Below are 70,616 nucleotides of genomic sequence, written 5' to 3' on the forward strand. Positions count from 1 at the left end.
AGTCACTTCAGAAGGCTCTTGGAACTAAGCTGAATATGAGCACAACTTACCATCCACAGACAGATGGGCAGAGTGAGAGAACCATTCAAACATTGGAAGATATGTTGAGAGCTTGCGTCATCAACTTTGGCATGTCGTGGGATACTCATTTACCCTTGGTCAAATTTTCCTACAACAACAACTATCATACCAACATCAAGGTTGCGTCGTTCGAAGCCCTCTATGGCCGTAAGTGCAGATCCCCTATGTGCTGGGCTGAGGTGGGTGACACGCTGTGACAACCCGAAACTTCTATCTTGTACATCTAGTCAATCCAATCAATGTTCAACTCGTTTTCGTGGCCTTTTAGCACTGTTTAAGGGTTCGTTTAAGTGTTCTAAGCCCAAGAACAACCAAGGTTGAGATTAGGGATGAGTTACGAAGTCACAAAATAGCAAAATCAGGCCATACACTCTCTTAGGAGGAGTGTACGGCCGTACACCCCACCCCATGGCAGCAAACTCAAGGTGGTGGGTCACCCACCCCTATATATATGAGTAGACCCCTTTTCTTCATTCCTTTCTTCTCTTGGCTGCACACTGCTCCTTCTCTCTCGAGTTTCATCAACTGTGAACCCTTCCGAGGCCTAAAAAACGTGAGTTTTCCATCACCTAGCTTATTATACTTGAAGGACCTCTTGATCTAAGCCTTGAATCATCATGTTCTTCACCATTTGAAGGAGTACGGCCGCACACCTTCATAAGGGTGGTCGTACACTCCTTAAGGGCTCTCCAAAGTGAGGGTTTGACCCCTATTTTCTAGTTGGACATGGCCCTAGCCTTGTTTCACCTTAAATTCGTCGAATTGGGCATAAACATGAAGGTTGTACGGCCGCACACCCCTTTGTACGGCTGCACACACCCCTTAGGGCCGCAAACCCACTTTGATGATCATTTTAGGCCACAAACTTGCATTCTATCTATGCATGGGGCCTAGAACACCTCTTGGATGCTAGTTAGAGCCTTGGAAACAACTCAAAAGCATACCTTTTCATGAGTGTACGGCCGTACACTCATGGGCCGCACACCCATGGTGGTACACACCTATAGGGTGGCCGTACACCTCCCTCACTCAATCACGTATGGTTTTAACACTTAGTTCAAGTGTTTCCAAGCCCCTAGAGTGGTTTCCTATCGTGTCTAATAGTGAAATACCCTAATTTGACTCATGTATGTATTATTACATGTTAAATAGGATCTAATTGTGTTCGAGGCTTCATTAGACACTCAGCATCTCATACCGATCTTTCATTCAAACCATTCACTCGAGGTGAGTTCATACCCCTACATTTTCCGAGTTTTTTAATGTTTTCAGGGGGGAATACAAGTAAAAGCACAAGTAATATTGTGTTCAAATATATTATTTTGTTTAATATATTTCCATCAAAAATATACATCGGATATAGAAATCAGTTTTACAAAAAGTGTTAAGAGATTAACCTCGCAAAAGCAGTTTTCAAAACTAAGGAAACGAACTTATGAATCATAAAATAAAAGATATTATTTTATAAGGATTCATGTTAATAACAAAAAGGGTTTTCATGTATTATTATTCGTAAAGTCGTTAATCTAATTGGAGACATGTCCTTGGGCGCTTCCAAACTTAACTAAGTGGAGGACTACCCCTTATGAACCAAAAAGTTAAAGACCTCGAGAGCATCCCCGAAATCTGCAACCTTCCTGATGTATTCCCCGAAGATCTTCCAGGGATTTGCTCCCGAGCGCCAAGTTGAGTCTCGTATCGACTTGATCCCCGGAGCCACTCCTGTAGCTAAATCTCCATAACGTATAGCACCGGCGGAAATGCAAGAGTTATCCAGCCAGCCCAATGAGCCGAGTAGCAAAGGGATTCATAGGTCTATTTTATGTGAGTTTTATTAGGAATCGTTTTCAAACCTTTTCGAAAGTTGGAAATCGATATCCACCAATCGAAAGTAACTTACTTCTATTCTTACTAAGACTACATCATAGGGATGTGGATCGAATCATTGTAAACCAGATAGCAAAATGGAAAATTTGCATGCCTATACAAACATTTAGAATACATCCTGAGACAACCATTGTTGCTCATAAGCTCATTTTCTCAACATGTAACTGATCATGCCTCCGAAGAAGCGTAGCCAACCCACCAGTAAAACACCAATCCTTCAGATGGATTCAGCTACGTTTCAAGCTGCAGTCACAGCAGCCGTGGCAACCACCGTAACTCTCCTTACTACTAACAACACAAACATTAGTGGAAATGCTAACGACAATCCGCATCGTGGTAATAACCAATTTCAGCAACAAGTGCCTGCTGATAAAGACACACCAGACTTCAAGCCTAATATCCTGAAACGAAAGTTCGAACACGAGAAAGGGAGTTGTTCAACTCAAGGACCTACTGAAAGGCAACGAACTGGAACAGTCAACACTCCCGTCAGCCCTGCTATCCCAACACCAACCACACCCTACTTGGGAAACCTCCCAAACTGCAGCAATTGCAACTACCATCATTATGGAGCCTGCCGAGTGTTGCATTGCTTTAGATGCAACAAGAAGGGACACACCACCCGTATCTGTAGGACCCCAGTCGAGTTCATCGCTTCGACTACCAATGTTCGGACCAGTCCAAAATGTCACCTATGTGGTGAAGTAGGACATTTCAAGAGAGATTGTCCAACAGAGAGGAACGACGGGGAAGCAGGAGGAGTTTGACCTCAGATAATGGGGAAGCATCAAAGAACCCTGCTATATTTTTGGTACGCATTCAAAACCCCAATAATTGTTTATAATTATGATTACCCTTTCGTTCAAATTAAATCACAACATTCATTTAAAATTTGAAGCCCTAATGGGTAAACTATGATGGCTTAATAAGTAATCCCGCCTTGTTTCCCGTTCCTTGCTTAGTTGAGGATTTAGGGCAGGGTTACGCAGTCAAAGGTCTTACCAATCTTAAATATACATGACTTGTATAGACCAAGCGGTTATAGAGAAACCTCGTAAGAATCATTTCATAAAAGGGTCCATAATTTGAAAGTATCAGAACCCTCGTAATAGTAGTACCCGCCGACTTCGAATCAAAAACAGAAAACACCAGAAACGTACACCCAGAGGCACAAATGTTTTAACAAAACGCTTCCTCCGAACTAACTTAACGCGCGATTCCACGACGTCATCCCGCTTAGTCGGACGGAGTCTACGTCATACCAAACCCGCTTGTTCCCAAAGAGACCCTTTGCCTTGAACCGCTCGAATCCCAAAATTCTCGTCACCCATAACGGCAAACTAGGTGTGAACTTCGAAAATTCATTTCCCTTCAAAACCCGAAAGTATTCATGCGAAGAGCATGGCATCCACCCGTAATCTTTGTTAAGTATCCTCGGTAGACCATTCTGGAATTACCATCCGAACAACAAGGCAAGTTCAAGCACAGGGACTAGGGACAAATATGGTTAACCTATCCATGGTTGATGTACATGTGAGGGTGGTATATAATTAAGATTTTGCTAACTTAGGATGTGTGCGTCCGCCCTATCTCATGTTCCTTGTTTGGTTGTGGACCTGGGGCAGAGTCACCCATCCGACCGTCTTGTCAATCTTAATTATATACGACTTGTATACACGGGACTATGATAGATGGACCAGGTATGAGTCCTACCAAGAACTTCAGGACAAAGGCTGCACAGGATCTCAAAAAGGGCATCCTACCAGCTGGATGAACGTGATAGAGCAAGCTAAACCTACCCACCCATCACAGATTCAGAACAGCAGATACAGCAGGGAAGGTCCACTGAAACACCCAGCGAGAACCCGAATTCAAAATGGAGAGACTCTCCCTAATATACCTTCGAGAAGTAGTTCGTTTTCAAGGGGTACCTGCATCCATTGTCTCCGATCGGGATTGCAGGGTTACCTCGAGAACTTAGCAGCGTACATCCTGTCTTCCACGTGCTGATCCTAGAGAAGCGTCTATCCGATGAGACACTCGTGATACCCTTCGTCTTTTTCCAAGTCCAGGGATTTTATTCCATGTTCGAATTTCGGGACGAAATTCCCTCTAACGGGGGGATGATGTGACAACCCGGAACTTCTATCTTGTACATCTAGTCAATCCAATAAATGTTCAACTCGTTTATGTGGCCTTTTAGCACTGTTTAAGGGTTCGTTTAAGTGTTCTAAGCCCAAGAACAACCAAGGTTGAGATTAGGGGTGAATTACCAAGTCACAAAGTAGCAAAATCGGGTCATACACTCTCTTAGGATGAGCGTACGGCCGTACACATGGGTGTGCGGCCGTACACATGGGTGTGCGGCCGTACACCCCACCCCATGGCAGCACACTCAAGGTGGTGGGTCACCCACCCCTATATATATCAGTAGACCCCTTTCCTTCATTCCTTTATTCTCTTGGCCGCACACTGCTCCTTCTCTCTCGAGTTTCATCAACCGTGAACCCTTCCAAGGCCTCAAAAACGTGAGTTTTCCATCACCTAGCTTATTATACTTAAAGGACCTCTTGATCTAAGCCTTGAATCATCATGTTCTTCACCATTTGAAGGAGTACGGCCGCAAACCTTCATAAGGGTGGACGTACACTCCTTAAGGGCTCTCCAAAGTGAGGGTTTGACCCCTATTTTCTAGTTGGACATGGTCCTAGCCTTGTTTCACCTTAAAGTCGTCAAATTGGGCATAAACATGAAGGGTGTACGGCCGCACACCCCTTTGTACGGCCGCACTCACCCCTTAGGGCCGCAAACCCACTTTGATGATCATTTTAGGCCACAAACTTGCATTCTGTGACATCCCCAAAATCACGGCCAGAAAAGACCGATTTTGTTTATGCTTTTAAATAAAATCAAAGTAATCCTTTGATTAAAAGACTTGCGGAATTTGTTCCCAAAACAAAATATGATAAGAATTTATCAAAGCATTTCATAAAGAAATGTATTTTCATTATATAACAAAAACCTCGGGATGTCATGTTCCGATACAGACCAAAAGCATAAACAATACGAAATAGACCTTACAACAGTTACATATAACTACTGGTCTATAATCTAAAAATATCTTGACAATGTCATCCAACTTATGCTCTCGTGCCACTACCTGTAATACAAAGAAAAACTGAGTAGGTCAGGCTTGGGAGCCTGGTGAGCATATAGGGTTTTGAACCCACAATAAATAATTATATTTAGTTCATCAACCAACAATAACCCGATTACCCATTCCCGTTATCCTCACTTTATGTCCCTAAAACAACTATCACAAGGGACCTAGTCTAAGGATTTTCATCGGGGTGGACATTACTGCGAAGGGTTTTCCTCCACAATAAATGTCCTAAAGGCAACCATGGGGGGGATAGAGTACACCGGTGAACACATCGTTCACAACACCTACAGGTTATGAGCCTGCTAGCGTTCCACTGGACTGTCTAGAAAAGTCTGTGGTCGTCATCTATACTCCGCTAGATGACTGGATCAACAACAACATCGAGGCCTCTCATCATTTTATTTCATCACACACCAACTGTCTACCCATATTCTACCCAACAAATTAGTAGATAAAATATATACATTTATATACAGCTTAAAACCTGTACAAAACATTCATTCAACAACTAGTTCAAATAAACAAATAATATATAAACACATAGCACGTATTTTATAAAGAATACTTCATATCTATGTGTTAGAAGAAAACAAATATACACTCACTTGATAACACGATGATCGGACAACACCTCGTCTCTTAAAACAATCGTTTCCGATAAAACCGGGATGCTTTTCTTGAAAACCGGGCTTCTCGCGGGCAGAGTTTCGGCTCGGAAACTTTACTTCTCGGGTTCCTCGGGGCTTCGGGACTTGCTTTGGGTGTCGGGAATGATACTGGGGCTTCGGGGTATAAGTTACACGCAAAACGAGGCAATAACGAGTGAGAGAGAAGAATTTGAGCACTAAAACTCGGCAGCCCACAACATCTATTTATAGAGGCTGATCCCTGCGATTACGCTGGGCGTAACTTCAGAGTACGCTGGGCGTACTCCCTCTACAAGCAGTACGCTGGGCGTACATCGAGTACGTTGGGCGTACTCTTCGGATAAGCTTTGGTATGCGTGCCTCGAACTTCAAAAATTCATAACTTTGGCATACAAGCTCCGTTTTCGACATTCTTTATATCCACGCGTAGGTGAGACTATGCTCTACAACTTTCATTTAGACTCCGTCAGCTAATTTTGAATTTATTTTTATTATATTATTTTTAGTAGGCCGGGACAGGAAAACTCCGTTATAAAATCATAACTTCTTCATTCGACGTCCGTTTTCATCTGTCTTTTTACCGTTGGACTACTAACGACGAGATATTCGATTTTCATTTAGATTGTTTCGGCCAAATATCACTCTATCTCAATTTCGAGATTTAGGTTGTATACTGCTAAGTCGAAACTTCGAAAATTCATAACTTCCTTATACGAAGTCAGATTTAGACGTTCTTTTTATGCACGCTCTCGGTTTAACGAACTCTACGACTTTCGTTTAGATCACTAAGGCTAAATATTACTCTAACGTAAATTCACATTTTACGTCATTCAGCGCCGTGTCGGTTTTGTCGCGAAACTTCGATAGGTCATAACTTCTTCGTTATAACTCGGATTTCGGCATTCTTTATATATTCGGAAACCTCGCCACGACCACTACAACTTCCTTCATAGATATCGGGCTTATCTAATATTTTATTTTATCACTTATTTTTATCCTTAATTCATTTAAATCGCACAATTAAGCAATAAACATATAATACTCAAATAATACATTCTTATTATTTCAAAACGAGTTACAAAGGTTAACCTAGACTATTACATCAACATTAATGTCTAGCCCAGAAACACGGGCGTTACACATTCTATCTATGGATGGGGCCTAAAACACCTCTTGGATGCTAGTTAGAGCCTTGAAAACAACTCAAAAGCATACATTTTCATGAGTGTACGGCCGTACACTCATGGGTCGCACACCCATGGCCGTACACCTCCCTCACTCAATCACGTATGGTTTTAACACTTAGTTCAAGTGTTTCCAAGTCCCTAGAGTGGTTTCCTATCATGTCTAGTAGTGAAATACCCTAATTTGACTCCTATATGTATTATTACATGTTAAATAGGATCTAATTGTGTTCGAGGCTTTATTAGACACTCAGCATCTCATATCGATCTTTCATTCAAACCATTCACTCGAGGTGAGTTCATACGCCTACATTTTCCGAGTTTTTTAATGTTTTCAGGGGGGAATACAAGTAAAAGCACAAGTAATATTGTGTTCAAATATATTATTTTGTTTAATATATTTCCATCAAAAATATACATCGGATATAGAAATTAGTTTTACAAAAAGTGTTAAGATACTAACCTCGCAAAAGCAGTTTTCAAAACTAAGGAAATGAACTTATGAATCATAAAATAAAAGATATTATTTTATAAGGATTCATGTTAATAACAAAAAGGGTTTTCCTGTATTATTATTCGTAAAGTCGTTAATCTAATTGGAGACACGTCCTTGGGCGCTTACAAACTTAACTAAGTGGAGGACTACCCCTTATGAACCAGAATCTCCTGGAGGGAGAGCGTGATTTTTGTGTATAGATCTATACGGTACTGACTATCCCGCACCTTGCTGCTAGCTACAGTAGGACCGGCAGGTCTACGGGTGACAAAGTCATAAAAGATATTGGTGCCCGATTCGCGCCATATCAAGTCAAAGTATGGTCATGACACTCGCAATGTAGATAACAACGATATATTTACGTAATAATAGATCGAACGAATGAACTATAAAGTTAATAACTAAGTGATCATAGGAGAGTATTAACAACGCTTTCAGGATTCAGATCACCACGTTTTCAATTAGTTTTATTTATGTAATAAGACTAATATACATCACTGGGGATAACTAGGGTTTTCAAAAGAGACAATGCTTAAACGATATAAGTATGGTAGATACTTGTACTTTCCGATTTAGAACGAGTAATTCAATAACTTTCACGTAAGGGAAATGTAGGATTTCCCAGGGTAAACATCAGTATTTTATTAACAGATGGTTTATCAATCAACTAACGAATATTCATATTTCCTCCATAACTCCTTGGTTTATGCGTGACTAGCAAGAACCAAGAAGTCATAGAAGAAATGGGTTTAATCATGCTTTTCATAAGAAAATATGAGATTTTCTTGAGGAACATTTTCAACAGATATCAAAGATTATTTTACTTAACGTTTATACATCTATTATACCAGATAGTATAAGGTTTTCTGGGAAAGATATCGCACTTTTCAAAAGAACCGAGAACCGTCTTTCTAAAAACAAAATGCTTATGAACTCACCAGCTTTATGCTGATACTCTTTCAAAACGTACTTGTATTCTCAGGGCTCTAGTAGACAGGTACACCCCGACGCTTTTGAGAAGACTGCCTAGCACCGTACTGCGACTCTTGTCGTCCTCTGTATCTACTTTAATATTTGAAATGTGTAAAATACCTATGTAAAACTTATACTTATTAATGCAATGGTTGGATGTACTTTGATTACTATAATGCATGTGTTGTGATACTTACATGAAGTCATCCGCCCCCGAACGTTTCCGCCGTTTCGGTTTGGGGGTGTGACACACGCAGCTAGTCAAGGGTCAAGTCCCCGATAGCATTCTCACGGGCCCAGAAATCATCCGAGAGACTACTGAAAAGATCATACAAATCCGGGAACGACTACAAGCTTTAAGAGATAGACAAAAGAGCTACGCCGATAAGAGACGAAAACCCTTGGAGTTCCAGGTTGGTGATCGTGTTCTTCTGACGGTCTCACCCTGGAAAGGCATGATACGCTTCGGAAAGCGTGGAAAGCTGAATCCAAGATACATAGGACCATTCGAGATCCTCGCTAGGATTGGTCCCGTAGCATACAAACTTTGCCTACCACGAGAACTTAGCAACGTACATCCCGTCTTCCACGTGTCGAACCTAAAGAAGTGTCTGTCCGATGAGACACTTGTGATACCCCTCGATGAGATCGAACTAGACAAGAGCTTACACTTCGTAGAAGAACCCGTAGAAATCATGGATCGAGAAGTCAAGCGAACGAAACAAAGCCGCATACCGATAGTGAAGGTCCGCTGGAAATGCCAAGCGGGGACCTGAATTCACTTGGGAGCGCGAAGATTCAATGAAACAGAAATACCCTCAACTATTTCCGAGTCCATGATTTGTATTCAGTGTTTGAATTTCGGGACGAAATTCCCTCTAACGGAGGGATGACTTGACAACCCGGAACTTTTTCCATTTCCGTTAATAAAATTTGAATTTTATTAAGTTTCCGTCAAACTTCTTGGTTTAGAAAATCATCTAGTTTTATATAATTAAATTTTTATATGAGTCGGAACCAAAACTTCACGAAATATCGAAATTATCCTTCGATCAAAACGTCGGTTCTCGGCCTGACTGAGTTTACGGTCGTAAACTCGTGTACGGACTCGTTTATGGCCAGCGTTGGGTGGACCCCTCCACCGACCACGAGAACCCCTATAAATACGAGACCCTACCCCTCATTTACACTTTTTTGGCCGGACACACTCTCCTTCTCTCTCTAAGCTCTTGACCGTACACCCCAAAAACACCCCGTATTCTTCCAAAAATCATCGAGAATCGTCATTGGGAGTTGATTTGGAGCATCTAGAACACGTTTTTCATCGAAATCCGGCATCCTTGTTCTTGAGTGTACGGCCGTACACCCTTCAAACCTTCAAAGGCCATACACCCTTCGAAAGGAGTTCACGGCCGTAAATCCTATTCACGGCCGTAAATCCTATTCACGGCCGTAAATCCTATTCACGGCCGTACACCCTTCCTAAGTGGTGCATTAGACTGAAAACCCACTTTCCTCGATTCAATCAAGCCTCGGTAACATTCCTTAACCGAAAACAAGTGTTTTTCTAACACTTTATTTAACGAAATCGCTAATTTAGATACATATATGTATTTAATTGTTATTAGGATTCCGTTAAGTGCTACACGCTACAACTCGAGGGTCTTCATTCCAGTTCGTTGATTCGACGTTTGCACACAGCTAACTGTGAGTTCATACCCCTATGCCTTAACTGTTTTTAACGTTTTCAGGGGGGAATACAAGCCAAACATAGATGATTTTGTGAAACTTATACAAAAAGGATTTCAATAAACTTAAAACGGATGCAATTGATACAATCATACAGTTTCTATACTTTTATGAAATATATAGATATTTTATCCCTTTTATATTATGCAGAGCATAAGGGAAGTTTTCATCATAATCACAAAACTTTCAATGTAAAACATGAATTGAATGTGTGAACGAACATATAAACTATAATAGGTATAGTTTATGGAACAACTAACATATCAATGTATAAAACATAGATTCAATGCAATCAAATATATAAACTATATGATGTATAGTTTATGAGATATATAGACAGCAAGTTAAATTCAATGGATTCATTTTATTCTACATGTAATCATTAGTATAGCATTTTATGAGTAAGCATTATTCGCGTACTTACCTAAGTACTAACAAAAGCCCTGAGATTATAACCAGAGTCTCCTGGAGGGAGAACATGAGTTTGTGTATAGATCTATACGGAATTGACAATCCCGCACCATAACTGCTAGCTACAGTTAGGCCGGTAGGCCTGGGTGACAAAGTCATTTCGATTCCGACACCTAAAGAACGTCGTTCAGGCAATTCAATGGTCAAGTATGGTTATAACAACTCATAAATTTGGTACTAAGAATATACGATTAATGTACGAACGACAATAACTTTAATTAGTTTTATTATAAAGTAATAAAACTATTATACATATTAAAGTTTTCAGAGCTTTCCGAACTTACTATACATACTGGTGATAACCAGGGTTTTCATGTAAAAAGAGGTTTCTTATTCAATCAAACAATGCACAATACATTCAATGGTAACTAGACATATGAACTATTTCGATATGAGATTCAGTAACAAAATACACATGTTAGAAAATAATGGATTTTCTTGGAAGCATACGAATACATTCATTGATTTAATAACCGATTTTCCTCTCAAAAACATGCTTATGAACTCACCAGCTTTATGCTGATACTCTTTCAAAACTGCTTGTATTCTCAGGAAATCAGTAGACAGGTACCTCCTAGAGTTTTGAGAAGATGGAGCGTATAGAGTTTCGTCTTTTACTTTTGTCACACTTTTGAAGTATATAAACATGAATCAAACCGATGTAAATATTTTACTTAATTAATGTAATGGTTGTGTTTACTTTGATTACTGTAATGCAATGGTTGTGATACTATACATGACGTCATCCACCCCCGAACATTTCCGCCGTTCCGGTTTGGGGTGTGACAAGTAGGTAATGAGACTAGACTGTCATGAGTTGGCTTGTAGATTGTCTAAGGCGTTAGACATAGCAAAAGTTTGCTACACCATTCATGAGTGCTCCTGAAATAAGATTTGAGTATTGGATTCAAACCGCGCTCACCTGAATTACTTCATTGAATTTATCAAGAGTAATTGTGAGACGATAATATCATATAATCTTCAAACTAAGATATATAAGTTGTTGACTATGAGTTGGTTGTGCATTGATGATATGAAAACGCATCAGTAACTTGATGTTATAAAACGTATCATTGTGCATGACTTAATGAGTAGTTAGTACAAGCATATAATGTCGAAGTTTATCTATTCCTTTTATCCTAAGAGGATTAAAAGCGATATCTTGGGCCCCTCGATGATTCTGTTTTGACTATGTGTCGGGCCCGGTCAGAACTAAATTAATGTGTTCAGTTATGTTCTATGTCAGACGAATCGGAAATCGAGAAACAAATTGCAGGACAATAAGTATGACTATGTTCCATGTATTTGTCCGCATATATATCTTGAGAACAGAGGAATATATGATCCCTTATCTAAAGGACGAGTCACTGACTGGGTCAGAGTTCGACAACGACTTTTGAAAGCTTACGATTGCTAATCGGATCCTGAAGTTGCATTGGCAGTTATAGTTATTAGACTTATCCAAGTGGGAGACTGTTGGATTTGGTGTCTAAGCCCATAACTATAATTGGGATGTACTTGACCCGATTGTAGCATGGTCCTTTTGGGTTGCCTTCATCAGTGCAATTTGATAGGATAGACATTTGAGAATAAGGTTATTTATGATTTATTAATATATTACAAGTATAATATATTAATATGAAATCATATTATTTAATTAGTATTGATCGATAATTAATTTTGTGATCAAAAGAGACTAATTAACTATGTGGGGATTGATTATGTAAATCAATGGTTCTTATAGTGTGGGCTAATGATCCATGGTTATTTAGGATGGGCTAAACCAATGAGATAATCCATGGATAGTGCATGGAGGTTTAACCCATGGAGCCTAAGTAATATGAAAGGTCATTAGGGTTTACAAGGTGTAACCCTAGCATTTATCACACTATAAAAGCACACCCATAGAGCCAAAATCGACTACTCCATTCATTCTAAGAGAGTGAAGTTGATTTTATGCTAATTAACTTATTCACTCAAGCCTCCTCTTGCATTTGGTGTTTGTGAACCATTAGAGGCATCACACTTGAGGTGCTCAAGCTTTTGAAGGCCAAGAACTACAAGTCCTACTAAGAGGTAAGTTATCTAACTAGTTGTATTGTTCAATTATTCAACTGTATGCTAGTTAGGGAGAATGTTTTGGAAATTTGAAAATGCATGTATAATTAGAGAAAACATAAATCCAAAGCATTTAGGGTTGCATGTGCACCATAGGAGTGTTATAGTGCTCAAAACCCAACAATTGCAATGAATACTTTTCTTTCTCTGTTGTTATATAGTCGTCCCTAATTCTTATTTTATCTTCAAAACGGTCCTTTTGCCGCCCAATATCTATCATTTCTGCATCCTTCTCAGCAAGCCATTTTTCAGTCAGTTTGATAGTATTTTTTATTCATTCCTCATGATATTTGATTTTTTTTATTAATCTGCATCCTTTCCTCAACCTCTTTGCACTTTGCCGCAATGAGGTCACGACGTTCAGTGAGGGCCCGAGATGACTCTTTATCTTTTTTTTTGTTGTTCTTCAGCCCATTGTAATTGTTGCAAAGTATCATCAAACATATATGGCTCTCTTATGTTTGGTGATGGGGCAAGAAAAGGGTCGATTGGATCACAATAAAAACAATCTAGTTAGTTGCACGAGCAAATATACAAATTTGAAGATGAACTCATATTAAATTTCAAAATAATTTGTAACTCTTTACCAAAAATTCAACGATCATCCATGACAATATATAGACCCTTCAACTCCGCAGAGAGCTGTTTGTCAGTCCGCAGAGCTGTTTGTCAGTTCGCATAGCTTTGTGTCAAGTCGTTGTCATCCATACATTACAATTATGGGAATACAATTATTTATTAAAAGGTAAACATTATTTATTAAAATCTAAACAACGCCACCGGACCAAAAGTAAGGTTAACATAGAACTGAATACAAACTAATATTCGTTGTGATCCATACATTACAGTTCAAGTGAATTGTCGTGGAGGTAAGACGACAACACTTTCAACTGGTATTTCCCAATGCCTAAGGGTTGGCATAGGATTGACCGTCTCAGTTTGAAAACCATTTCGATACACCGCGGTAGTTAACTTTAAATTTACCATTTGCTGGATTTCTACAATTTCAAGCCTTTGTAGTGAAGCTATAGCATGCTCACAAGGTATACCACATTTTTGCCATTTACTGCAACTATAAATACCATGGTCTAATTGCACGGATTCGATGGTTGAATACTTACTTACTTCATATCTGTCGCCAACAATATGCCTACTCCTACAACCATCGGAGTGGATAAATCTTTTATGAAGTACCTTAAGTGCATAAGGGGTTAGAAGACCATGAAAATCCCCTGTGAAATGAACTGAATGATAAAACAAAAATTATGATGTCATAATGTATAATAACATATCATTTGACCATTTGAATGATGTCATAACTTATAATTACCTCCGAATGCATCACGTTGAACATACACTGCTTGCATCGAGTCATGGACCATTTCAATGATTGTTGTAATTGGAAACTCATGCCTGTTTGTTCTTATCCTATTGACAACATCGGGAATGTCAATGAATTTAACATTGAAACGTACTTTAGGGAAAAAATCCCATACCCATTTTGCAATGGGAATATTGCCAAGCCAATCAAGATCATTCCCATTCACCTCATTTTGTAAGTTGTTAAAACATGCATAAAAATCAGACATATTATACGCTTTACAAGACTTCCAAAACAACTGCTCTACAACTGGAAGCGCATATTTTATCAGCTATATTTTTACAACAATAGTCATGATATGAATCAGGGTAGACTCTTTGAACTGCAAAGTCTATGGAAGCAGACATATGGCTTATGAACCAACTTCCGTATTGTCACCTAAACATTCTTTAAGCCTCCTCATGAACCATAACCATGAATCGTCACAGTTTATGGTTCCCAAAGCAAACGCTATGAGAAGGGGTTCATGATTTCCATCTAAAGCAACTACAATGTACATCGATGTTACGTACGTCCCAATTAGAGGTACTTGACCAACGAATATGATTGGTATCATAGACGTGAGAAACGTACGAATCTGCAAGTGAAGATAAGAATATTAGCCATATAACAACTTCAGATAAGTAAATATTTACTATAAGGGATTACATACCACGCTTCCCAATGCCACAAAACAAATTTTGAAACGATTGTACTGATCTTTCGTAATGCACGTGAAAGTGTTAGGATTGGTTCTTTGCAGATTATGAAAAAAACTCGGTAGGTTGGAGAAACTTTTTCTTAATACCTGATTGACTGAACTCGTTTTCACAACTTTCGACATCTTGTAAAAATGAAAATTCTTGTCCAATTTAAAAGGAATCAGTATACATTATTCCGCAGAACTGAGTTGACAGTCCGCATAACTGACTTGTCAGTCCGCGTAACTGACTTGTCAGTCCGCGTAACCTATCTTTTTACATATATTAAACCTTGTCAGTTCGCGTTACTGACTTGACAGTCCGCATAACTGACTTGTCAGACCGTATAACTGACTTCTCAGTCCGCGTAACTGATCTGGCAGTCCGTATTACTGACTTGGCAGTCCACATAATTGATTTTTCAGTCCGCGTAACTGACTTGACAGTCCGCATGACTGACTTGTCAGTCCGCGTAACCTATCTTTTTATATATAGTAAACCTTCTATCTATATGAAATTCACATCTTTAATTGACAATAGAGACTATTTCACAAAATGGCGTCCAATGTACTAACTTCTTCGAATGCATCAAATTCGTCAAATGCGTCAGCTCCAACAAATGGTACTTCTCCATAGACGACAACATAGGTGTTGGTCCTAACACGATGCTGGATTACCGTTTACGAGGGTCTACCAGTAATGGCCCCCCTTAATTGCCTTGTTGGTGATGAATCGTCCCGCCGAATATCTTTGTTCAACTATGAGGTGGGACAAGGATAAGAACGGCTAAAACCCGATATTGTTAGTAAATGGATGGATTTAAAGAATAAAGTAACATGGTTCAATCGATGTTACAATTATGAGAAAATGTGACGCTCTCATGCAGACGATGAAGAACTTCTTGACGACATGAACGGATATTACCTGTGCGAGTTTGATGGAACTGATTTCGAGTATACGGACGTTTGGAATCTGGTTAAAAATAAACCTTTTTTATGTAGACGACTCTTTTATTTGTAGTGTTTTATGTAATGTTTGTTAGTCGTACATTTTATTCGTAATGTTTATTTTTCAGTTTTTTTAATGTTGTTATGTTATTTGTAATGTTTATTTTGTTTGAATGTATCGTATCGTAATATTTGTTGGTGCATTATGTTTCAAAAAATAAAGGATAAATAACATAATAAATACGCAAATAAAAACTCAACCATATTACATATAAATAAAGCAATACAAGCACAATACAAAACGCAGTACTAGTTAAAAATACAAGAGATTTTTTAAAATATTCCAAGGGGCTTCATAGTCGAAACTCTCTCCGTTGCTAATGGATTTGTATTATTCTTTAGCCGCCTCCAAGATGTCTTCCTCAGTATCATTCACACGTGCGTCTTCCATCTTCTTATAAAGATCGTTGAATAACACAACTTCTGTTTTCAATTCATACCATTTTGCTGCTATATCAAGCGTGTTGCGATGGTTTTCTATGGTGGTTTCAGCGTCAGTGTTGAAGGTATTGGTTAAAAGGAGCCAAAACATTCTATCATCCAATCTGCTCTTCTCGTAGACATTAATATATGCACGAGTTAGAAGCAAATACTCCTTAGCGGTCCATGGTTTTGAACCCATTGTAAAAGATACAAACTAGATGAAGTGAAATAGATTAGATGAAGTGATACACATTTTTGAGTCGTTTTATATAGACATGACAGTCTGTGGAAGTGATTTGGCAGTCCATGAAACAAATATAATAACAAAAATAAATAAAAATAAAACACCTATTTGTATTAAACAAAATTACTAAAAACAAATATTTCATATTAATATATACAAAGTTCCTAAAACCAAGTTATATAGTATCCCAAATAATATTTGCCATCCTATTTCTGTAGAGAAATCCTGCATCTCTACGTGGCTTATCAATCTTCACCGGTACCCCCGAAACAATCATTTCCATAAACATGCATACGGATACTCCACAAACCCCTCTATCAAGAATATATTCCTGTTGTGGCGCATCTACAACATCAATAAACTCCACCCTTGCTTTGTCTTTGTGTCCATCGGGGAAATCGTTCTAGTACTCAATGACATCTAGCTCTGAGATAATACTATCTCCAAAACTTGTGAATTCTCCACCAGTGAAGTACTTTGAGAAGAAATTCATAGATCGTGCTGAATCATAAATATCTACTTTCCAGATATCTAAATGTAACATTGCCATAAACCAATGGACATCAATAACATTTATGGGGAATAGAACCTGCAAACAAAAAATAAATTAAATAGTCGTAAATTCAGTAATATTATATATATAAATAAATAATTATTAAACTTAACTAACCATATCCACATCCTTCCATTTAGGACGGCTTCCAACACCATTTGCTACATTCCTAAAAAAATGATTTTCCGGGTTGCAAATTGAGTTCTTGAGAATATATCGTCCACCTTGCGTTCACCGGCCGTCTTTCCATGAGCAAGGCACTCCATATCGCAATATGTTGTACATTTTAAGATAAAAATGTTACAATTATTTATATAAGTTATCGTCTAAAAAAGTAGTTAATATTTAAATTTAACGAATGTTACCGAATAAATTAACCACCCAGAGTCAGTAACTGCAATTAACCTCGATCAAAACTCCACATCCAGTGGGAGTATATGCAGTCTATGTTTAGTGTTGAGTTTGGAAGAGATCATACTTCATTCTTTCCAAAAACTTAACGTACTAGCAGCATGAACACTGTCCAACAAGAGATGATTCGAAACATCATTACTCTCTTCATTCACAATGTCTTCATTTGCTTTTCCAGGACTCTCCACTGCTTTTTTTTCCTTGTTTTGGTGATTTTCTTCAATTTTGGTGTGGATTGCATCTAAAAAATTAACATGTTAAATAATTATCAATAATGTAATATTTTATAAATATACCAAATTTAAAATATGAGTTTTGTACCACTGTGAACGGAGTCCGCTGATACCATGGAACACCCCTCTTTCGTTGCGGCCTAACAATAGGAGTCACTGTTTTTGTGTGATGTTCACCCACGTCCAGTGACGGCTCAACATGTGTAGGTGTACGCCCAACTTCCCCCTCCAAACCATGGCTAGCTATATCATCATAGTTCAATTGTGTACCATGGTAATATGTTTCTTCCTCCTCTTCATTTATCATCTCCTCCCCCTCCTCTCCAAACCCTGTGTCTGGCTCATCTTTTTTCTGTAATACACGATCTACTTTAGAAGATAAGTCAGCCACAACGCCTAGTAGACGCTTCACTAATGCCTTTGTGTTCGTCTTCTTCTTCTTTACCAACATTGTTGATGTGTCGCTTGACATATAAGTTCTTTCTATTTCAGGATGTTGCGAGGAAGAAGCATTTGTGGCAGATTCAGTCGAAAATGTTTCCGACTTGTACATCTTTCTTCGAGGAGGCGAGGCAACAACATGTGGACTATTTCGGACTGGACTATGTTGCGGTGGGGGAGACTCTGGACTATTTCGGACCGGAGTATGTTGTCGTGGGGGAGACTCTTGATGGTAAAGAGTCCAATTCATGTAGCGAACATAAAACGACAACATCAGCTCCGTCGGGTTTGCCACGACAAAAATAGGTTGGTTGTTAGGCTGCAAAAATCAGATTGTTAGTTTAACATGAAAAAACATTGGAATTTATAAATATATATAATCCTTAATAATAAAAGCATACCACAGACACGTTGATTATTCGACGACATTGAAGCCAAGTTAACGGTGTTTTACTTCTCCACGACCTCATCCGTGGCAATTCTGTCGGCGTGCGTATATAAAACTGGGTTGCCTCGGGGAACGTCTCCAAAATCCATATCTATGGAAAAAAAAATGTAAGTATCATGCTATTATAGTATAAAATCAAAATACAACGATATTATATACTATAAACCGAAGTTCAATGTTTTTTATCGTATGAAAAACAAAACTATGATAACTATTTAAATGCATTAGAAACTAACCTTAAACGGAAGCATAAAACCGGCAACGGTATACTTGTGTACTTTCTTGGATTTGAGATTGACCTGCTTGAATAGTCTAAATTCTTCTATTTTCTTAAACATTCCACACATCAAGCGTGAAGTATAAGTCCAGAAATACGTACCCCATGCAAACCTGCAATTTTCAATTTATTTTTTATAGTTATTATTATTGTATTTATACATAATCTTTAAATGTAATACATGTTCCAATCATCTATATTATCAGCAAGCTTGTATACTGTCGCGGGAATGCCCGTTTTAACGTCCCGTCCGTGGAGACCTTTCAACATAAAAACAAGTTGGATAAGCATTACAACATCTTCATCCTGAAGTGACAAATAATTCGGAGACATAATGTAGTCTTCTAAATCTTTCAGCCGCAAACGTGCATCAGAAATGTCTGGGAACAACCGCGCACGAAGATTTGAATTTGACCGGCTTTTAAACCACAAATGAGAATATATTTACTTTTAAACCACAAATGAGAATATATTTACTTTCACCAAAATCCAACTGCATCCCATGTATATCAAAAAGAAACATCCCCATTTCAAATACTTGTTGAGACCTTACTTCGTGCAACATCATCAAATGCACAAGTAAGGGATCACCATGTGGTATATGCATTCCTAAGAATATTCCAAACGGCGAAGCTTCGAATAATAGTCGTTGTGATTGTGTTAGGCGCGAAAAATAGTCTTTAATGATAGTACCCACCACTAAATCCGCTTTTTGATTGAGATCATCGTGCTACAAAACATAACATTTAATTTCATATAAAACGTTAGTAATTGAAAATAAAAAACAAGGTTTCAAAATTACTTTTCTAATTCGGTTTATGAAATAAATAGCAACATACTTTTTATATATAACTAAATACCTCACATAAAGGGATATAAAGGGCATAATTTTTTTTTTGTGGAAAAAGCATTTTCAGGTCATTCCGCGGAGGCTAGAGGTCATTCCGCGGAGAACCCTCTGTGGAGTGACCTACACCTCCGCGGAGACTCAATTTTGGTCACTTAAATCATTCCGCGGAGGGAATACATCACTCCGCGGAGGATCCTCTGCGGAATGACGTAACTCTCCGCAGAATGGATCTTCCCAAAATCGAATCCTGTGAATCCTAACATCTACAAAATCTAAATTTTTATATATATTCCATGTAATCAATTGGGTTTTCGTAACATTTGAATCATATACGACATTAATCAAAAGAGGGGAATGTGAGAAATACCCGGGAGCCGAATCCATCGGCAAAAATATCGGGGAAATTGCCCTCCATCGGTGCCGAATTTTAAGTCGTATGTACTCGATTTCGTCGGAAAATGACGTTGTTTGATGTCGTTGTCGCTGGATTTGAAGTCGTCGCCGGAATCGTCGATATACACAACCGATGCGGAGAAACGATTTTTGCCAAAGAGGAATCGGGGGGCCAGTGGGGGACCAAAGAGGAGGAATCGTTTTTGTCAAAAAGAAGAGGGTGAAATTACAAAAGTACCCCTCTCCGCGGAGGATTCATTGTTCCGCGGAGGTCCGCAGAGGGTCCTCCGCGGAATGCATGTCTATATCCAAAATTGTCATTTTTCATGTCTAAATTTTGAAATTACCCCCCATTTTTTGACTATAGCCGGTATTTTCCATATCCTTTAGTATTTCTATAATGTTCCAATTAATTAGTTTTTAATTAAATAACATTTAACCCCTTAAATTAATTAATTCCCAATTAATTACAAAAAAATTAATTAATTTTTCAAGCCATGAAAAATTAATAAACTAACTTCTTCTAAATCCATTGTGCTCAAATGGGTCATGAATGTTATTATTAGAAATATTACCAATAATTAATGACCTTATACACTCTTTCCAATATTTAGACTTCTTGTTTTCCTTTTCACGACACCTTAATAAGAGTAACTATGATATATTTGGGAGTATTTAGACTTTTATCGTCTTTATCCTCGGGTATATCTAATGACATATGTTTAGAAACCAAACAAAATAGATGATTATATATGATGTACATCCATGAAAATATTAGTTAAGATATTAATAATAGAGTTCAACATTAACAACAAAGTGAAAGCAAAACCATGAGGCTCACAAAATGAGCAATCACAACATGTCGAAAGATATGAAGCTTTCAATAAGCCAATACACGCACTCCCCAACATGAATACATCATATTGAGAAAGCAAACAAGAAGCTTAAAATGATCCAAAAAAGAGACTGACATAACATGCCGAGGGATATGCAAGTGTTCAACAACCCGATACATATACTCCCCCTCGCATGAAGATATCTCAATAAACAAAACAAACATTCTCCGATGGAATCATCTTACATCAATATTGTCGTAACACTCATATAAAATTTCAGTAAGTCTTTTAGGCATTATCAATGTTCGATATTAGATGTTGAAGTCTCCGACAATATCAATGGCTTATCATTTTTTTTTAAATTTATATAGTAGTTAGTTAGAGGTTGAGAGGTTTATGTCCTTACTTTCCATTGTTCTACGGACATGAAGAGTGCATTTTTTTAGTTATATTAGCGGATTGTCGATTTGACTGATTTTATGTAATGTTATATAACAATTCATTCTATAGCAATCTATCATATATTAAAGTAAAAAGTTTAGAGTTAATGTAACTATGTAATACAATTGTTTATTGCTAAACAATGAACCAACAATACACCTACAAGGAAACAAAAAATTCACATTAACAAGTGTTTGTTAATTGTTAAGTAACGAACCAATAATGCATATACTATATAACAACATATTTGTTATTTTATTTTTAGCATATTCTTGTTGCCTTTTGGTTGCCTAACGAGCATTCTTTGCAATATTATGGATTTCCTTGTTTCATTACATGGATTCTCTTCCTTTTTATGCTACTAAGGGGTATTATCGTGACATTCTTTTTCAATGTATCAAACCTTAATGATGCTTAGTGGGCATCCTTGCAACAATATGATTTTTCCTAAGAGGGCTTCTCTTCTTTCACATTCGGAGATCATTATTAGTTGTTTGTTTGGTTTATTCAGTATTCACATTCATTTTAAGACACATGGAGTAATGACGACACTGGTGGCGAAGCACCAACAATCGAAATCGACTTGTGGAGATGAAATACTCATCTGTTGCCGAATGGGAACACAACCAAATCGAGATCATAACGATTGACCTACGATTTGAAGAACCCCAACTACATTACAATAACCATACAAAATCCAGAATATATGATCTCCAAATCTCAAATAAATGGAAATAGAGGTCCTTTAAAGAGTAGAAATTATGACTTCAGTGTGTATGGTTGAAGTTTAAGCTAGACCGAACAAAACATCAATACTTGTGAGGAAAATTATTTATCCCAATTCTCAAACAAGTATTGAATATCTTTCATGTCACAATCGGCAAAACCGCAAACACAAGAGTTGGCGAGTGTATTTAAAATATGAAAAATTATGGTACAGTTTCGTCATTTTTATGAATAAGTCGAACAACCTTTTAATTGAAACTTCCAAGAGAAGGAGAAAACATTTCCCCCCGCCCAATGTTCCAACTTCCCATTGTGTCTCTTTATGCACATTAAAGATTAAACCCCCAAATTGCTTCAGAGGCGCAGCGCCAAAACCCTTCTTTGAACTGCTGCCGGATTCTCTCATCCACCGCCGGTAAAATCTCACTGCTTCCTCCACTTCTCCCTCTCACACAGACGTTGCTTTGTTGTTTGTTCTGAAAATTATACTCAATAGTCCATCCTTCGCCAAAAAGAGGAAAACTATGTTTTCGAAAAATCGAATGGGATGTTTTCAAGTGTAAATTTGTACTGCGGTAGAATGATCACACTAACGCTAGCATCGGAGTCCATGTTAATTGTTTTTCAAACTTTGTTTTCTCAAGCCTTGGAAAATTTGAACCCTACTATTAAGTATTTAACCCTTATGATAAATTCGAAGTTTCTGATAACAGTGTTTAACACGCTCTGTCAGTCAAGCGCCCGCAAGTGGTTGAACAGTTTTGTCAGGCTTAATGGATGTGGATCCTGATGACGTTTTCCGAGATGAAGAAGACGACCCCGAAAATGATCTCTATCAGGTTCTCTTCCCCAACTCGGTTCTCAGTATGCTATCGCTTCTACCTGATGTTTTATTTGTATCTTCATAATTATCTAGTTTGAATTTACCTTTTGATTTTTTGTCTTATTAACATATTGTTTTTGCTGTAACCATTCTGGACACTAGGAAAGACAGTCGAGCAAGGAACTGGTGGTGTTCTTGGTGGATGCTTCGCCAAAAATGTTCAGCATCACTTGTCCTGGGGTTTGTAAATATCTTTATTTACATATACACACAATTGTTACATGTTTTTCATCGTTCTAAAGAATTACCATGCCTCTTAGTTTGTTTACTGAATCCAAATGTTTTTTGCCATTTAAATCCGCAAGAGAATAAATGTTTTGTTGATGTAATGCTTTACAGGAAGATGAAGAGAACACATCTCATTTTCATGTTGCTGTGAGTTCTGTTGCACAGTCTATCAAGGTTCAGATCATCAATAGGCCATATGATGAAATTGCAATATGCTTCTTCAATACTGTAAGAAATCTACTCACTGAACTGAGATATTTTTTGTGATTTTTGGTACACCAACTTCTTTACTTAAATCTTTATTGCCAGAACTAATTTGTGTTAATGTTTATTCCAATGGGTATCATTGACAGAAAGAAAAGAAAAATCTGCAAGATCTTAATGGTGTTTATGTATTTAATGTTCCTGAAAGAGAACAATTGGGCAACCTTACAGCACGGTTTATAAAAGAGTTTGATCGTGTAGAAGGTACAACCATGGTGTCAACATACAAATATAACCTTTTTAAAATCTAATTGCATTTGATGAAACAAAATAGACTTTTCTTGTTTATCTTATGTCTGTTTTATGAATGCAGAATCCTTCAGTAAAGTTATTGGTAGTGAATTTGGTATTGTTCCTGGATCTAGAGATAATTCGTTGTACAATGCACTCTGGGTTGCACAAGCATTGCTGCGTAAAGGGTAGGAGTTTTATTATTTTTACCGTTTTACCCCTTTCTTAGGAAATTACTGCCTTACTCCTTTGAGGGTATAACAATGTTGTAAATTCTGCAGATCTGCCAAAACAGCTGATAAGCGCATCTTATTGCTTACAAATGAAGATGACCCTTTTGGAAATATCAAGGGAGTTACAAAACTAGACATGGCAAGAACAACATTGCAAAGAGCTAAGGTCAATATTATAGTTTAATGTAAATATTTAAAAAAAAAAATAATACTAAAACCATTACAATAAGAATTTACAAGATTCTCTTTTTGAACTGTTGCAGGATGCACAAGACCTTGGCATCTCAATTGAACTTCTACCATTAAGTAGTCCAAATGAAGAATTCAACGTCTCAACTTTTTATGCTGTATGTTGATTTTAATGAATATATGCATTAAGTTATCAATCTTTTAGCTAATTACACATCATCACATGAATCTTTTTAACAGGATTTGATTGGATTGGAGGGTGATGAACTAGCTCAGTTCATGCCATTGGCTGGAGAAAGGTATGCATGATATTGAATATTGATGAATGATGATCTTCCAACTATCATGGTCAGATTAATATGATAGTGATTTTGTACAATTTGTTTTTCTATTTTTCAATTCAGATTTGAAGACTTGAATAAACAATTAAGAAAACGTATGTTTAAGAAGCGAAGGGTTCGAAGGATCATATTTACAGTTGCAGGTGGCTTATCGATTGAACTGAATACATATGCACTGATTCGTCCCACTGTTCCAGGTCAGCAATTAGATTTTCTTATTCTGTTATTTTTAAATATACAATTTTTAGGACTGATTCCTTGTATTTGTTGTTGCAGGGACTATTACATGGCTTGATTCTGTCACTAATCTTCCATTAAAGGCTGAAAGGTCATTCATCTGTGCTGACACTGGATCAATAATTCAAGAGCCTCCAAAACGTTTTCAAACCTACAAAAATGAGGACATCAAGTTTGCAATAGAAGAGCTTTCAGAAATCAAGAAAGTTTCAACAGGAAGCTTAAGGCTTTTAGGTTTTAAGCCATTAAGTTGCTTGAAGGATTATCACAATTTGAAGCCATCAACATTTGTCTTTCCTAGTGATGAGGTTCTTACATCTTAATCCATACATAAAAATAATAATACCTTTTGGATACCCTCATAACTCAATCAAAGTTATATAATTTGCAGGAAGTGATAGGAAGCACTTGCATTTTCATTGCTCTTCATAGATCCATGATACGTCTCAAACGGTTAGTACTGGTTTACCATAGAACTAGCAAGGGTATTTGTGTCTTTTTTAGGATTCAGTTTAAGTTTCTTGTTCTTTCTATGTGTTCAGTTTTGCAGTTGCATTTTTTGGAAGCTCATCTCGTCCTCAGTTAGTTGGTCTGGTTGCACAGGTAACGTATCTCATATCCACTTACCTTTATTTTCATTTAATAATTCATGATTTTTTATTTATTTACTTTTTTGAAGCACAGGAAGAAGTTACTGATGGTGGTGGTCAGATTGAGCCACCAGGAATGCACATGATATATCTTCCATATTCTGATGACATAAGACCTATTGAAGAGGCAAGATGGTTTATTAAACTTATATAATGATAAAAGTATAGCACATCATTTAATTTAAGAGAATTGGTGTGTTTTGGTTGTTGCAGCTTCATTCAGACACTTCTGGCATGATGCCATTGGCCAATGATGAACAAATAGAAAAGGCAACTGCTTTGGTGAAACGTGTGGATTTAAGAGACTTCTCTGTTTGTCAATTTTCCAATCCTGGTATACCCCTCTCATAATTCACACACACACAGTGTGACAGACATTGTTTGTTATAATCTATGAAAAACATTGTGCAGCACTACAGAGCCACTATGCAGTAGTACAGGCTCTGGCTCTTGATGAAGATGAGATGCCTGAAATTCATGATGAAACTCTTCCAGATGAAGAAGGCATGTCTAGGTACTCAGATTTTTGATATTTACAACAAACATTTCTTGTTTGTTTTCAATGTTATGTATTTGTGTGATTTCAGGCCAGGGATTGCTAAAGCCATGGAAGAATTCAAGATATGTGTGTATGGAGAGAGTTATGATGAAGAAGAGGAAAAGGCTAAGGGAGCAAAGAAAAGGAAAACTGAAGAGGCAGCAGTTAGCAAGGCTGCATATTATGACTGGTCTAAACTTGCAGATGATGGAAAGGTAAAATTTTAAAGTTTTCTGCTGCTCCTTTTTATGTTTTTTGAGAAGTAATATTTTTAATAACATTTGTTGTGTTGTGTTGAGTGTAGTTGAAGGATTTGACTGTACAGGAGCTGAAGAGCTACCTAACAGCTAACAAGCTGACTGTTGCTGGAAAAAAGGAAGTTTTGATTACTAGGATCTTGACACACTTGGGTAAATGACAACCTTTTTTTTTTCACTTACTTTTGGATTGTTATGATTTGTGGAATGTATAGAAACCGATGTTTGGTTTTGACCCAAACTTTTATCTTCTCAAAAGTTTGATCTATCTAAAGTTTAAGCAAGATTTTGGCTTATGGCAACTTAGAATCTCCTGTGTTTGACTGGGCAAGCTTTCTTTGACTATTTATGATGATGGGGATGAAGACATTTTGTCTTTTGTACAGTCTAGAGATTCAGAAATAAAAGTAATCTGGATTTGTATATTGGTAGAGAAAAATATAAGCCAAACATTAGATTATTTTGATAAAGTCAAAATGAATAGTTATTTTAAAAAGAGAGTGATAAGTTTGAGGCTTGTATGAATTAATAGATACTTTATAGAGAGTTACACTACGAAGAAATATGCGTGAGAAAATAATTTGATGGTTTACTGTGGAGGTAAGAGGATAAAGGAGAGAGAAAGGTAAAAGAACTTGTGCTGCAAAGTGCAAAGGGGTAAATAACTTTTATGTGCAACGTACATGACAAGGCTTGATGGAATCTTTTAAATAGAAACTGCAAACTATTGGACTATATTCATAAATATCTAATAGGCATGGTGACGATTAGTGTAATTTAGTCAAAAGTTTTGAGTGATGAAAGAAAATCATGCTTTAGTGTTTGTCAAAAATCCAAAATGCATCAAAGTATGTTAGAAAAATAACACCACAATATCAAAAGTGTAACCTAGATAATTTCAAAGGTTATCAAAACACTTTATAAAATATGTGATATCGATCGTTTATTAAAACACTTTATAAAATATGTAATATCGATTGTGATGCATCGGACATCATAAAATTAGATTTGGGACAATCCAAGGAAACACAATCTCAACAACTGGTAAAATCCAATATCAAACACAAAATACCTTGCTTTCATATTATGTTCTTCGAGTCAGAATTTTTGCAAAGTAAATTTATGTATTCTAAAAGTATCTCTGCAAGAACCGAAATCATGAATTTATACAAAGATCAGTTGTTATTTTTGGTTATTTGACGATAAAAGTTGCGTCTATTGGAAACAAACTTAATGGTTAAGTTTTGGCGGAAAAGTAACAAATGGATACATCCATTGTAGTGGGGGAAAGTTGTGTCTATTGATAAAGTGCATGTGCATGAACTAGAAGGACTACTCGTATGGGTGTGAACTTTTGTCGCTTCAGAAAGCTTGGACTTGACTTTTATGCACTAATGAGTATATATATCACATGGATTCTAAGAATGTTGACTATGAACATTAGAATTTGTGTATAGCATGTGTGTATAGAATCTCCGGTTACTCAAATGAGTTGATAGGTTTAAACCTTAGGACACCCAAATTCTCAAGTATTTGAAATGTCTATTATATCAATACAAAAAAATTTAGTCTTCAAGATATTTTTATTTATGCATGAGTTTGGTTTTATGTTTGTTATTTTAAGTTGATCATGGATTATACTAAAATGGGTGAGGAGTTTTTGATGATTTTAATATCATCAAGCCATTTGGGATAACTGAGATTAAGTTAGCTAACTTAATTTGCAGGTCTAAACACATACCTTGAGATGATGTAAACAAATATGATTCAAACTGCAAAAGTAAGTTTTCCACACTAAACTCAATGCCAAACAATGTATTAAGAGGAATTTGTGTATCTCGCCATCATAGATATCAAAAGGGACTTAAACCCATCCCAATAGCGAACTTATTTATCAAGTTCCTAGCTAATACTTTCATCAAGTGATCAACTATATTCTTTGAGATCGAACAAACTCAATAGAAATCATTTGATGAGTATCAACTCATGTACTACATTTGACAGATAAATGTCGCTACTTTCTATTATATACTTGATTATATGCCTTGGTCAGTTGGCCAATGAAGTTGCACTGTCACATTGTATAGAAATTGGTTTTTAGCCATGATGGAATCTCATAAATCAAGTTCCTTAGCCGCTATGCCTCCTAGGTTTTTGTCTAAAATCCCGAATAACCAATCAAGCCTTAAATTTATCGATTGATCTATCAACTTTCATCTTTATTTTGAAGATTCACTTGCAACCTAATGGTTTGCAACCTGGCGGAAGATCAGACAGGATCCATGTATTATTTCACATGATAGAGTCCATCTAAATAAATAATTGCTTCTTTCAAAATAGCAACATCTTGGGACCTCATTGATTCATCAAAGGTTTGAGGATCCCCATCAACTTTACAATTAAAGTCTAGTTTCAAAAAAACAATATAAGTCATCCTTCTGGTCTTAACAAATTACACGTCTCGTCCCTAAGACTCAACCATTATACCCCTCTTCATATTTTTATATTATTTTGACACTGTTGTTAACTACAATGGTCATTTTTGTATAACGTTGAAAAGAACCTTAAAAAGCTATAATCCTTATCGAAATCATTCCCTCATTTGTTGATCCGCCTCTCCCACTCTTGGCATCTTCATCATCAACATGTAGACGTCAGCTACCTTCTGCCTTTGTTTCTCCTTTCTCCTGCAACTCCAACACCAATGCCTTAGAACCCCATCATCATCATCATCATCATCTCTCTCTCTCTCTCTCTCTGACCGTTGTCGACACCCACCACCATCTTTCATTTTTCTAGGTTCGTTATTCCTGTGATTTTTTTTGGTTGAGTTTTCTAATATAGCGAATGAGGTGATAGGAGGTACCGTTTTCTACTATCTCATTACATTTTTTGGGTATGCTTTTTTGTCACACCCCCAAACCGGAACGGCGGAAACGTTCGGGGGTGGAGGACGCCATGTACAATATCACAACAATTGCACCATAGTAATCAAAGCAAACACAACCATTACATTGAATATATATAAGGTATTTACATCTGTTCGATACATAGTCTGTATACAGCAAAAGTATAATCAAAAGTATTAAAAGACGCGACTATAGAAGCTCCGTCTTCTCAAAAACCTGCGAGTGTACCTGTCTACCGGTTCCCTGAGAATACAAGCGGTTTTGAAAGAGTATCAGCATTAAAGCTGGTGAGTTCATAAGTATGATTTTGTATTGAAAATCTATCTGTGAATCTGTAAAACATTTGCATGTTCTCAAGAAAATCCAATATTTTCTTTAGTAATGAAAAGTAGTCTTAAACCCTAAGACTAAAATGTATGTTCGTTATTGTATTCTGTAGTTGTATATCAAAATGTTAGTCTGTATGCCTGGTTACCACCAGTTGTATTGTATGTTTTGTTCTGTACGAAAATCTTTGTATGAAAACACTGGCTATCACCAGTATGTATAGTATGTTCTGTATGAAAACCCTGGTTACCACCAGTATGTATAGTATGTTCTGTATGAAAACTCTGGTTACCACCAGTATGTATAGTATGTTCTGTATGAAAACCCTGACTACTACCAATATGTATAGTATGTTCTGTATGAAAAACCTTTGTATGAAAACCCTGGCTGCCACCAGTATGTATAGTATGTTCTGTATGAAAACCATGGCTACTACCAATATGTATAGTATGTTCTGTATGAAAAACCTTTGTATGAAAACCCTGGCTGCCACCAGTATGTATAGTAGTTTTATTACTTAAAATAAAACCATGTATTTGTATCCCCTGGAATCCTCCAGTTTTAGTGTATGATAGTTCTATTAATGAAAATAAAACTATTTGAAGAATTGAAATCCCGTAAACAAATGGTTAGTTTATACTGTTGTGAGTTTGGTATAACCATGCTTGATATGACGTAGTGACCTCTACGACGTTCTTCAGGCGTCGGATGTTATGACATTTTTCACCCCAGGCATGCCTGCCTAACTGTAGCTAGCAGTTCAGGTGTGGGATTGTCAGTCCCGAATAGATCTATTCACAATTCTCACGCTCTTCCTCCAGGAGACTCTGGTTATACTGTGGTAGGATTTAGTTCCGCATCCCAAAAGGTACAATTGAAGTAGTGCCTCACAACCCTGTATTAACTAGTTTACGTGTACTATTGTATTGTTCTCTTGTACTTGAAACTATATGTATACTTGTAGAGTTAAATAATTATACTTAAATAATTATTTAGTGTTGTACTCTTGTTCTCAAAAAGTAGTAATATATGCCATAAACTATATCTAACATAGTTTATATGTTTGTTAATGTTTAAGTTCTGGACTTGATAAATTCGTGTATTGAATCCCAAACTATACCTATTATAGTTTGCATGTATGTTATGTATTCGATTCATGTATTGTACTAAAAACTTTGCAATTATGGTTGTATGTTGAAAAGCTTCCCTCGTGCTCAGCATGTTACAAAAGGGATAAAATATCTAAATATTTTATAAAATGTCGTGATCTCTTGGTTGTATCAATTGCATAAGTTTTAATCCTTTTGGAATCCTTTATATAAGAACACAAAATTCCTTTGTGTTTTGCTTGTATCCCCCCTGAAAACGTTAAAAAACAGTAAAAGTGTAGGGGTATGAACTCACAGTTGATTATGTGTACGAGCTTGACAGCAAAACCGGAAAGATGACCCTCGAGTTGGAGTACGCGGAATTAATGGTATCCTAATGATAATTAAACACATAATTGTATTTAAATTAGCGAATCTATTAATTAAAGTGTTAGAAAACACTTGCTTTTGAGTTAGGAATGTTACCGAGACTTGTATTTGTGGAAAACGAGGGCTTGTAGCCAAGGTTCACGGCTCAAGGCTGTTTGCGGCCGTGAACTGAGTTTGCGGCCATGAACGGTTTGCGGCCGTGAACGGTTTTCGGCTGTAAACGGTTTGCAGCCTTTGAAGATTTGAAGGCTGTTCTTGATGTTCTTGGGGAAAAACTTGAAGATTTGAAGGTTTGATCTTGATGATTTGAATGTTCTTGGGAGGTTCTTGAGAGCACTTGGAGAGGATTTTCGAGTGAAAAAGATGAGAAATGAGAAATCTCTCAGGGAAAAATTTTTATACCGGTTGGGTTTACGGTCGGAACTGGGTTTACGGCCCAAGGGTTTGCGGCCGTAAACACTTGGCTGAACGGTTTTTGCTGATTTTTCGAAGGAAAGTTGGATTTTTCGAGTGTTTTTGGTTCCGAAACTTATATAACCCCTAATTATGTATTTTAGATTATTTGCTAACCCACAAGAACTTAACGGAACAAATAAAATTCGAAATTTTGTTTAACGGAAATTGACTTTTGCTGACTAGAAAATGTCAGGTTATCACATTTTTTGCCAACGGGTGGTGGTGATGATAAGATTAATAATGGGGTGATTTAGTGGTGCACATGATAGTGATAGTAGTGAGGAGATGTAGTAGTGTAGATTGGTGTTGATGGTGGTAGTATTGATGATTAATGGTGTAGTAGTAAGGTGGTGGTATTGGTTATGGTGATTGATGATGGTTATTGGTAACGGTGGTGGTGGTGATGATTGGTAATGGTGCTGTAATTGGATTCAGTGGCGATAAGGATGAAGTTGATGGTGGTTGGTTGAGTCAACGATGAGTTTAAGGTGGACGTATGAAGTTGATAGTGGTTGGTTGATTCAATGATGAGTTTAAGGTGGACAGGGATTGTGATGGGAGGGTAGATAGGATTGGAACATACAGATTTTATAATATACGGAAAATAAGAAAATGATAAAAAAAAAAAGATAATCTGGTGTACTTAACAAATCTTCTTAAATCGTAACAAAAGACTGTACATGCAAGTTTCAGAAATAAAAAGATAAAGGCACATTAATTTTTTAAAATCACATGCATTTTCTAGAAACCACTGAGATAAACCACATCAAATTTTAAAAACTTTTGACTCAAATAGATGTAAATAACAAAGACCAAAATTTTACTTATACTCGTATTATAAAATTTACACAGAGTATATTTTTTGTTTTTTACATCATTTTAAAAATAGAAAAAGAAAATCCTCCACTGGCAAGCAAAGGAGCGGTAATTGTCAAATCTCTGATTTCTGTTCAAAACCCCACCTCCACCTCCACCTCTGCCGCTCCATTCCGCCATGAATTTCTTCCAATCCGTCTTCTCCGACGATCCAGACCCTTCCGATCTGGATGCAACCGAAGCTCAAAGCCCGCAATCTCTTCCTCAAAACCCTGGTCCGAGCATCCCAACCATCACTTCCGCATGGACCTTCGGTAGTAGCTTGATGAAAACCCTAGCCTCCAAATCCGAGTCCGTCATTGAAACATACCGCCGTGATCTAGAGGAATTCAGTTCCGGGATCAAGAAAGAAACGGCCGTAATCCGAGAAGCAGCCGCCAAAGCCGTAAAGGACCTGCCGACCTCACTCGAAGCTGGTGCTGGCTTGGCTCAAGAGTCGCTCGAGTCGGTCGGCCAAGCCATCGACGATCTAGGTACTACCGTCACTGAAATCATAGCTCAAGGTAAAGATACGCTGCTGGCCGTTGATTATTCTGATAGCGATAGTGATCTCACCGATGCTAATATTAGTCAGAGAATCACCAGTAGCGAGAATCTGCGGTTTTCCAAACCTTACAGTAGACTTGATGCTCAAATTCTAACGATTCAAAGTGATATGAACACGTATTTGAATGATCCTGAGGACCTTATGGAATATAATGAATGGAAACTAGGGTTTAAATTTGATGAAAAGGTGGAGGAGATTACTGATATCATGAATGCATACAATGGGGTAGTTGGGGAGATCTACAAAGAGATTGTTCCCGCAAGAGTTGATGAAGATTCTTTCTGGAGTCGATATTTTTATAGGGTTTATAAGATTAAGAAGACGGAAGAGGCGAGGGTTAAGCTTGTGAACAGAGCAATTTCAGGGGAGGAAGATGAAGACTTGAGTTGGGATGTAGATGAAGATGATTATGAAGAAAACGCAGAGTCTGGTTTGAAGGTTGAAGAGAAGGAATCTGTAGAAAATTCACAAATAGAAGATGATGATGATGACAAGATAGGTGTTTCTGAAACAAAAACTGAGGATCAAAATGAAACAAAAACTGAGGATCAAAATGAATCAAAAGCTGATAGCATGGAAGCCAAATCTGATGTGAAAACAGGATCAGAGGGGAAGACAGATAGAGATAGTGATATTTCTATTGTTTCTAGTCAACCATCACCTGAAGAAGATGGGTGGGATGAGATTGAAGATATAGGGAGCAGTGATGAGAACAAGGAAAAGGTGGTCTCCCATGGCAATGCTAGCCCTGTTAGAGAGGAGTTGCGAAAACGATTGAGCATTGCTGAGGAAGAAGAAGATCTTACATGGGATATTGAAGATGATGATGATGATGATGATGTGCCTGTTAAAGCATAAGAATCCTAATGTAATTTCAAATTTGATTCATCAATATTATCCTACCCCTTCTTTGGGGAGATTTATTTGGTAAGTATTTGGAACATGTTCCTTACTCCTTAGTTCTCATGTTCTTTCATGCTTGTGTTGTACATATTATGATTTTATCTTTTAAAGAAGCAGATTGCAATTTATTACCTCACTTTATAGTACTAGTAGTACACAACTCTTGCAAATTTACCTTTTGGTGTCAAATTGTCAATGTCAACTTGATTTGATCATATGAATAATTACGATTTGTTTGGTAAAATTAGTGTATGCTATATCAAATATGTGCTCAAATCAGGTCTTTGATTTATTTGTTTCCACTATAAGCTTTATATATTGAACATTTGAGGGTTAATTTACATTGGACTGGACTAGACTCAATCAGTTGTTTTTAGTGTTTGATAAGACTTAGGGTTTGTTTGTTTGTTTTTTCTTATGAAGTCGTGTATGGATGGATTGTTTAATGGAATGTATGTTTGGATAAAGTGTTGCATACAAAAAGTCTTTCTATTTTTTGCACTGAACAAACTCTTTGAATGTGACTTAATGATCATTTTTGGTTCTGTTCAAATCACCAAACAGTTTGAACAAATTTCAGCAACAACCAATTATCAACATGAGTATTAGAAGATAGTTATGACTTATGATGATATAAACCCTAACTTCAATTCCGTAAGCAAACTGATTTCATCTTTTTGCATGAACACCAACTCTAATTGCAAAAGAGAGGAAATATAAGAAACCAATAAATTGAGATCAATATGTAAGTTTTCTATAGGAATATGGTTGAAGAGTAAAAAGAAAAAACAAAATAACAAAATGATATTCATGTCATGAACTCATCTTTCGAGTAGTTTGGTTCACCAGAGGCTTTATATAATATACATAAAAAAAAAAGATTAATTCCATCATTCAACAATGTATTTAATAATACATCGGATCTTAGAGAATTAATTTTGCAAGTTGGACTTCATATATAGAAGATACTATTGCAAAAGTCAAAGATATGTTAAGAATTGGTTTTGCAAATACAAGATACCACCAATAATAAATATTTGAAGCCATTATGTCTTTCTAGATTTTGATGTACATGTTATTATGTGGAATTCAACAGTTTTCGAGCTTGATAATATGTTTATACAACCCAACATACATAAAGAAACATTAATACATTTTTTGCATACATTGGGCCTACATGTGGACAAATGAAAGGAATAGTTGGTCTTTGTTGACCACCCAAACAGTCTGGGAAAAACTCAACAGCATAGCTTTTTCTTTCATACAAAAATAAAAATAAAAATTATATAACTATGTATAGACCCATACCAAAATTGAAAAATGGGTAACAATTGATGACCTTTATAGTGTATGCAATACATGTCAAATTATTTATTCCCAATTCTACATAAACCTCCAAAACCTACTGAATCGAACTAAAATTAGCATTAAGAATCAAAATAAACAAAGCATGAAATCGAGGTATTGCTATCAGCAGATGTTGACACCAAAAAAGAAAGAAAGAAGTTTTGAATAATAATGTTTATTTAAAAGTAGGCCGACTTGAGAGTATCATTTACAATGCTTTCGAGACTAAGGAACGAGCTTCTTCTCACCATTCCAAAAAAAAAAAAAAAACAATGCAACAACAATATAAAATAACAACAAAATCCTTTACCTTTTTTGGGTTTCCAAATTCCAAATATCACTTTTCCTTGCTCTTGTTCTTGGATGATTTTGATGTATTCTTTCTTGATGGATCAACCAATGGTCCAGACCATGTCTGAATAGGAGCTTTCCCATATGAAAAATTGGAACTGAATGGCACGTCTGGAGGGTCAAAAGCTGGATCCATATGCATGTGATGTGAGGACCCCAACGGGTACCCGAGTGTCCCATCTTGATGAGGTGGCGGAAACTTCTCACTCTTGCTCTTTGCATTTGCATGTGTGATCAACCGTCGTCTCTGCCAACCAAATCAAATCTTGTTAAAACAAACAAATCTATTAATAAAAAGATAATAAAAAACGTATTTCATACATCAAGATTCATTTGCATCTCAGCATTTGCTTCAGGTGCAGGAATTGCCCTTGCTGGTCTTTCACGTGTGCGTGTCTTCTTCACACCATCAGCATTTGATTTACCAGCAGCTCTCAATCTACAAAAAATAAAAAACAATTTTATATAATCTGTGATACTCATAATAAGGTTTCTTTAATTTGACTTGGTGGAGAGTTCACAACACACACCTTCTAGCTTCTTCATCGCGTAATTTAGCATCCATCTCTTTGCTAGGTGGATATTTTGGAAGGCTTGAAGGATCACAAGCGTAGGGTTTTGTTGTAAAGAACTAAAAAAACAATAAATAACGAAAAATTAACATTAAGAATGCACAACAGATAATAAGAAATTTTGATATAAGCACGAAACACTCACTTCACTTCCCAAAGCATCCGTTGCAGTTAGACGCTGAGCTGGATCAATAGAAAGAAGGGTATCAATTAATGGTAAAGAAGATGCTGGAAATTCTTTAAATGTCTCTGCAATGCATCTTCTATACGACTGTTGTGGCTTAAATATCGTTGCATGTGGAAGCTTAGATTTTTTCCAATATTCATCAGAAGGAGAACCACATAGCTTAAAAATCTTATGAAGCTGCTCCACCTATTTACAAAGGATCAAACAGTCATTTAACATCCTACAAACTCGAAATAAATAAAAAAAATTATCATATCATTAATTAATTACCTCTGTTCGACCAGGCATGATAGGTTTCCCAGCCAATAACTCTGCTAAAATGCAGCCTGCACTCCATAGATCAATACCTACGCCATAATCAGTAGCTCCAAGAAGAAGCTCCGGTGGTCTATACCACAATGTAACCACCCGACTTGTCATTGGTTGCTTATGATTAGGATCAAAAAAGGATGCCAAACCAAAATCAGCAATCTTTAAAACTCCACCATTGTCAAGAAGAAGATTTGACCCTTTAATATCCCGATGTAACACATGGCGATTATGACAGTGTTCAAGGCCTGACAATAGTTGATTCATGTAACACTTCACCTACAACATCCATAAATGCAATTCTGTGAATCCAATTTTTGTGACATCCAGGAAAGTAATACTACAATGATTAGAAAGAATCTAACCTGGGGTTCTGTGAATTTGATTGTGGGACTTGCTGCAAGTCCAGCTAAATCATGCTCCATGTACTCAAAAACAAGGTATAAACTACATGACATTCTTGATGTCACTAATCCTTCTAATTTCACAACATTTGGATGATCTAGTCTGCGTAGTATCAAAATCTCACGCGCCATGAATTTCACACTTTCAGGTTCCAAATTGTCAAATCTAACCTTCTTCAATGCAACGATTTTTCCTGTCATTGTGTCCTTAGCTTTGTAGACATTACTGTATGTACCTTGTCCAATCTAAATCACAATATCAAAGAAAAACCGATCAAAACCATGGGTTTTGTAAAAAAGATTCAAAGAAAACTGAAAGGAGGGTGTTCATGGTTACTTGCCTTGTCGATTTTCTCAAAGGTATCAGCTCTCCGGGGTGTCCAGCCGTTGATAGCTTCTCCGGCGACTGCAGATAGCCAAGCTGGCCAGCCGGCGGCGACTTGTTCACCATGGATGTTCTTCGGTGGGTTACTCAGTCTGGGATTAGGCTTTGAGCGTCTTCTCTCACCTCTTGGTTTCGCAGCGCCGTCTTTTTGATCCACCGCATTTTGAGCCTCCCCACCACCGGCAGTGGCGGCGTCGGGATTTGCGGTTACTTCTGCTCTACCGGAATGAATATGTAAGCCGGTGTCTCTGTTTCGCCTCTTGTCTGCAACGATCTCAGAACTTGCAGGTCCGGAAGACGAAATCTCTTTCGCAAATACACACCCCATTCTTCGGCACATTAAAAACCCTAACCCTCATTCCGAGTCAATTCCCTTCATACACACCTGAATAATTATGGCGGAGAACATATTCCAACAGCAATGAATGAACTGGAATAATGGGTTTTGATTAAGATGCGGTGGTTGAAGAGATGAACCCTAGATTTCTTTTTTCCTTTTCTTTTTTCTTTCTTGTTTGCCCAACAAAGCAAGGGCAGCAATGATTTAGAGGTATAAAGCCCACAATTTATGGCGGTCAAATATGAGGAAAAACAAAAAGTTGATGGAACTGTAGTAGCTTTAATTGCTGTTTTGTTAGCTTTTAACAATTAAGAATGGGGTGCTATTGAAGAAGATCCATCTAATCCAATCTAATCTAGGTCACAAAAGTTGTCAATTTTGGGAGCAAAAGACAGATTGTTAACTTACGGACGACTTTCTTCAAGGGTTTGGTGGATTTGCAGAGTGACAGGGAGAGCTGATCTGCTCCCTCGACCTCTTCTACTTTCTCTCTCCTTTAACTTTAACAATATCGATTACTCAATTCACAATTGTCAATTGGTATATGCGTAATATTCAACTACTACTATTCCAATTTCTACAAAATCTATATCCAATTTTCTATGTTTCACTTCTATATACTTTAACATAATTCTTGACCCTTCTTGTAATGTCCTAGGTTTTAGCCCTAAAATAATGCGTTAGATAAACAATTAACGTAAAACCTAAAAATGTTGGGACTCACATAGTAAACGAGTTTTCACGTATTCAACACATTTGACTTGTTTCATTTTGAAATTTAAGGACGTAGTAAACTGCATACATTTGTCATAAAATATTATAACATTTAGGATTTAATCTATTTTATACAAATGAATGGCAATTATCAACTCTAAACTTTATTGTTGGAATGTATTAGGAGAAATGATTGATGTAGCAGGGGGAGTTATGGTTAATATTTGTTTTTGTTGTTGGTGTTTTTTGTACACTATTTATATGTTTACTCGTGTCATTTATTTACCTTTAATTTTATCATTCGTTATTTTTGTTCTTTAGTTAATAACCATTGTGTATTGTCCATGGTAGTCCGACATTTCATATAAAGAAGATCATGGGACTTGTGTTTTTCTTATGTCGGAGGTTATCAAGGTTATCAATTGAAGTAGTTTCTTTACCTTAGAGGAGTCTATTGTCTTATATATCTTACTTCCTCTTTACTCCACTCTTAGGGAGGAGGGAGTCGTTCCCTCCCAACCCACCGAACCCACTGCCACATCACTTTTTCTCTTTTATTTTTCTTCATTTTTCCGAACCCACAACACACAGAAATCCTATCTTTTTGAACCCACTCAACCCACTCAATTAAAAAAAATACAAAACTAAGGTACAAGTTTTAAAATACATGGTACAAGAGAAAATAAGAAAGAGAAAGTAGAGAGAGATGATGAAGTGGGTTAGTGAAACCAATCAACCCACTCGTTGAAGCGGGAGTGGTACAGCCGATAACTCTATTGCTAATTAAGATTTTACATTTGATTGTTTTGTATTTTTTTTAATTGAGTGGGTTCAAAAAGATATGATTTCCGTGTGTTGTGGGTTCGGAAAGATGAAGAAAAACAAAAGAGAAAAAGTGATGTGGCAGTGGGTTCAGTGGGTTGGGAGGGAATGACTCTCTCCTCCCTTATTGAACTTGTGTATTATTATTGTTGTTCCTGTTGCCAGTGGCGGAGCTTCAATCTTTCATCTGGGGGCCAAAAATATAATTTGTATCAAAATTGGTGACCAGGGGGGCCATAGTCAAAATTTTATATTTTTGGGTCTAATATGTATTAAACTAAAATATAGGGACTATTTCTGTCAAAAAAATCAGAGGGGGGGGGGCACAACCCCCTACCCCCATATAAGATCCGCCCCTGTTGTTGATGATGATGATATATGGAGGGTTTTCATGAAGTGGTGCTTAAAGCTTGGGAGACGTTAATACTACTTGTTGGGTCTTATGGAGTTTTAGGAATAATAAAGCTTTCGTGGGGAACAAATATCATAAGCAGTTTATCTTTGATTATATTAGAGAGTTTTCTTTTATTTGAAGTAAGAGTAGGAATCGGAAAATTGTTCTTTCTTGGCAGGGGCGGAACCTCTATAAGGCCAGGGGGGCCATGGCCCCCCTGATTTTTTAACTTACTAATACATGGTTTATATATATATGGTATTGATTTGATTTTTTAGTAACTTTTGGCCCCCCCTGATATCTTATGCAAATTTATTTATACAATTCAAGAAAGGTATTACAATTATTAATTTATTCCAAAAATACAAACATAAATTTTTTTTTTTGAACGGCAAAAAGAAAAAAGGCAAAAAATAAATCACGATCTCAGTCAATAAGTAATTAACGGAAATCCAAAAAATTACTGAAATAAAATCTAAACCAAACCCAATAAAATTAGGAAAGTAATACTCTATACAAAACCACAAAACGCTTCTAAATTTCTAATGTGCAATTTATTAACTCAATCTTTGAGAAACTATAAACCCTAAACTAAAAATTCTGCTGCGAGAAGGAAAATAAAACTGCTCACCTTCTCCGGAGTTCTCATCACTCACTCTCCCCTCTTTACCTTCATGATCTTTGTGCGGTCTCTATCTCTTCTCTCCTCCTTTTTCCGACTGCGACTCTGATCAACGTCTTCAACAGCCGATGCTTCCTCTCCGACGGACTTGTGCTGACTTTTGTTTGTTCGTTGTCTCTCTTCTCCAACATCTTCTCATCACCGGATTTGTGGTTGTATGTCTCTTTTTCTCGCTAATCTCTTTAACTTTCTCTTTCTAGTAGAATGTGAAATAGTAGAATGTGAAATGGGTATCGGAATTTGAAAAACTAAAGCATTGTTAAAATAGTAAAAGCCTAACAAATAGTAAAAGCCTGCAACAATGCTTTATTACTTTTGTACTGTTTGTCAATTTATGAATTGCTAATTTGTTGTACAAATGATTCGTACATAAATCTTACCAAAATGTATAAAGAAACTAAATATAACTTTGTTTTTATATGTATATGTTATTTGTTAATTTCTATTTATTTATTTATTCATTTATTTATTTATTTTTAGTTAATTTTGTATTTTCGTTAAATTAAAATATTTTTTATAAACAGTTTTCTGTAAAATCAAAATAATTAGTTGTTTGAAGCTTGAACAAATTGAATTTGTTTGTATGTTTTTGTATTGAAGTTTTAGTTCCGGCCCCCTAGTTTTAATGGTTGTGTTCCGCCCCTGTTTCTTGGGTTGACTGGTTAAAAAAACCAGTCAACGTCTTTTCTATGTAATTTTCAACTTTTTCTTGCTCAAGTGTCTTGCTAGAGTTGCTTTTTTTCTAATGTCATGTCGCTGTTAAATAAAAAACTTGGAAGACGGAGTTATATTCGGCCGATTGGTTTTCTTCTTTGCTTTTCCGGCCCATAGTAAAACTCATTGATGATAAAGGGGCTATAAAAATGTTTCGAACCGTGATTGAGCTAATCACCATGTCTAGTCTATTTGCAAGTACATTGGAGATCATTATTGAAATTGATTTTTCAACCTTGTACATCCTATAAGGTCGACCGAGAAGTAATCCTAGAGAGATAGAGGGCCATTTATTTATGGAATAAGTGTGATAAAAGAGGAGTTACAACCTTTATTAATAGTACCCGAAGAGTATAATTCCTCACAAAATTGGATTCCAAGATGCACCAATAAGTTTTTATAAATTTGAAAGTAACTTTGTCTGGTTTGGGCACCTTTTCATTTCAGTAATTCCAAACAACTGTTTTAATTTCTTTAGGAAAGAATGTAGTATTAAGAAAAAAAAATGTAAGTTGGCGACAAGGAGTTGAATCCGTTATAGATAAGACTTGGTCTCAAATTGTTGGATCGGAGAATTTGTTTTTGAGAAAAAAGAGAAACTCTCATCTTTAATGGAGGATGGACCCGCAATTCATATCGCTGATAGAAAGCCCATTAATTATATAGTTAGAGTTATTGTGTTTATGATCTCTTCAAAGAAACTAGAATTCTCAATCAAACACCCCCAATTTAACTCTCTTTTTGTTTTAAGGACGCATCATTTGGCCGTTCCAATTCTAATAATGTTTTCCTCCAACTTGATCTGTTTTGTATCTCATCAATAGATGAGAAATGTCTTGATTCGAACCAACCTCTTGCAATTCACTTTCACTTAATACATATTGGAATCAAATCTAAACAAAGAATCGAAATATGAATTTTGGTATTGTGTGACAAAGTAAGATCCAAAATTTTGTTTTTGTTAAAAAAAGATCAATTTCACAAACCCAAAAACCAAATTGATGGAGACACCAAGTTATATAACGGTTATAGTTGAAAATCACACAAAAAATAATAACACATGTAAAATAAATGAAAATTGTATTAATCAAAACGTCTGAACTACTACACTCATAACATATCTAGATCGACATACATCAATATTGGAAAGACAAACAAGGCAAATGATTTATAAGTCGTTAACGTCGAGTAACCAACATTGAATACTTGGTCTCCTTAAAACTTCTTGTAGACATTGATAGTGGCTAACACAACGAGTAGAAGATAGCATATGGAGCCATTGAAAGACAAGATCATTGCAGCAGCAGTCTGGTGACAAAATTTATCGAACACATTACACACTTTTCCCCATTGTAGGTGTGAGTTGCCTTTGAGGCCAATAAGACCAACAGCACCCGCTGCACCCATTGCCGAGAAGAGAAGTGCCACCATTACTATATCTAAAATGGTTACAATCAAGGTTACGTTCTTCTTTCCACCCCTAGCTGCTAATGTAACCACCAAAGACATCGTTGCATAAAAGCATGCTATTGCATTTGCGATCACAAGGTATCTACCATACCAAGAAAAAAATCTTATTAAATGAACTGATTATCTTGCTATTAATGTTATTAAATATAAATATAAGCTAGATCCATTCCAATAGCCAAGAAAACTGTTAAATCATATTTCATATATATGTTTCTTTATTTTAAAAGCGTGTGTGTGATTGCTTTTTATGGAATTTAAATATGTAAAGTAGGTGGGAGTCATAAGTCATGTTTGTGGGAAATTGAATTTGGAAATCTTATAAGTCAACATAATTGATGAACCACAACAACAAGATAATATATATTTTGCTATCTTGAATTTAATGTATCATATATATGTTTCTGTTTATTAATAGAAGTTGTTATGCCGATCAAAATAATTTAATGAAAACATAAAAATTAAGATGGTTGCCGTGATCCTTAGTGTCCCATCAACTTGTCTCGTGATCTATGTAAAAACAAATATATTAAAATAAAAGTTAAAGATATATGTTTCAAATCAATGCATAATTTTACTAACACCAAATCTTGAACTAATATGTTTAAATATTTATTTAGATACGAGGTTGATCGAAGAATATTGATAATATTTTGTTTAAGCCAAAGATTTAAAGAGTAATAAGAATATTTCGTTTAATTTTATTCTAATTGATTTTTTCATACAAGCATCCTAGTCATATTTATTGATCTGGCAGACAAATTTTAAATCACACTAATTCTACAATTATGAGTTTACTCTATAAATTGTTGTTGAAAATTTCAGTTAGATAATTTAATTAATGATAAAAAATGAAATGATATATTATACATAACTACGAGGATACGAATATATGATTAATATTAATAAATATTTGAATATACAAATATATTTGTTTTAAATCATTAATTATAATCGTTCTACTTTACCCGCGTAAACCATGAACATGAAAGGTAGGAGAGAATGAATACATACACAAAGGCAGACATGTAAAGCCACTTAGCGGTGACCGGCAAGTTGACCGGCGGCAGGGAGGGGACGATCTTTACGGATACGGTTGTTGACTGGTTATTCGCTCCGAGAACGACAGCTGCCGCCAGAGTTAGCACCAATGCTAAAAATCTCACAAACAAATCACTTCGCTTCACCTTCCCTTTTCCTGCAGATCGTATACCCACCTCACCGTTGATCCCCTCCTTGTACTGCATATCCATATCTGTAAAAATTGGAGTTCTGACGAATGAATTGATAAGAGTGGAAGTGAAGAACTGAGTAACTGGAGGTCCAGCGATACATGCATTTATAGGGATACGGGCCTCATCCCAAGACAAAATACAAGTCCTTTCTATATCCGTTTGTCTAAAATAAAGAGTGTGCGTATGTGTGTGTGTGTTGGAAGGGGGCTAGAGACATATACGAGTATAAAACTTTAATGAAAATAGGTGATATAATCATTCTTGATTTTGGTTTTGGTGCTTGTCATTCACACGACCATCTCCCTCTTTTAATCTTCTAGAAATGTGCGAACTCTTTTTTTTTTCTTTTATATTCCACATTCGTCTTAATTATATATACATAAAAGCTTAAACACTTCGGCTACAGTATACTTTCTTCTTTTTCTTAATCACACACTAAAGTTTTCCCTCTTTCTTTTTGGGACACGGATTTTCCATTTGCCTTCTTTTATGTATACCTGTCCGTTATTTTCTTCTTCTTATCCTTAATTTCGCCGACTAACTTCTCTGTTGTCTCCTTCCTCTTTCGTTGCTGGGTTGCTGTTTTCTCTAACGCATTTCCTTCATTAGGTATGCTTTCTCATCCTCCGTATCTAATCTGATGTCTGCACGTTCGACTTCAAAACGTGGTTTCTCTCCTCATTTAGCTGCAATTTTGTGTTCTTCTATTGTTAACGATGCTCTGCTTTTACCGTCTTACGAAGACGCCGGTGATTGCACTTATATTTGTAAATATTGTGGCGCTTTTTTTTGGTTTGAGGAAAGGGTTCTTTATCTGTCACGGCCGGACTTCCCTGCCTATACACGTTGTTGTAAGTCTGGTTCCGTTGTCTTGCCATATCCGCTCCCGCCTCCTGAATTGTTGCTGGCTCTGTATGATTTTCGTCCTTTTATTAAGAACATTAGGGCTTATAATAGTATGTTTAGTATGACGTCTTTCGGAGGTAGGGTAATGAGACAGTTAATAGGACTGATGGTCCGTATGTATTCAAGGTTTCGGGTCAGGTGTGTCACTGGATTGGCGCTTTTGATGTCGTAGATGAAAAAGGACCAAAGTTCTTGCAGCTGTATATTGTTGATACAGAGCATGAATTGGATAACAGGCTGTCTGCTTTTCGAACTGCCTGTTTAGATCTTACTATAGTTCAGTCTCTTATGGATATTTTTACACTTCATAATGAATATGTTAGAACTTTTAAATGTGCAAAAGATATAGCTGCTGAAAGGGAGCTGCCTGAATATGCGGTTCGTCTTTTTAATGATGTTCCTAATCGTCTGTATGACCCTCCCGCCCCAGGTAGTTTAGGTTGTATTGTGGTTGGAGAGGATGCAGTTGGTGGTACGTATGACATAGTTGTCTATTCAAAAAGTGGACCTCCACGTAGGGTTAGCAAACTTCATCCTAGCTACATGCCATTGCAGTACCCTGTTTTATTTCCTTATGGTGAGGACGGGTGGTCTCCAAGGTTGAAGCTTTTGAATGACGTTGGTTCGAAAGCTAGGAATCTTACGATTAATATGTACTACAGTTACCATATACATGCAAGGAATGCTGTATACTCTCTTGTACTAAATTCATGTAGATTGTTCCAGCAATACTTAGTTGACGCGTATGCTTGTATCGGGCTTTCGCGTCTTGAATTTTATGAACAAAATCAAGATCACCTAAGATCAGCGCATGTTAGTGGTATTTATGATGCTATATCACGGGGTGATACTGAGACTAGAGGTATTGGGAAGCGAGTTATTTTACCACCATCTTTTGTTGGCGGTCCAAGGTATATGTAGAGCCACTATCAGGACGCTCTTTCTATCTGCAGGGAATATGGGAATCCGCAATACTTTATAACTTTTACGTGTAATGTTGGATGGCCAGAAATTAGAAGATACATGGCTATGTATCAGCAGGTTGATGTGTCAAGCAGGGCTGACATAATCTCACGTGTGTTTCATATGAAAGTCAATGCGCTTATTGCATACTTGAAATCCGACAAGACATTCAGCCCTGTCTCAGCACGTAATTTCCTTTCCCTGAAAAAATTTATTATTACCAACTGTACCTCTATTTTCCCTTATTCATAATTTCCTTTTCTTATACTGTATACACTTACATTTTCCCTGTTTGCTATCTTTATTTTTTTTTTACAGATCTATATACTATTGAGTTCCAAAAAAGAGGGCTGCCACATTGTCATGCACTGATATGGATAGCAGATTCCCATAAGATAAAGGAAGCAGCTGCAATTGACAGTTACATTACCGCTGAATTACCGGATCCTGTTTCGGAGCCATTACTATATGAAACAGTTACAAGATGCCTTATACATGGGCCATGTGGATTGCTGAATAGTAGATCCCCATGTATGAAGGATGGTAAGTGTAAGAAAAGATTCCCAAAAAAATTTCGATCTGATACGGTTTTTGATAAGGATGGTTATGCTCATTATAAAAGAAATTCCACTGCTGTTCATAGGTTAGAAACAGGTGTAGAAATTGACAATAGGTTCGTTGTCCCTTATAACAAGAGATTGTGTTGTCGTTTTAATGCACATATCAATGTTGAATATTGCGGGTGGAATATGATGATTAAATATTTGTTCAAATATGTGTCAAAGGGAATGGAGCGTGTTAAGTTTGTTGTTCACAGAGATCCTTGTGCTTCTGAACCTTCGACCTCAGCGGAACCTACTGTAGTTGATGAGATTAAGAACTACATTGATGGCCGTTTTCTTTGTCCTCATGAGGCAGCTTGGCGTATACTTGATTTTCCTATTCATGACCGAGACCCGCCTGTTGTAATACTACCTGTACATTTGCCAAATATGCAGGCTGTTTTTTTTAAAGAAAACACTTTTATTCAACAGGTAGTTGAAAATCCCAGTTTTGGTTGCAGTTTGTTGTTAGGTTGGTTTGATAACAATAAGTGGGATTCAAGTGGTCATGATCTTACGTATACTTCATATCCTACCAAATATTGGTGGGACAAACAGGCTAAAGGTTGGAAAAGAAGGAAACGAACTACTTCCCATGCGTTAGGTAGAATTATCTTTGTTCACCCCTCTGCTGGAGAGTTATTTTACTTAAGAATGTTGCTTTGTCATCAAAAAGGGTGCAAGTCTTATGAAGATGTACGTACTGTTTCTAACACTGTGTACCCTGATTTTCGTAGTGCCTGTGATTCGTTAGGTTTAATAGGGGAAGATAAAGAGTGGATGGATGCTTTTACTGAGGCTTCCGAATGGGCTACGTCCTCTCAACTGCGGTCTTTATTTTGTTATCTGCTCCTTTTGTGTGAAGTTAATGATCCTATGTCTCTGTGGCTTTTTGGATGGAAGAAGATGAGCGACGATTTGGTACGGAACATTAGGATGTCAGACCCAAGTGTTGATGTAAGTATAAGTGATTTTCAAATACAGCAACTGGTTTTATATGAATTGGACCATCTCTTTAAATCCTCTACACCCTCAAAATCTATTGTTGACTTCCATTTGCCCAAACCAACAGAGGAGACAATTACTATGTTAAGAAACCGCCTTTTTTTAGAAGAAATGACCTATGATAAAGACAGTTTGACAGTTACTCACCAAGAGATGCTGTCACGTTTAAATGATGAACAACGTCACATCTATGATGCTGTTGAGTCTGCAGAAGCTACAAACACGCAGCTGCTGATGTTCGTTTACGGACATGGAGGAACTGGAAAAACTTTCCTATGGACCACGATACTTGCTCATTTCCGTTCAAGAGGGAAGATAGCCCTTGCTGTTGCTGATTCCGGTATAGCATCTCTTCTCCTTCCATCAGGAAGGACAGCTCATTCGAGGTTCAAAATCCCGATTGACTTTACTCATAATGTTGCTTGCAACATAGCAAAGAAGACAATGCTTGCTGAGTTGTTGAAACTGACGTCCGTCATCGTATGGGATGAAGCGCCCATGAGTGACAGGCATTGTTTCGAGTGTTTGGACCGCTCTTTGAGAGATATACTCGAATGTGAAAGTAAACCCTTTGGTGGCATGTCGATGTTATTAGGAGGAGATTTTCGGCAAACTTTACCTGTCTCACCAAGAAGCACATCATCTGAAATTATCTCCCTTACACTACCCAACTCATACTTATGGCCATATTTCAACTTGTATAGACTAACAGATAACATGCGACTTCGAAACTTGTCCGCTTCATCTGACACACAATTAAGCGTGTCACAGTTCGCATCTTGGCTACTCCAAATTGGAGATGGTGTAATTGGTGAAATTGACGCATATGATAACACGAATACCAGATGGATTGAAATTCCTGCACAACTTATTATACCTCCAACAGAAGGCGCATTAACCAGTCTTATAGACTTCGTTTACGGAGATGGTATTCTGGAAATACCTTCTGCATTGGTTCTGTCAGGTAGAGCAATAGTTTGTCCGAAAAACGAAACAATCCAAAAAATAAACGATATTGTTGTACAGAAAAGCCCTGGTATTTCTAAGATGTATGAAAGTGTTGATACTATCGAATTCATTGGTAACCAAAACACAGAGTTTAATGATTTTTATCCATTAGAATATCTTAATGCGTTGAACTTCCCTTCCATACCTGTGCATTCGCTGTTATTGAAGATCAACACTCCTGTTATGTTGATTCGGAACATAAACCAGAAAGAAGGTTTATGTAATGGTACGCGATTGATGGTTTCACAGCTACTATCAAATGTGATTCAGGCAACAATTATTACTGGGACTTTCATTGGTAAAAAAATTTCCTCCCCCGTATTACATTTATTCATAAAGCCCCAGACATACCTTTTACCTTTCTTAGGAAACAATTCCCGTTAAAGGTCTGCTATGCTATGACTATTAATAAAAGCCAAGGCCAATCTTTAAAGAAAATTGGAATTTATCTGCCACAGCCAGTTTTCACACATGGGCAGCTTTATGTTGCCTTATCTCGCGCTACATCTCCAGATTCAGTCAAAATACTTATACATTCTGATGACAACACTACAAATAACAAAACCAAAAACGTTGTTTTCAGAGAGTTTCTGCAGAAAGTTAATGACTCAGAGGTCAAATACATATTTATCATTTACTATTATATACAGCATGCTAATCTATGTATCTTTGTTGTCTTTACTTTACCAACTCATAAAACATGCTCTATATTATCATATTTCCAAATAACAATGCTATTGTTTCTTTAGTATCACACAAGAGATGTCTGAAATAACAACAACAATCTCAGAACTGCATTATGGCTGTCCGGGAACAGCAGTACAGGTATATGAATACATCTACTTTGATAACAGCTTTATATTCAGTTTTTCTGTGAAAAAAAAGTTTTTTAATTGACGCTTTAAATTGGTAGAAATTAATAACAACTTCATGTTAGGAACAGACATTTTTTAAAAACCAATAAAATGCTTATGTTCTAAATCACTATAGGTCCGAATCTTGCGTATGTGGACACCACAGATTAGAAATCAAGAGACATGGTTCTTGGCTGTTGACAAAAATGTAACTTCTTTGTTTCCATCTTAACCCTTTCTTCTAATATATACACACATTAACCGCATATATATTGTCGTTTTTATACAAGGGTGATGCCATTCAGATCCTCGGACAACGAAAAGATCAGGGTTTTCTACAGTCCGTGCTCATTCCTTCTAGATGCTACACAATTGAGAACTATGGATGTGGAGTTCCGGATCGTTATCAAAAGTGGGTAAATAATGATACTTACATGGCTGTTGGAACAGCATCCTCTATTACACCTCTTCCAGACACTGTCATTATTCCTAGACATTGGTTTCATATGATTACCAAAAAACAGATACCAGATTACAAAGATCAACATGCAGGTGTTAACATGTATACACGTTAAACATGTATCAGAGAAAAGAATTTACATATATAATTAACAATTACATTCATTTGGTTACAGATTTTGTTGGGATCTTCAGCAAGCTTATCAACTGCACAAAAAAAGACACCGAACCATACCTGTTGCTGATACTAAAAAATGAATAGTAAGTAATTCCTTTATCATATTATTCTGCTACATTACTAAGATGCGTCACACCTATAAACATCAGTGGTGAAGATATTGCAATAAGTTTATGGAAAGAATGCACCAGTACACCTTCAAAATTCAATCGGATTGCTCTTGAAAATACTCCTTCTCCTGTTATAGTCGTCGGAACAAGCGTAAAGATCTCAACTTATGCAGGTAAGTACTTATGAAAAAAATACGATGTCAATCATTTTAAAAAAATTAATTTAAGATGAATTTCTTCCATATTACCTTTGATACTAAATTTACAGGAGCACTGCGTCTTGGGACAAGTAGTCAGTCATATATACATCAATCCACCAATACCAGAGATAACACCATTAACAGACAGGTTTGATAATAAATGTAGATTGACTTAATACATTACATTATACATGCCACTCATTTATACATCAGCTCACCAATCCCACAAATAACACTTTATGGACAGATTTTATAATAAATGTTGATTAATAAACTACATTACATTGTACGTAACATTTTCTTTTATTGTGTTGCAGCTATAATACATTGCCTCAGTCACCACTTTTCCTGGATCCTCCAATACCATTATCAGAGATAGCCAACAAAACTCATTCTGATCTTTCGGTATGTTATGGCTTCATCTACGTATCTGTACAGCAAAATGAATTCATAAAGATATTCTTTTGCAAATTACAAAACTATCTGTCTTATATAGGACAAAACTCTTATGACAAAGGCTGCCATAATTGAATATGTCTTCTCGGACTGTTGGTATCATGTTCAATGTCCAAAATGTAAAATTACAACTTTTAGACAGGGGAAGAACTGGTTCTGTCCATCAGACGGCATACTTGACTCTCCATCCAGCACGTAAGTGTCACTCTATAATAAACATTTATTACAAAAAATAATTTTAAAAAAATTAAAACTTTGATGGTTGCCACTTACTTATTTTGACACACATACAGGTTCAAACTTAACGCAATCATTAAAGATGAAACTCATTCCATATCTGATAACGCATCACAGGACCTATTTGGCACAACATCAGATAAGCTGATATCAGAAAACAACATAAACGACAGAAAAGAACTACCACAGATTGCTATCTGCTTACAAGGAATTCCTAAAAAAATGATAGTTCGGATGACCAATACATCGACGGAGAATAACATTCGATTCATTGTTACAAATATTGAAAAACCACCTTCTGAGATACCATCTTCCATAACAACACCAGCTCCTGATCATCCGACTTCTTCCCAAACTACTGACAAGGAGAGTAGTTCCATCCGCCAACAAACGAAGCTAAATGTTAGAAGATCACTTCCGTTTGAAATTCCAGGTAAACTTGAAAATATAGTATACACATATATATAATATATACACATTACCAAACCACTGACTATAATTTGTTATAAATACAGACACAGCTGCTACAAAACGGAAAGCTGCGCGTAAAACAGATTAGAAGTGACTTCTAATATGTCGCAGGATCTTAAAAACCGATTTCCCTTTTGATGTTGTACATAAAAAAACCAACACTCAACTACCTTTTTAAAAAATAATACATACTATCCGTGGTTATACCCTCAACTGATTATCATGATGTTTGCAAATACAATTAGTCAACATAGAAAATGAAATAAATGTTTTTTTTTAATATACGTTTTTTAAATAAATGGCCACAGGCGAATGGCTTCTTAAAAACTTAAATATAGTTTTTACAACTACAGCCTCCCATGCTAAGGATAGTTGATTTTATCATGCATGTTAAAAAATTTAATTGTCGTCACAGATTCTCTCCGTTCGGTCTTTCCAATGTATTTTTAATCCTGTACAATGTATTATAAATAATTAGATTTTTTTTTTTTTTTTTTTTTACATCTAACACAAAACCAAAAAGATATTTACAGCTAATATCACCTAATAATCATCTCTTTTCACAAAATACAAAATGGAAGAATTTTTTTTTAATAACATACATTTTTTAATAAAACGCCACAGGTGACTTCTTAAAAAATAATATATACTATTTGCAATGACACCCTCCACTACTATTTATGTTAAAGTTAATAAACTTCATATGCGTATTTTTATATCTTATATTAAATTATATATAGTACGTATCAACAGTTTTGATATAAGTTGTTAATTAAACTTAATAACTTATCTATACTTTTGGTTTTATGTATTAGTAAACCATCATATATTTACTATAATTTACAGATATTTGACAACGTCCGACTCTACTATTATCTTATCAACTAGAGGCTATCATAGCCTGGACAACTAAGAAATACAACCACACGCCACATCACATCGAAAATAAATTCATACACCTTGACTACACAGACCTATGAAAAGGATAAACTTACACATGGACATCTAAAAATTACATATAAAATTACTGCCAAAGCTCTACTATATAATGTACATAAAAATACATCTTTAAAAATAAACCATAACGACATCACATACCATACACCTGCGATAAACAATATGAGGGACGCAGACTTCAACAAAATTCTCGCCGTTATGATAGATTTCCTTAGAGAGATCGGCGATCTTCTTGAAGCAACTCAGTCAACCAGGACCGGTCCTAAAAAATGAAATATTCTTAAAGGCCCAGGACGAACAAGAAAAAAAAGGCCCTTATCTTTATTATAATTTTGTATTTTTAAATAAAAATATATAATGAAAAAAATTGGACCCTGTGCAGCTGCCCACTTTGCCCCTCCTCTAAGCCCCCCATGCAGTCAACGTTAGAAGAAAGTTTTACTGTCGAGAAAAACATCCAGCTGTACATCACAAACAACGCAGCAGACCCCGATGTCCAGACGTTAAGTGACCTCTTTCAAAAGGCAGCAGTTGACGACCAATCCATAAGTGACAATATTTCGCTTACACTGGGATCCATTCACAAAAGGATTGGTAAATACAAACGCAAGATGAAGGAGACGTCGAACGTCTAAATTATCGCAGGCTATCTAAGTAGGAAGCACTTGTACTATCAGTATATGATAGTTTTAACATCTGTAATTAAATAAAATAAACGTCATATGTAACAAATATCATGTATGAAATAATATAATCATGTTTGTTATTATAAAAACTAATATTATTAACAAACAAATACATAAACAAAAGTTTGACAAACAAAGTCCCAGCTAAATTTTCGTTATATAAATTTCTTTCTTACATATTATTTAAAGATTAATAAAAAAATATTTATATAACGCCGGCTATAACTTACATCACCCATCATGATCGTCTGCAAAAGTAATACTTACATTCAATATCCAACAACCATACTAAATTCAAAGACGTCTACTTAGCAATTCCATTTGTTAAACACTCTCACGCCATTACCATCCACATCACAGACATCTCTCAGAATACCAAAAAAATGAAAGCACAAGAGATGGAAACCATTCTCAAGAATCTCATTTCTCACCATGAAGCAGAGATTCTTTCACTAACCAACATGGAGGAAGAGTCCGTTGAACACCTACAGAAAAAAACTCTTGAAAGAAATGGACTCCACGCCATCATACACGAACTACCTGAAGATGAAAGAAATTCTATTTGAAACCAACAACGACACTGCTGCGCTGCTCAAAACCATGCACGAAATGAGAAAGAAACATGAAGACATTATCAAAACATTAAAAACAGAGATCAACCAACTCCTAGAAGATATCCATCCGTATGTCTAATACGTGAACCTCCACAGAAAACATGTTCTGCTAATATATTTTCCTTATGTAATCATCTTTTGCAGCCTCAGTTCCTTTCATGTACTACCATCTCATGAATATTATAATATGTTTTTTTATGTACAGCACACTCAAAAAACCAAATAAAACTAACAACACAGCGCCAAAGGCGCACGAAATTCCCTCTAGTTTGTGATGGAAGCACGTACAACAAATTTGAATTAATAGAAATTATGATCGAAAATAATTAGTAGTTTATAACTAAAAATGTTAGGATTAATAAATTTTTGTATGTATAAGTGATGTGAGATGTAATATTTTTAAATCTATAGTGCTTTTTGCTATTTTGACTTTGTTATCATCATAAAAAGCTTGAAGAATCGGTTTAAGAGACAACCCCCAAATTGATAAAACTTACAATAATTTTTAGTTGGGGTATTCTAACTTAACCAACTCTTTAAGTTTTTACTCAAATGTGTCCATATTGCTTTTTTTTAATATATATTTTAGGACACTAAATTTGTAGGTGACCTATTAAGGCTGAAAGGTTATGTATATCACGATAATGGTTGTGGTTTCCTTCCACCTCAACTTCCATCTCTTTCCACCTCACCATTATCTTCTTCCACACCAATCTCCATACACTTTGTCAAGGAAGTGTATAGTCCCTTTCATTAACATGATTTAATACTAGTATTAAATTAACATATTAAATATCCGTTGGAAGTCGTATGTGAATTATGTGCTTGTTGCCTGAATTATATGTTAAGATATATATTATGCTATGTGCGAACCGGATATGGTTCTATTTTATGTTAGGATAAACAGATAATATTATATAATAATATTAAAAGTAGAATTGTTGAGAGGATAAATGATTAATAATACCTACTACTCTTATGGAATCTATATACACTAAGATATGTTAGTGTCACCCATGAATAGAGTTGGTATTAAAAAGTTGGTTATAGGCAGTGTGATCTAGTCTAGGGATAAACTTAGACTCATGAAAGATACCTAGCTCAATTAAGTTTGATATTAGGTAGTCTTATTAGGAGAATATGTGTAACCTAGGAACGAAGAGTAGAGTTCTGTTCCATGACACTATCACGTGTCAATGTACGGTAGCTCCGTACGGGATGACCAGAAATGGTAGGTCCCGATCAGACAACTATTAGCGGTATGTCTGGTTACCCCACAAAGTAGGTGACACCACTTGATCATTCTAGATGGTCTTGTGAATTACGTTGCTAGTGTGAGCTCATTACTCACAGACATAGATGAATTGGAAAACCATATTCATCAAATACTCTGACAACCCATAAGCCTTTATGACTTACACCAGCAAAGGAAACCCCTATCCATGTTGTCAATCTTAACGATTCATCAAGCGAGATAATTTCTCTCTGATAATCACTGTTTAGGATCTGTGAGGATCGATAGAAATGGATAGTCTAAGATCTGTGAGGATCAGTAGGAATAGATATGTAGGAATGTAAGCCTATATGGTTATTGTATGGTAACGATTGGTTTGTAGGTTTGATGATCATGGAATATTATCATATCAACATCGTGGGATTGAAATCCCTATGTATCTCACCAGGTTTCCCCAACCTGAACCATTCAATTCATATGCATCACATGTATCAAGACTTAGGCCACTTGAACTTGTTTAGGATGCTGAGTGATTAAGAGACAACCTATAATAGTATTCAGGACCATCAGGTCTTTACACTATAACTTATGTATTTGTATTGATTATTACATCCTTAGGTTTTTAACATTTTGGAAACAAACATTTTAATCAAAATGATCTTTTGTACTGGCATTTTCCGCAAATATAAATAAATGATTTTTAAAGCGTAAAGAAAAGTTTAATTGGTTCTGAAAAATTAGAGGATGTCACATGGTTGTAGTGAAAACACATCAGACTCGAACCCAGAGGATAATCTATGCTAAAATGACCAGCCTGGCTGGAACTGAAACATCCCCTTCCTTTCTCACGACAACTCCCCTCATGAGTCCTCCTACACTTGGTACAACGTCCCCGACCCTGATAGCCTCCCAATCACAAATCCTGAGTCTTGGGCCTCTTGGCCTGGCCCATCGCGGTCTGAACCCACTCCGGCCCGCGCTTCGACCTAATTTCTAACTCAATATCCTACTCCCAGGATCTAGCAATCATATCTTCCAATGTCTTGCAGCTCGATAGGCTCATAAACTCCCGAATATCATCCCACAACATATCATGGTTGTCTTCTTCATCTACTCATCTGCAACGTACTGTGAAACCAGGAAAGCCCTATCCCTGAACTTGGCGGTGATCTCCGCCACACTCTCTGTCGTCTGGAGAAGGTCCTGAAACTCCCTCGCTAACTGCTGCACCTCAATAGCTGGTGCAAACTCAACCCTGAAACTAGACACAAAATCATCCCAAGTCATGGCCACCATGGCAACAACTCCTAAAGAGTGTTCGACCTCTTCCCACCAATCACAGGCTCCATCCCTTAGAAGGCAGGATGCAAATCCCACCTTCGATCCCTCCGATCAGAAAGTAGTCCGCTGAACATTTTCCATGTCAGTAATCCACCACCTACTCGTGATAGGGTCTTTCTTCCCAAAGAACTCTGGGGCTCCGCAAGCCTTAAACTCTCGAAAAGAGAGATTTCGTGCCCCAATCTGACCAGACACAATCTTTGCATGGAAAGCTCCAAACCACTCATCCAACAACTCCATATTCCCCTCCTTAATGGTACCAAACACCACAGGATTCGCATCCAAAATACTGCGAGTAATCTCAGACGAAATGAACTCACGAATCCTCTCATTAATCGGCTTAGCACCAGAGCCTGAACCTGAGCTGGAACCAAAACTAAAAGCTCCTCCATGAGTACTCATCACCATACTATAAAGCAACCAACAAACGATCTGAATACTCAATGGATCCTCATTCCACAAGCTTCCTAGAATCTCCGTGACTTTTCTTGATTCGAGTACAGATCATGCGCTTTCAGTAGTATGGGCCCAATACTACCTTCCACACCTATCCATACTTTCCTCAAGAATCATCTCGAGTCCTCTAAGTCACCTTCTCAAACTGGTATTCCAAAACCCGCTAAACAGCACACCATACCCACTAAAGCACTTCCTATGCTCCCCCAGGATCCCAACCTCACCCTACCAGAACTCCCACTAATGTCAACTAACTAATTCATGAATACAATTACATGCAATAAAGCTTAGATAATCCTTCGACTAAAAGAATCAACCCTACAACGGTTGTGTCACACCCCCAAACCAGAATGGCGGAAACATTCGGGGGTGGGTGACTTCACGTAGTATCATAACAGTTGAATATTGTAAAGAAAGTAAACACAACCATCATAAATATAATAAAAACTTATATTGTTGCGTGTAATACATGTTTCAAAAGAATATTACAAATATGATGATTTAAAATGTTTTAATAATAGACGCCTTAGCGTTCCTTCTCCAAAAGCTGATGGTTACCTGTATTACTGATTCCCTGAGAAATACAAGTAGTTTTAAAAAAAGTGTCAACAATTAAGTTGGTGAGTTCATAAGCGTTTTTGTACTGAAATTTGTATGTCCTTTAGTAAAAATAACTGAACGTGTTTTCCAGAAAATCCAATATTTTCTACATATAGTTTGAAAAAGTTCCAAAGGCTGGAATGCAATAGTATCTTTCGTGCTCAAATGGTGAAAGTGTATTTATACTCAAATAATGTATTTACTGAATGCATTCAAGAGTCTCGTAAATCAAACTTATTTTAATACTCCGTGTGAGTTTTATAACCATGCTATTGACCCAGACTGCCTGTAACAACGTTCTTCAGGCGTTGCAGTGTTATGACGTTTGTCACCCCAGACCTGCCGGTCTAACTGTAGCTAATAGTTTAGGTGCGGGATTGTCAATCCCGTATAGATCTATACACAAGTATCACGCTCTCCTTCCAAGAGATTATGGCTTATAATATAGGACTTGAAATGCGTACTTGAGAGTACGTTGAAGCTGAATGTCTCACAACACTTAGTATTAATAGATTTACGAAAAGAAAAGTCTATATTTCTTGTAGATGAAAGTATTTCATTTTACAGTGTTTATGTAAAGATGTAATGAATAACTCGTAAACTATACCCATTATAGTTTTTCGAAAGTGTGTTCCATTTGATGATAAAAACTTGGTGTAATATCAACTTTGCATGTGAAGTGTAACATTGGTATTAATGTTGTTTAACATCCATAAACAAAATCTAGATAAAGTATTTGAAAACATTTCTAACGACGTGTATTTTAAGTGTGAGTTTATCTCGTGTTTCACTTGTATTCCCCCCCCCCCCCCAAAACATGAAAAAGACGTGAAAATGTAGGGGTATGAACTCACCTGGAAAGTGTGGTGATTTGAAGAAAACGAGTTTTTCTCGGGCAGCACTTCGACCGGGAAGTGGTAAGTTTCTCGGGATTCTCGGCGCTTCGGACCTTCATCGGGGCTTGGATATGTAACCGGGGTGTCGGGGTCGTCTCGGGGTGCTAAACGTGGAGTAGAAGTGAGAGAGAATAGTGAAATGAGCAAGGAAAGTCGGAAGTCTCGCATGCTATTTATAGGGTGAATTCTCGGGATTCACGTCGTGAACATGGGATAGTTCACGTCGTGAGTTTGGTCTGTAGACGCGACGCCTGGTGGTCTAGTTCTGGCACACATCAGTCATAGACTCACGTCGTGAGTCTCTTGCTCACGTCGTGAGTCTCGGATAAGGTTGGTGTGCATGCCTCGAACTTCAGAAATTCATATCTCTCGCATACGAGCTCCGATTTCGACGTTCTTTATATCCACGCGTAGGTGAGAATATACTCTACAACTTTCATTTAGACTCCGTCGGCTAATTTTGACTTTAATTTTTAATATTATATTTTAAATAGGCCGGGACAGGACAATTCCGTTAAAAATCCATAACTTCTTCATCCGATGTCCGTTTTCGTCTGTCTTTTTACCGTTGTACTACTATTGTCGAGACCTTCAATTCTTGTTTAGGTTGCGTCGGCTAAAAATCGCTCGATCTTTATTTCGAGTTTTTAGCTATCTACTGCTGTTCTGAAACTTAGAAAAATCATAACTTTCTCATACGAAGTCAGATTTGGGCGTTCTTTTTATACATGCTCACGGTTTAACATAATCTACGACTTTTGTTTAGATTCTTAAGGCTAAAAAGTATTTTATTGAAATTTGACTTTTACACTTGACAGTGTTTTACCGGTTTTGTCGTGAATCTTCGATTAGTCATAACTTCTTCGTTATAACCCGGATTTGAGTGTTCCTTATATTTTTGAAAACCTTGACAATATATCTAACATTTTATGCAACCCAATTGAGACTTTAGAACACTACATTTTTGACGCTATTTTTATTGATTCAGAAATAGTTTATAATATTTGACTTTTTGAACATTACATTGACTCGGAATATCGGGTTGTCACATCATCCCCCCGTTAGAGGGAATTTCGTCCCGAAATTTAATATAAGACAAAGTTTATGGACTAGGAAAAAGATGTGGGTACTTTTGTTTCATCTGATCCTCGCGCTCCCAGGTGTATTCAGGTCCTCGCTTGGCATTCCAACGGACCTTCACAATGGGTATGCGACTTTGTTTAGTTCTTTTAACTTCCCGATCCATGATTTCTACAGGCTCTTCCACGAAGTGGAGACTCTCGTTGATTTCAATTTCGTCCAGAGGGATGACGAGGGTCTCATCGGACAAGCACTTCTTTAGGTTCGACACGTGAAAGGTAGGGTGTACGTTATTGAGTTCCTGTGGTAATCGAAGTTTGTATGCCACCGGGCCGATCCTGGCAAGGATCTCAAATGGTCCGATATACCTAGGGTTGAGTTTCCCACGTTTTCCAAAACGTATCAAACCCTTCCAGGGGGAGACTTTCAATAGTACCCGGTCCCCAACCTGGAATTCCAAGGGTTTCCGTCTTTTATCCGCATAACTCTTTTGTCTGTCTCTTGAAGCTTTTAATCGTTCTCGGATTTGGACAATCTTCTCAGTAGTTTCTCTTATGATTTCCGAGCCAGTGAGAGTGCGGTCTGGTACTTGACCTCTTGCTAGTTGCGTGTCGCCCACTTCAGCCCAGCACAGAGGTGATATGCACTTACGGCCGTAGAGGACTTCGAATGGAGCAACTTTGATGCTAGTGTGATAGCTATTGTTATACGAGAACTCGATCAATGGTAAATGGGTATCCAAAGCCTTACCAAAGTCTATCACACAAGCTGTTAGCATGTCCTCTAACGTTTGAATGGTCCTTTCACTCTGCCCGTCTGTCTGTGGGTGGTAGGCTGTACTCATGTCCAGCTTAGTTCCCATAGCTTTATGCAGCAACTGCTAGAATCGTGATGTGAATCGGCTATCTCTATCGGAGATAATAGATATCAGTACTCCGTGAAGGCGCACTATCTCTTTAATGTAGATCCTTGTCAGCTTCTCCAGTTTGTCTGTCTCTTTTATTGGTAGGAAGTGTGCGGATTTGGTTAATCTGTCAACGATAACCCAAATGGTGTCGAGTCCACCCGTAGTCTTAGGCAACTTGGTTATGAAATCCATGGTTATCCGCTCCCACTTCCACTCGGGTATCTCTGGCTGTTGAAGTAGTCCCGAGGGCTTTTGATATTCTACCTTAACCTTGGCGCAAGTCAGGCACTTGCCCACAAATGTAGCTATTTCGGCTTTCATGTTCGGCCACCAATACAACCTCTTGAGGTCTAAGTACATCTTGTCTGAGCCGGGATGTACGGAGTAGCGAGTTTTATGAGCTTCGTTCATGACAACATCCCTGAATCCACCAAATTTTGGTGTCCAGATCCGGTTCATGAGACAACGAACTCCGTCATCCCTGACTTCAAGGTTTTTGTCCATTCCTCTCAATGCTTCACATGCCACGTTCTCTGGCCTCAAGGCTTCTTCCTGTGCTTCTTTGATTTGTGCGGACATGTGTGAGTGGATGGTCATGGTTAATGTTCTTACTCGGCGGCCCGAGTACTCCTTTCTGCTCAAAGCGTCTGCAACCACGTTGGCTTTTCCGGGGTGATAACGAATTTCACATTCGTAATCATTTAGTAATTCCACCCACCGTCTTTATCTCATGTTGAGTTCTTTCTGATTGAGGATATGCTGGAGACTTTTGTGATCAGTGAAGATGGTGCACTTGGTACCGTAAAGGTAATGCCTCCAGATTTTTAGGGCGAACACTACTGCTCCCAATTCGAGGTCGTGCGTCGTGTAGTTTACCTCGTGCGTCTTCAGTTGTCTTGATGCGTAGGCGATGACCTTCCCTCCCTGCATTAGGACACATCCAAGTCCCTGATTTGATGCATCACAGTAGACCACAAAGTCTTATGTTCCTTCTAGCAAGGATAATATAGGTGCGCTGCACAGAGCTCGCTTCAGTGTTTGGAACGCAGTGTCTTGTTTTTCTCCCCAATTGAAGGTTGCACCCTTCTGAGTCAGGGTGGTAAGTGGTTTAGCAATCTTCGAAAAGTTTTGTATGAACCTTCGGTAATACCCAGCAAGGCCCAAGAATTGCCGAATTTCCGTTGGAGTCCTTGGAGTTGTCCAGTTCTCGATTGCCTTGATTTTGAAAGGGTCCACGTGTATCCCCTCCTTGCTGACCACGTGACCTAGGAAATCTACTTTCCGAATCCAAAATTCACACTTTGAGAATTTTGCGTATAGCTTCTCTGTCCTTAATGTTTCCAAGACCTATCGGAGGTGTTGGCTATGTTCCTCCTTGCTCCTTGAATAGATGAGTATATCATCTATGAATACGATCACAAATTTGTCCAGGAAAGGACGACATACTCGGTTTTATCAAGTCCATGAACACCGCCGGTGCATTTGTCAAACCAAAGGGCAGCACTACAAACTCGTAGTGACCATAGCGAGTTCGGAATGCCGTTTTGGGAATATCTCCTTCCAGAACTCGTAGCTGGTGGTACCCAAATCTTAAATCGATCTTTGAGAAGTAGCTCGCTCCTTGTAGTTGGTCGAATAGATCGTCTATACGCGGTAAGGGATATCGGTTCTTGACCGTGAGTTTGTTCAGCTCTCGGTAATCGATGCACATGCGAAAAGATCCGTCCTTCTTCTTTACAAACAGAACTGGTGCTCCCCAAGGTGAGAAGCTCGGTCTAATGAACCCTTTGCTTAGAAGCTCGTTCAGCTGGCTGGATAATTCCTGCATTTCTGCCGGTGCTAGACGGTACGACGATTTTGCTACTGGGGTTGCTCCGGGAATCAAGTCGATCCTGAACTCGACTTGACGTTCTGGTGGGACTCCTGGAAGATCTTCTGGGAAAACAACTGGGAAATTGCAGACTTCCGGAATGTCTTTAACGTCTTTCACTTCTCGTTTCTTGTCCACCACGTGGGCTAGGAAGGCATGATATTCTTTGCGAAGGTATTTTTGGGCTTTGATGCAAGAGATGATTTGTAAATTTGTACCAGGTTTGTCACCATAAATGATAAGAGTTTTGCCGCTTGGCAGATTGAGGCGAACGGCCCTTTCGTGACAAAGTATATCGGCATGGTGAAGGCTTAACCAGTCCATACCGATGATGACATCAAAACTTCTTATAGTAATCGGCATAAGATCGATTTGGAACGAGTGTTCATTTAAATTTAACGTACAACCTATGTACATATCGTTTGCGCTTTCCGTTTTACCGTTTGCCATTTCTACTGTGAATATTTTATTGAGTGCTTGGGGTTTTTGATTAAGTAAGTGTTTGAATGTATGACTCACGAAACTTCTCTCCGCACCACAGTCAAAGAGTATGCATGCATAAATGTTGTTGAGGGGAAACGTACCCGTAACCACTGTGGGATCAGCTATTGCCTCGTTCTGCCCTATTGCCAGCACTCTTCCTACACCGCCAACATTCTTTGCCTTAGGGCAATCCCTCTTGTAGTGCCCAGTTTCCCCACACCCATAACATGCCTGGCTCACTCCAATACCAGGAACTTGGGTGATTGGTCGCGCCGGTGCCCTACAGAAACGGGCAGTGTGCCCTTTCCTGTCGCAGTTTTTACGGTGCATCTCCCGGCAATTCCCGTTGTGATGGTAATTGCATTTGTTGCACTTTGGTAGGTTCCCAGCATATTGTTTTACCGGCGTAGGGGTAACAGGGACAACAGTGGGGGCAGTAGCAGCATGGACCACCATTATTTGTTTCTTTGAAGGTTCTTGCGAAGTTTGACATTTCCTTTTGTTCCAAAAATTCTTCTTGTTGTTGTTGTTGTTGTTGGCATTGCTGTTATTGTTGTTGCTTCCTTTGGTTGGTTCCGGGACGATGGTTGTGACATCTTGGCAGACCCCATGATCGACGAGGGACTGTGCCAATTGTTTGGCACTGTCGAATGTCGTGGGTTTGGAAGCTAGCACACTTCCTCGAAGTTGGGGCGACAGCCCCCAGATATACCTTTCCACCTTCTTGCTTTCTAGGGCCACATCCCTGGGCAAAGTCTTGTCAAATCACTGAACCTATTCGTATAGGTTGTGATGTCCGAGCCCACCATAGTCAATTCCCAAAGTTCCTGTTCAAGTTTCTGGATCTCGCCCCTTGGGCAGTACTCTCGCAGTAGCATTTGCTTCAGGTTCTCCCAACCCATGGAGTTTGCCACCACCAGATTTAGTGACTTGACGTGGCCATTCCACCACGTTAGGGCTTGTTCGGAGAAAGTACAGGCGGAAAATTTTACTTTGCTCTCTTCGGGGCATGAGCATATCTCGAACACGGCTTCCGTTTTCTCTATCCATTGGGATAGAGCCATCACTCCCTCGGTTCCATTAAAGGGAATGGGTTTGTTGTTGGAGAAGTCTTTGTAAGTACATTCCCCGGAGCGTCCCTAGTTTTGGCCATTAGTAGAGCTATTTATTCCTCCTCCCGATCCGTTGTTACTCATTTGTGCCATTGCTGCAGTTACGGCAGCTGTTACAGCAGCCTGAAAGGTAGCAGCATCCATCGACGGAGGGGGTGGTGAAGGTGGTGTTGGTGCTCCTGTATTATTGAAGCGTCAAGGATTTCTTCTTGGTGGCATGATTCTGCCACAAGTTAAGAGACGAATCCTTGATAAGTCATTAGAAATGATTATGGAAGGTTTTAGTATTATAAGTTTTGGTTCAGAACATTTCCGGTTTTTGCATGTTAATGGAAACTTTCAAAAAAAATAAGTGTATGATTCTTTTAAGAATTAAATGGAATACTCAAGGAAATAATAAATGCGTGTCAATTTCATTGATATTAGTATATGATACAACGATCAGGAAAATTTGACCTTTTGTAGGTCTAGGGTACATCAATGAAATGGGAAAATTTGACAGCATTCCGGCCTCCGAATTGTGTACTCACAATCCGTCGGGTTTACATTTATACAAGAAAAGGTAACACCAACACTTAGTCGATAGGTATACATATAGCGCCAGTAGTACGCGCTCTACTCCGAGCGGGTAGCACGCTGCGGACCATGGTATGTGGTTGTGGAAGCCTTAGCTCGGGCTACTTGTCGTTTAGCCTCGATGATACGCCTCTCCATTGCGGCTTGGTTCTTACGGAACTCCCTTACTTCGGCTCTAGCAGTAGTAATGTCTTTCTGAAGGGAAAAGGTGTTGGGTTTTAGTATACTACAACATCCTATGGTGCACATACAACCCTAAATACCTTGGATCTATGTTTTCTCTATTATACATGCAAATATGAAGTTTCCATGATATTACCCTATACTAGCATACAAATATCATATACTTGGGTAATAAAATAGATAGAATACATACCTTTTTTTTATGTAACTTGTCTTCATGAAGCTTGAGTGCCTAGTGCCCCAAGTGTGACACCTCAAATGGTTCACACAACACCATGAACACTTGGAATAACCTTGAGAATATGGATACTTTGGTTCTCTCTAGTGAAATCTGTTGGATTAATGTCTAAGTCCATAACTATATTTGGTATGTACTTGACCCGACCCGGCATGGTCCATTTGGGTTGCACTTCACCGACACAATTTATATGGATAGTCTTTTGAGAATAGTATATTTATGATTTATATTAATATATTATAAGTTCTAATATATTAATATGGAATCATATTATTTAATTAGTATTGATCAAGAATTAATTTAGAATTAATTAAGTGATCAAAAAGAACTAATTAAATATGGACTCTTATATATATGGAATGGGCCAAGTTCATTTAGGTTGGGCTAAGCTTTCATGGATGGTCCATGGAGCTTTTAACCCATGGATCTTATGTAAATGAAAGGTCATGGGTATTAGGGTTTACATAGATGTAACCCTAATCCTCCATAATATATAAAGGGGTCCTTGGCTCACAAAATTAGCACAAGTGTGTGAAAATAAGAGTGGGCCGATTTTAGTGTGCATACATATTCTCTCAAGTTCTTCTAAGGAGTTGTGGTGATTTGTGATTCCATTTGAGGCTTCCACACTATTGGGGCTAAGCTCTTAAAGCTTGAAGACATCAAGCTACATCAAAAGGTATGTCATCTAACTAGAACTTTGTAGTATAGGTGCTTCATAATATGCTAGTTAGGATAAAACCTTGGAATAGTTAATATTTGCATGTATAATAGAGAAAACATAGATTCAAGGTTTATAGGGTTGCATGTACACCATAGGAGTGTTAGAATGCTCAAAACCCAACAGTGGTATCAGAGCCATGGGTTGTTTTCTGTTATATTGATGCAAATGTTTTATTTTCAAGTTGGAAAAAAAAGGAAAAAAAAACATGACGTTTGTCAAATTTTAAGATAATTACTTGTTTTGTGAAAAACGAATTATTTGTAAAATTTGAATCATTTGTTATATGGGTTGAATTATGTCAAATTTAGTAAAAGATAAAATGATATGATTATTTTATTAGTTTTAAAAGTTTGATCTAAATGTTTTAAGGAGTTACATATTTTGTCATAAAATTTTGGAGCTCAAAAGTTTTTTTTTAAAGTTGTGATCTTAAGGGTTTTTGAAACTTCCATAAGTTATGGATATGAAAGTTTTTTTTAAAAAAAAAAAATTTGATTCAAAGTTTTTATGGAGTTACAAAATTTGGTGTTAATGTTTTAAAGAATTCCATAACTTGTTCTTAAGTTATGGAACATAGAAAGTTTCGTCATAAAACACAATTAATTCCATAAGTTATGGAATCCAAAGGTTTTCAAGAATTACAAAACTTGCCCTCAAGTTTTGGAATTTGAGAAAAGTTTTTTATGAAAAAAAGAATTGAATTCTAAAACTCTTGGGTTCATAACTTAAACAATTAATTAAATGGTTTTAATTTTGAGTTTAATAATTGGAATTATGATGTTTTGTTGAATAGTTCAAATTAACTCTTATGGACTTTATTAATAGTTAATTAAAGCGTTTAATTAAAAGAGTATTATTAATCCATAAATATATGGTTTGAGTTTAATTAAATTAAAAGTCTAGTTTAATTAATAGATTAAACCACCAAGTATTTTAAATGTCTAAAATACACCCTTATACTATTATAATATTAAAAGTTTAATATATTATATGTATAAGAGCAAGTCGTCTTACCATTAGTAGGCCTCATTCACGAAGCCGGTCTATAAGGGGGGTATAAGGTTACTGCCTATAAAATGACAGTTTAATGGGTGTCCACTCTCACTCACCGCTTCCTTGACCGGTGGAGGGTCGTTAGCCAAACAGGTAGGACAAGGACTATAATTCTCCTTTCGTTAAAAGTATTAATGATAAATACTAAGTAACTAAACCTTTTATTAATTCCCAATCTTAGTTACTTAGGAAAATGTGAATAAGGTGCTAATCCATGAAATTACACTTTGCACTTTGTTTAAACCGTTAGTGGAGCGTGTGTGGTTAACCGGCACACTAACCTGGATTTAACAAAGTAGGCAAAGGGTAACTTAATATTTATCATAGTATCGGTGGAGCTCGTGTGGTTAACCGGCACATCGATTGAGGGGTAAATATTAAGGGTACCAAGTATATTTGCATGGTTACTTCACACCTTGTTTTGTGATCCTCGGCATCCCAGTCACAAAACCTGAAGGGCACACTCGAGATTGAAACATGCCATTGAAAAGTTCAATGAATCTCAAAAGATCTAGGAGTTTCAAATCCAAGTAAAAAACCTAATTAAATTATTTCGTTTTTTATGGTGGAAATTGGTAAATCGTCATTTACCTACCTTCAACTATTTTATAACTCGGATTACGGCATCCCTCTTCCAGTTATAAATAGGTTGTTGGATCCTAGCCTTAATAGTTCATATTGGGTGTTATATTAAGGACTTTAAATCAACTATCTTGAATATCTCCTAAAAGATGTCGAGTTCAGACATCTATGATCTTCCCAAATCTCTTGGAACTTTACTTCCTCCACCTCCTCCAATTATTCTCCCTAGCCCACAAGTTCAAGGTCACTCAAGCCCTAATGGCAAGCAAGGTCTATGTGTGATCACATCTTAGAGATGAAGTCACATATTGACAAGCCGGGAGAGTTGGGTGTCAAAGTCTTGAGAAAGTTGGATGTTCAATCACTTTCTAAGTCACATAGTGAGTTCCTTTGGGACTACTATGAAACAGACTATGACATGAACCTTAATGATCATATCTATTTGTTTGGTGCTGTTGAATCAACAATGATTTGGAACGATAGTAAAGCAAATTTGATTAGAAGATCAACTTCCCAAAAACTTTATGGACAGTGACAATGGTGACACTGGAAATCCAGAAAAAGCATTCTCTTCCCAATGGAAAGGGATTGGCCATAGTCAACCCGGTTGACCAAATGGTAAAGAGAAAGGCTAAGTCTGAGATAGTCCCATTACCAAAGGGTCCATATGTTTATTTTGCCAAAGGAAGGGGCGTTGATTGCAAAGCTGCCAAATTTACCTAAGGATGTTAAAGTCAATAAGTTTGACTCTACATCAGGTAGAGCCCATTATCTAACTCTGTTAAGTTCTATTCTGAGATCCTCATTACATGATGTGACTGGGTCACATGTTGATGTTTTAAGAATCAAAGAATAGAGAGAAATCTTAAAGGAAGTATATGCTGATTCTGATCGCGAAGGTGGATTTCGATCGCATCAGAATTTTAAGCAGTTGCTTAAGAAGTTATGATATATTGCTAAGGAATAGATAACAACAATTTTCCATGTGGATTATAAGGATAAGTTTTTCCGCAAAGTTTTAAAATAAAATAAAATTGTTTAATTTTGTTTATTTGAAGTATCCTTACAATGGCATTTGTGGAAAATTGTTGCTTATATGATTCCACTGACAGCAATATTGGAAAATGGATTTGATTCTTTCATTTGTGGTAGTGTCTAAATTTACCAAATCAGGAAAGTTCCTCATCACCCAAGTTTCAATTGGACCGAAACTTGGAATCATGCAAGTTGAATAGTATGATGAATGAGAACTTTCAAGCATTGGAAAATCAAGACTAATTACTTGTTCACATGGATGTGTGAGTCAAGTGAAGGACTAAAGGGATCGAGTACACATTCTTGTGCACTGGTCATGTCCACCACAAAGCTCGTTAAGACTATTTGATTTACTAAAGTTTAGTAAATATGGTTTACTTACAAGTTTAAGTATAATTGTGAAACATTGGAAAAGTCTCAATGTATGGCAGAACGAATGGGAAGAATCAAATTAGGCAGAAAGATAAAAGTTTCTCAAATCTGAAAAGATGGGAGAGTACTTTAGTATCATGTTTGTGATCATCTTAATGATTTAGAAATCATATCACAATTAGTCCTCTAAAGGTCATCTTAGTGCATTCTTATGACTAAGAAGAGGAGTCATGAATTGTTGAAATGGTTAGATCAGGAAGATGAGTCATACTTCGTTCCAAAACAATTCTTAGAGTCATACTCCAAGATTGTAACTTGAGTGACATATCTTAAAGAAAGGTTTAAAACACTTGTCAAATGTAAGAGTAAAAGTGTCCTACTCTTGTACATTTGAAATTGGTAAGTTGTGATGTTTTTTGGATAAAACAAAGACCAACTAAGGCCAATTGTGTGAAGTGTTTGTTTTGATAAAAAATCTGCACTATCTCTTGAATATTTGGCAAGATAGTCTTATATGTCAAGAGGATAGTGGGAGTCTTAAAGATCCTAAAAAGAATTTCAAGAACTAATCAAGAATAAACCTGAGGTTCTTCACTAGCACACGACTTGAGGTTTATAACCTATCATGTTGACATATTATGTGCCCATTCCAGTTAAAGTTGGCTTTACATAGGAGTTCTGAAAGTTCTCAATTGGTTGCATAACAACTTGGAAGCAATGGCAGGCCCTCTACTGCCAGGTGGCAAGAAGTTAAGATTGCATAAGTTCAGTCCATATGAGTTTGGATTTGTCATTATCCTTGTCTTGTGACTATGGTTTTGACGATTCACATGGATAAGAACACATACACAATAAAATCTAAGGGTCATAAGGTTTCTCTCCGATTCATGAAAATGATGGTGAGGAAACACTTCCACCAAGTAGATTTGAAGCAGATGGCAAAAGGTCTAAACAATTGAGACTATGATTATGACATCCCTTTTCATAGTTTTGAAATTGTTTAGACACACATGCATGCTATCTAAGGAAAGGTGTATGATATTGATAAAGTTTTATCAAAGCATCTCGTATCAGAAATCTGAATTTTGGTAAGAAAGTCAATAAAGTATTGATTTCTAGAAGTCCAGCTGATTTCTGAGTACATGTCAAAGCTAGTGGGAGCATAAGTGTTATGCTAATAATCATCATGTTAGTGGGAGCATGATAATTATTGTTAGTGTTGCAAGTTAGCAATGTTAATTATAGAAAACAAAAGTTTCAATTCGTGAGGCTGCAGGGATTGAAAAAGTTGTTTTGCTATAATTAAGGGAGAGGATATACTTCATTTCAGTTCTAAAGGCTTAGATTGAGACCTTAATCATCTTTAGTCAAGAATATATATATGAATTTCATGTTGGATTGGTTCAACTTAAGGAAATTCTATATATTGCGTTCTCAAAATTCGATTATGATTACGGCATCCCTCTTCATAGTCAAATTTTGAAAACATGGCAAATAAAAATATTGTAGCAAAAGACTGGTCTAGAATCATGTCTTTATGTGAGACATCATGAATCGTGTACCATTTGCTTTGGGTACAGGATCGATTGCATGTGCTATAATATTTGTCATTTCTAAATTTTTCCAAATGCCCAGAGGCATTAAGAAGGGAAAAGGTCTAGAATTGGATATGACTAAAATGATTAAGCAATTATCGAGGACAATCTGAGGTTTAACAAAGATTGGTTGCTCAGGGACAGTTGGAAGTATAGTGCTAATTTTGGAAGGACCATATTGACATATTCTGAAAAGAGGCATCTCTTATTCAGAAGTGATAGTCAAAATGAGAATATGGAGTTGTCTCCATAGGTGGAAGTTATCTGTGTAAGATTAGAAAACTTAATGCAAGAAGCATGTCCAAAGCAATGAACTTTGAATATGAGACTTAGTTTCCATGGAGTTGATCTCCATTGGAATACCTTATAATGACTGTTGACAAGTCTTTGTGACTTTGTACATATTCATTACAGGAGGGTCGGTGCATATAAGTTTAAAATCTAAACAGATTTCGATAAATGATAGGAATTTGAAATTCTCACATTTTTCGATAAGGATTTGGGAATGTGAAATTAGAATCATTGAAATTATGTTCAATTGGTTTATTTCACAAAGTAAGGATCATAGACAAACATAGAGTACATACTTGGTGTATGGCAAAGCTATTGTTCAAGAAAAACATAGTGTACATGCTTGGAGCATGGGACAACTAGTGTTTTTAATTCAAGTATAAAGTTGATAAAACCGAAACAATGAATAATGAGTAATCAGTATGGTGATAAATAAAAGTGTTTATTTATATTCATAGGGTTTGATACCATATTTGATTCATTTATTCTTGTGTTTCACTTTGCATGTTTTGACTTCCAGAATAACTAAGTCGCTCTTCCTGAATGATTAAGTTATTCAAACCATCCACAGTCGGTCATATGTTGGAAGTAGATATGAATCAAGACTGTCATGGGTTGGTTTGTAGAGGCCCAAATTGGTGGACAAAGTGGTGCTACAACACTCATGAGTGCTCATAAGTTCTGAGTATTGGATTCAACC

At 37.0% G+C, this 70,616-nt stretch overlaps 8 protein-coding genes across 12 annotated transcripts; 5 read left to right on the top strand and 3 right to left on the bottom strand.

Moving 5' to 3' along the window:
- Positions 1–13,617: 13,617 nt before the first annotated feature.
- LOC145163513 (uncharacterized) lies at positions 13,618–14,972 on the bottom strand. The gene is made up of 4 exons (XM_079082353.1): positions 14,937–14,972; positions 14,514–14,726; positions 14,099–14,420; positions 13,618–14,012 (listed from the first exon to the last, which is right to left on the bottom strand). The coding sequence occupies exons 1-4, from the start codon at positions 14,970–14,972 to the stop codon at positions 13,618–13,620; spliced, it is 966 nt and encodes a 321-aa protein (XP_078938479.1).
- A 7,389-nt stretch (positions 14,973–22,361) lies between these two features.
- Positions 22,362–26,588, top strand: KU70 (ATP-dependent DNA helicase 2 subunit Ku70-like protein). Of its 3 annotated transcripts, none has more exons than XM_079084479.1 (18): positions 22,362–22,527; positions 22,826–22,951; positions 23,098–23,175; positions 23,335–23,451; positions 23,577–23,691; positions 23,801–23,906; positions 24,000–24,117; positions 24,215–24,298; positions 24,381–24,439; positions 24,545–24,678; positions 24,758–25,026; positions 25,110–25,171; positions 25,261–25,321; positions 25,403–25,495; positions 25,582–25,702; positions 25,780–25,872; positions 25,956–26,121; positions 26,211–26,588. In XM_079084479.1, the coding sequence occupies exons 2-18, from the start codon at positions 22,886–22,888 to the stop codon at positions 26,212–26,214; spliced, it is 1,746 nt and encodes a 581-aa protein (XP_078940605.1). In that variant the 5' UTR covers positions 22,362–22,527; positions 22,826–22,885; the 3' UTR covers positions 26,215–26,588. The 3 variants fall into 3 exon arrangements, with proteins under 3 accessions (XP_078940605.1, XP_078940603.1, XP_078940604.1); XM_079084477.1 differs by having other exon boundaries at positions 22,365–22,527; positions 25,780–25,882; XM_079084478.1 differs by having other exon boundaries at positions 22,365–22,527; positions 22,846–22,951; positions 25,780–25,882.
- Positions 26,589–32,230: 5,642 nt separating this feature from the next.
- LOC145165685 (uncharacterized) lies at positions 32,231–33,795 on the top strand. The gene has a single exon (XM_079084481.1). It carries the CDS (start codon positions 32,328–32,330, stop codon positions 33,612–33,614), a length of 1,287 nt encoding a protein of 428 aa, XP_078940607.1. The 5' UTR covers positions 32,231–32,327; the 3' UTR covers positions 33,615–33,795.
- Positions 33,796–35,153: 1,358 nt separating this feature from the next.
- On the bottom strand, positions 35,154–38,086 carry LOC145165682 (putative serine/threonine-protein kinase At1g54610). Its single transcript, XM_079084480.1, has 7 exons — positions 37,171–38,086; positions 36,791–37,075; positions 36,387–36,704; positions 36,075–36,302; positions 35,888–35,988; positions 35,679–35,796; positions 35,154–35,604 (listed from the first exon to the last, which is right to left on the bottom strand). Exons 1-7 carry the CDS (start codon positions 37,552–37,554, stop codon positions 35,344–35,346), a joined length of 1,695 nt encoding a protein of 564 aa, XP_078940606.1. The 5' UTR covers positions 37,555–38,086; the 3' UTR covers positions 35,154–35,343.
- A 3,857-nt stretch (positions 38,087–41,943) lies between these two features.
- LOC145162315 (CASP-like protein 1E2) lies at positions 41,944–43,868 on the bottom strand. Its single transcript, XM_079081495.1, has 2 exons — positions 43,362–43,868; positions 41,944–42,432 (listed from the first exon to the last, which is right to left on the bottom strand). The coding sequence occupies exons 1-2, from the start codon at positions 43,598–43,600 to the stop codon at positions 42,096–42,098; spliced, it is 576 nt and encodes a 191-aa protein (XP_078937621.1). The 5' UTR covers positions 43,601–43,868; the 3' UTR covers positions 41,944–42,095.
- Positions 43,869–44,099: 231 nt separating this feature from the next.
- Positions 44,100–51,244, top strand: LOC145165687 (uncharacterized). Of its 3 annotated transcripts, none has more exons than XM_079084485.1 (11): positions 44,100–44,191; positions 48,816–48,891; positions 49,057–49,128; positions 49,211–49,472; positions 49,556–49,640; positions 49,707–49,840; positions 49,961–50,015; positions 50,185–50,272; positions 50,364–50,518; positions 50,617–50,993; positions 51,076–51,244. In XM_079084485.1, exons 2-11 carry the CDS (start codon positions 48,829–48,831, stop codon positions 51,117–51,119), a joined length of 1,335 nt encoding a protein of 444 aa, XP_078940611.1. In that variant the 5' UTR covers positions 44,100–44,191; positions 48,816–48,828; the 3' UTR covers positions 51,120–51,244. The 3 variants fall into 3 exon arrangements, with proteins under 3 accessions (XP_078940611.1, XP_078940612.1, XP_078940609.1); XM_079084483.1 differs by lacking the exon at positions 44,100–44,191 and adding an exon at positions 48,538–48,680; XM_079084486.1 differs by lacking the exon at positions 48,816–48,891 and having other exon boundaries at positions 44,160–44,191.
- Positions 44,198–48,450, top strand: LOC145165686 (uncharacterized). Its single transcript, XM_079084482.1, has 2 exons — positions 44,198–45,638; positions 45,770–48,450. Exons 1-2 carry the CDS (start codon positions 45,512–45,514, stop codon positions 48,448–48,450), a joined length of 2,808 nt encoding a protein of 935 aa, XP_078940608.1. The 5' UTR covers positions 44,198–45,511.
- On the top strand, positions 44,223–45,409 carry LOC145163514 (uncharacterized). The gene is made up of 2 exons (XM_079082354.1): positions 44,223–44,570; positions 44,615–45,409. Exons 1-2 carry the CDS (start codon positions 44,223–44,225, stop codon positions 45,407–45,409), a joined length of 1,143 nt encoding a protein of 380 aa, XP_078938480.1.
- Positions 51,245–70,616: the final 19,372 nt, after the last annotated feature.

Source organism: Lactuca virosa, chromosome 3 (genome assembly GCF_052849685.1).
Source record: "Lactuca virosa cultivar CGN04683 chromosome 3, Lactuca_virosa_CGN04683_v6, whole genome shotgun sequence".
Classification (NCBI taxonomy): domain Eukaryota; kingdom Viridiplantae; phylum Streptophyta; class Magnoliopsida; order Asterales; family Asteraceae; genus Lactuca; species Lactuca virosa.

What these genes read in the sequence shown, in the direction of transcription:
- LOC145165686 (XM_079084482.1), top strand. Translation starts at nt 45,512, where the DNA reads ATGGCTATGTATCAGCAGGTTGATGTGTCAAGCAGGGCTGACATAATC. An exon ending in ATTCAGCCCTGTCTCAGCAC is followed by an intron (nt 45,639 to 45,769) that starts GTAATTTCCTTT and finishes TTTTTTTTACAG; the next exon opens with ATCTATATACTATTGAGTTC.
- LOC145165682 (XM_079084480.1), bottom strand. Translation starts at nt 37,554, where the DNA reads ATGTGCCGAAGAATGGGGTGTGTATTTGCGAAAGAGATTTCGTCTTCC. An exon ending in CGGATGCTTTGGGAAGTGAA is followed by an intron (nt 35,989 to 36,074) that starts GTGAGTGTTTCG and finishes TTGTTTTTTTAG; the next exon opens with TTCTTTACAACAAAACCCTA. An exon ending in CGCGATGAAGAAGCTAGAAG is followed by an intron (nt 35,797 to 35,887) that starts GTGTGTGTTGTG and finishes TATTTTTTGTAG; the next exon opens with ATTGAGAGCTGCTGGTAAAT.
- LOC145163513 (XM_079082353.1), bottom strand. Translation starts at nt 14,972, where the DNA reads ATGTCGAAAGTTGTGAAAACGAGTTCAGTCAATCAG. An exon ending in AAACGAGTTCAGTCAATCAG is followed by an intron (nt 14,727 to 14,936) that starts GTATTAAGAAAA and finishes CTTCACTTGCAG; the next exon opens with ATTCGTACGTTTCTCACGTC. An exon ending in TCAACGTGATGCATTCGGAG is followed by an intron (nt 14,013 to 14,098) that starts GTAATTATAAGT and finishes TTTATCATTCAG; the next exon opens with TTCATTTCACAGGGGATTTT.
- LOC145165685 (XM_079084481.1), top strand. Translation starts at nt 32,328, where the DNA reads ATGAATTTCTTCCAATCCGTCTTCTCCGACGATCCAGACCCTTCCGAT.
- KU70 (XM_079084477.1), top strand. Translation starts at nt 22,886, where the DNA reads ATGGATGTGGATCCTGATGACGTTTTCCGAGATGAAGAAGACGACCCC. An exon ending in AGAGTTTGATCGTGTAGAAG is followed by an intron (nt 23,692 to 23,800) that starts GTACAACCATGG and finishes TTATGAATGCAG; the next exon opens with AATCCTTCAGTAAAGTTATT. An exon ending in CAACATTGCAAAGAGCTAAG is followed by an intron (nt 24,118 to 24,214) that starts GTCAATATTATA and finishes GAACTGTTGCAG; the next exon opens with GATGCACAAGACCTTGGCAT.
- LOC145162315 (XM_079081495.1), bottom strand. Translation starts at nt 43,600, where the DNA reads ATGGATATGCAGTACAAGGAGGGGATCAACGGTGAGGTGGGTATACGA. An exon ending in CTTTACATGTCTGCCTTTGT is followed by an intron (nt 42,433 to 43,361) that starts GTATGTATTCAT and finishes TTGGTATGGTAG; the next exon opens with ATACCTTGTGATCGCAAATG.
- LOC145163514 (XM_079082354.1), top strand. Translation starts at nt 44,223, where the DNA reads ATGTCTGCACGTTCGACTTCAAAACGTGGTTTCTCTCCTCATTTAGCT. An exon ending in TGACGTCTTTCGGAGGTAGG is followed by an intron (nt 44,571 to 44,614) that starts GTAATGAGACAG and finishes TATGTATTCAAG; the next exon opens with GTTTCGGGTCAGGTGTGTCA.
- LOC145165687 (XM_079084483.1), top strand. Translation starts at nt 48,538, where the DNA reads ATGGGCAGCTTTATGTTGCCTTATCTCGCGCTACATCTCCAGATTCAG. An exon ending in CTGATACTAAAAAATGAATA is followed by an intron (nt 49,641 to 49,706) that starts GTAAGTAATTCC and finishes TATAAACATCAG; the next exon opens with TGGTGAAGATATTGCAATAA. An exon ending in ATAACACCATTAACAGACAG is followed by an intron (nt 50,016 to 50,184) that starts GTTTGATAATAA and finishes ATTGTGTTGCAG; the next exon opens with CTATAATACATTGCCTCAGT.